At 40.0% G+C, this 72089-nt stretch overlaps 3 protein-coding genes, 1 long non-coding RNA gene and 2 pseudogenes across 9 annotated transcripts; 2 read left to right on the plus strand and 4 right to left on the minus strand.

Annotated features, from left to right (window-relative positions):
* Positions 1–33873: 33873 nt before the first annotated feature.
* On the minus strand, positions 33874–34233 carry LOC121987161 (ribosomal protein S12, mitochondrial). The gene is given in 3 exon segments (XM_042541055.1): positions 33874–34066; positions 34068–34140; positions 34143–34233. Coding segments are annotated over 3 exon segments (357 nt in total).
* A 2001-nt stretch (positions 34234–36234) lies between these two features.
* Positions 36235–37499, minus strand: LOC121986383 (2-keto-3-deoxy-L-rhamnonate aldolase-like). Its single transcript, XM_042540294.1, has one exon. The coding sequence runs from the start codon at positions 37497–37499 to the stop codon at positions 36405–36407; it is 1095 nt and encodes a 364-aa protein (XP_042396228.1). The 3' UTR covers positions 36235–36404.
* A 105-nt stretch (positions 37500–37604) lies between these two features.
* On the plus strand, positions 37605–40612 carry LOC121986384 (annotated as a pseudogene).
* A 723-nt stretch (positions 40613–41335) lies between these two features.
* LOC121987941 lies at positions 41336–44250 on the minus strand. The gene is made up of 3 exons (XR_006113769.1): positions 43654–44250; positions 43150–43524; positions 41336–43007 (listed from the first exon to the last, which is right to left on the minus strand). It is a non-coding gene; the product is annotated as an uncharacterized LOC121987941 (long non-coding RNA).
* Positions 44251–51340: 7090 nt separating this feature from the next.
* Positions 51341–52191, minus strand: LOC121987163 (annotated as a pseudogene).
* On the plus strand, positions 51570–55284 carry LOC121986385. Of its 6 annotated transcripts, none has more exons than XM_042540299.1 (4): positions 51570–52402; positions 52509–52731; positions 54120–54480; positions 54584–55284. In XM_042540299.1, exons 2-4 carry the CDS (start codon positions 52558–52560, stop codon positions 54760–54762), a joined length of 714 nt encoding a protein of 237 aa, XP_042396233.1. In that variant the 5' UTR covers positions 51570–52402; positions 52509–52557; the 3' UTR covers positions 54763–55284. The 6 variants fall into 6 exon arrangements, 5 of the variants coding, with proteins under 5 accessions (XP_042396233.1, XP_042396231.1, XP_042396232.1 ...); XM_042540298.1 differs by having other exon boundaries at positions 51934–52452; positions 52536–52731; XR_006113396.1 differs by having other exon boundaries at positions 51936–52731; positions 54584–54821; positions 54890–55284.
* The last annotated feature ends 16805 nt before the right edge of the window (positions 55285–72089 follow it).

Genomic DNA, 72089 nt, shown 5'->3' on the forward strand with positions numbered 1-72089 from the left:
ACTTGTCACTAAGGCACAAGAGTCTGAAATTTTTTTCGACCGAAAGGTCATTTGGCATGAGGAACCTCAATTATAATTTGGCATTAAGACACAAGAGTCTGGCATGTATTTCTGACCAGAAGATCGTTAAGCACAAGGAACCTTGCTTATAACTTGGCGCTAAGGCACAAGACTCTGGAATGCATTTTCAATCGAAAGGTCGTTAGGCATGAGGAACCCTGCTTATAACTTGGCGCTAAGGCACAAGAGTTTGAAATTTTTTTATGACCAAAAAGTTGTTAGGCACGAGAAATTCTGCATATAACTTGGCACTAAGATATAAGAGTTTGGGACGATATACTTGACCGGAAGGTCGTTAGGCACGGGGAACCCTGCTTATAACTTGGCGCTAAGACACAAGAGTGTAGAATTTATTTTCCATCAGAAGGTCATTTGGATCGGGGAACTCCGCTTATAACTTGACGCTAAGACACAAAGTCTGACACAATATATTCGACCGGAAGGTTGTTAGGTACGGAGAAACCCGCTTATAACTTAGCGCTAAGGCACAAGAGTTTGAAATTTATTTTTGACCGAAAGATTATTAGGCATGGGGAACCCCGCTTAACTTGACACTAAGGCACAAGAGTCAGAAATTTCTTTCCGACCAGTGGTAAGTAAAGGAAGTGGGTACCCACTGCCAGGGCTCGACAAATGAGGTCCGAATGACCTCCACGTATTAAACTATATTTGGTCCTTGATCTTGATGATGTGGACCCAGTCTGGGCCCCTTGTGCTAAGGAGACAGAGGAGAAAGAGCCTTGCGCTCTAAGACAGGTACCTAAGCAGGTACGACCACTTTCTTCTTTTGAATCATTTAAGCCTCTTCTACATTGATGTATTTGTTGGTACCCCATGGTAGTTTTGATGTGATCAACCAAGTCAGGTTAGGTCCTGTTAGTGTTTAACCCTTGTGCCTAAGTGCACAGGAGCATAGGAACACAAGAAGTCGAGCAGAAGATGCAGCTAGCGAGAAAGATGACACGGGAAGGGAGTCGACGAGCTTGGTACGTCTGAGGGACGAGGTGCTGTGGAAGAGTACACCGGTGGACAAGAAGGGCATGCACAACATTCGAGGGATGAGAAGTCAGAGCGGAAACCCGCTCGAGGAGAAGGCTGGAAATTGGATTCAAGTGAGTCTTATTTCGATTGGCCGAAATCACCCAAGCGATCGAAGCAACGAAAGAGCTAAAATGGAGCCATAGAGCTGCTGGAGGCGCCTTCAACAAGAGTTGAAGGCGCCTCGTGACCTTCGGGCAAAATGCGCCTTCAACCGGACTGAAGGCGCCTTCAACTAGCCATGGAAGGCGCCTTTGACTAGGCAGATTTTACCTTTAGCAGTGGATAAACTTTTATCCACTGCGCCTCGCTAGAGGCCCCTTCCAGCTCTGTGGAAGGCACCTTCTAGCCACAGATAAGATTTTTCTGGGGCTATAAAAGGACCCCTGAACCTAGGAAATAGGCAACAACTACTGTATTCATTTTCTAGCTACTTTCTGAGCTTCCAATGAGTGTAAGAGATTTCTCCGTCTTCAAAGAAGGAGATCTTTAGTGCGTTCACTTGCCTTGGGTTAACAACTTTCCCGGTTGTAACTAAGTAACTCTTTTGGTCTCATTTTTTTTTTGTTCATTTATTCTATTTTTTTAATCTGAGTTAAAAGTCGAGGAAGGTTTTTCTTAACAACCAGTTCACATCCCCTCCCTCCAGCCTACTTTAGACCAACAAGTGGCATCAGAGCCAAGTTCGCTTCAGGAGGACTAATCATCGAATAAAACACACGAGATGGTTAGATCAAGCATCTATCCACCGAAGTTTGAGGGGGATTTCGCCAATTGGAAAAAGAAGGAGGTATTTTTCAAAATTGATTTTGATTTGCTTTTAATAATGAAATTTGGTTTTGTAGCACCCGAAGACAAAGAAAAATACCACTGAAATAAAAAGGAGCAGGTCGATTTCGTGGCAAACGATAAAGCAGAGTTCCATCTGTTAAGTGTTTTATCGCCACAAGAAGTCAACCAGATCAAGACCTACGAGTTTACAAAAGAGCTCTGGGAGAAATTCCTGGAATTACACGAAGGAACCTCGGAGGCGAAACTCGCGAGATGAGATCTGCTCAGAAACCAAATCAACAACATCAAACTGGAAAAAGGTGAAATTGTTGCACACCTTCACTCAAGGATCAAGGAATTAATCACTAGACTCACGAATCTCGGAGAAAAGGTAAGTAACTGTGATTCGCTAAGGTACGCTCTTAACGTATTCCCTAGAAATACTGAATGGACATCATTAGTAGATGCTTATTATATATCTAAGGATCTAGATTCAACTACTTTAGAAGAATTATTTTCAACTTTTAAAGTCCATGAAATGAGATGTGCATGTCCGAAGAAGGAACATAACATTGCCTTAAAGGCAAAGGCGGACGAACAAAATTCAGAATCTTCTCTCGATGATAGTGAAACAACATTGATGGTACGTAAATTTAAAAAGTTATTTAAAACTAAAAGATTTAATCAAGTGCAAGGTAGAAAAAGAAGGATAAGATGCTACCACTGCAGTGAAGAACGACATGTGAAAGATAATTGCCCTAAATTGAAAGACAAGGACAAGAGCAAGAACAAGAAGCCGACCCAAGCGAACAAGTACAAAAATATAAAGGCGACGTGGGACGAAACGTCGTCCGAATTGGAAATTAAAGCCATTGTCGGACTTGCGCTAGTGGCAAGTCACCAAGAAGAAGGAGATGAAGCAAGCTCGTCCGAAATAAGCATTGAAAACATTGATGAAGGGAGAGGCACATCGGAAGAAATCAGTACTTCAGGGGCAGCTTCAGATCACGAGATCAACAAGGTAAGTCAAGTACGATCTCTTCCTCCTAACAAATTATTTCAATTTATTAAATTATTAACAAAAAATTGTTGTAAATTAGAAAAAGAAGTTAAGGAATTAAAATCAATACTAGCTGAATTTTGTCGATTAGAAGACTTTAATTAAGTTAAAATTGAGAATGAAATATTACAAAAAGAGATAGAAACTTTGAAAAATCACACATGCTCAAATATTCAACATATTAGAAAATATAGTGGATTGAATTGGTACCTTAAATACCATAAGGGCCAAATTAGAAAAATTTTAAAGAAATACATACTTAAGAGATTCCTAGTTAACCCAGTTCGAAGGAATCTATTTTGGATTCCAAAATCATATTTAGATTAATTACTTTTTGACTTAAGACTTTCAGAGAAAATTAAATATTGAATTTCTTTAAAAGACGTTGTCTAGAAAGTGGTTGTTGTTCCAATATCTAAGAAGCCCTAGTGTCTTGCCACAGCCTGTAAGTCAATTATTGAAATAAGTATTTAATTGAGTAACTGTTAACCATTTATAAGTTATAAAAATATCTTAATTTTTTATTTAAATATTAGTTAAATATATTTTTTAATTAATTCTTATCTTTTTAACAGTTAGGATCTTTTTTTTTACTCTTATACTTCTAAGTACCCTATTTTTAATGTGATCTAAAGGGGGAGTAGTAAGAGATTAAGTCATAAATTTACATTTTTGTACTTGTAAAATTTTATTTGTAAAATTTTTTTACATTTGTTTCTTATTTATGGTTTACCTTAATTTAACTTAGATTTGATGATATCAAAAAGGGAGAAATTGTTGGTGCCCCGCGGTAGTTTTGATATGATTAACCAAGTCAGGTTAGGTCCTGTTAGTGTTTAACCCTTGTGTCTAAGTGTACAGGAGTTTAGAAACACAAGAAGTCGAGCGGAAGACGCGGCTAGCGAGAATGATAGCATAAGAAGGAAACCGACGGGTTCGGTGCATTCGAGGGACGAGGTGCTGCGAAAGAGTACACCGATGGACGAGAAGGACGTGCGCGATGTTCGAGGGATGAGAAGCTGGAGCGGAAACCTACTCGAGGAGAAGACCGAAAATTAGGTTCGGGTGAGCCCTATTTCGGTTGGCCGAAATCACCCAGGCGATCGGAGCAACGGAAGAGCTAAAATGGAACTATGAAGCTGCTGGAGGCACCTTCAACATGAGTTGAAGGTGCCTCCGCGACCTTCAGGTAGAAGGCGCATTCAGCCAGACTGAAGGCGCGTTCAACCAGCCATGGAAGGCGCCTTCTAGCCCATGGAAAGCGCCTTCGACCAAGTAGATTTTGTCGTTGGCAGTGGACTTTTATCCACTGCGCCTCACTAGAGGCATCTTCCATCTCTGTAGAAGGCGTCTTCCAGCCATGGATAAGATTTTTTATGAGTTATAAAAAGATCGCTGGACCTAGAAATAGGTAATAACTGCTGTATTCATTTCCTAGTTACTTTCTGAGTTTCCAACAAGTGTAAAAGGCTTCTCCGCCTTCAAAGAAGGTAATCTTTAGTGTGTTCACTTACCTTGGATTAACAACCTCTCCAGTTGTAACCAAGTAACTCTTTTGACCTCATTTTTTTGTTGTTCATTTATTCTATTTTTTTTTAATCTGAGTTAAAGTCGAGGAAGGTTTTTGTTAACAGCCAGTTCACCTCCCCTCCCTTCGGCCTACTTTGGACCAACAATTTTTGATTGATTTTCCTAGTAAATGGTCGAAATTCTTAGGGGGCTTCTTTATTAAGAATAGAAAAAAAATCCCCATTTGTGAGTTCTTGAGAGAAAGCACTCATCAAAATCTCTGAGGTGGTCGAGGGGACATCCATGGCTACTTGGTTGAATCACTTGATGTATGCTTTTAGCACCTCCTTAGACCCCTACTTGAGAGAGAATAAACTGAGAGTAGTCTTGTGATATCTCTGACTACTAGTAAAACAGTAAAGGAATGCTCTCCTGAAGTCCTTGAAGCTGTTAATGGAATCAGCCGAGAATTGGTTGAAGCACCTTTGAGCGGAACCATAGAGCATTGTCAGGAATATTCTGCATTTCACACAATGTATGTACCGGTACAATATGGCTACATTTTTTAACATAAGAGCTGAAAGTAGTGAGGTAGTCGATCTTCTAAATCTCCATGGAGAAAGGCACGCTTAGTCGGTCGGGGGAGCTACTAGCAGCCAGAGCTTTTCCCTTTCTCGGATCCTGCATAGGTGCATTCCCTGAGGAGGACCCTTGGGGTTTCTTGGGGTGGCCGTTATCCTCGAAGGGTTACAGAACAACGCTCTATGATAAGTGATCGAGGATGGTGGAATGAAGGGAAAGCCAGTCGGATGTAAGGGAGCCTACGGGAAACTGACCGTGGATGAGCAGCCGGGTGAAACTCCATTGGCCCTTCCGGCCTAGTCCTTCGCTTGGCATGAAGGCCCGTTAAGGACAACGTCAGGTCATTCGACAGTGGGTGCCCAACAACTTGTTGTTGCTACGCCAACCTCTGCGCTTTTGCCACCACCAGTAGGTCGAGATCCTCTTACAACAAGGTTATGGTTGTAACGCTTCTAGCATCCTCCAAGTTCATACTACAGAACTAGGTAAAGTTCCCACAAATGACACCAAATTTGTTTATGTCTGTAGTCAGTGAAGATGGATATCTGGCTATGTGGCTTGTCTGCTGACTGCAAGGAGACCTCGATAGGGAGTTCTAAGCCGCAAGTGAGCTTGCCATGTAAAAGAGAGCAAAGGGGAAAGAAGATGTTAGTAGACGGGCTGGGTCCCCATCACAGTCACTCCGACGTTTAAGTTAGTTAGGAGGTAAGTAGTGATAATCAAAGGATAGTTTTGAGGAATAGTGAAGAGCAATGGGAGAACTTACCTGCGTGAGAAGAAGGAACCCCTTATATATAATGTTGTTTCTCTTAGCATAGGCATATTACTAAAATAAGGCTAACATACTAACACACTGTCATCTTTCTCAAATTGTACTGATCAATTCTGCGTATAGATGGTGGAAGCATCCACTGTACACATTGCACGAGAATTTTTCAGTGATTGCCTGACAATAGTTACGCATGACGTTAAAAGAGCTATTGGGTCGATGAGTTGTTGACTATTATCCTTTAATGGCGGGTCTTTCGGGGCTTTAAGGTTTTGATGGGCTCCAGTGATGTTTCTACTGTGGCCTTATCCTTTTCTGTTATCTTACTTCCATCTCAAAAAGGTTCAATCAACTATGAGGGACTAAGTATTAATACGGTTGAGCTCATGACTTTCAACTATTTAATCTATCTGGTGGTTCTCATCTACTCATCCAGTATATCAGGTCGGACTTAGGAGAAAAGCCTAAGTTTATTAAATCCACAAGTCAATCAATGGAGGGCATCTGCTCGGAATCTTACAAGGTAAACATCTGCTCGAAGCTTTTTAGAGAAACCTACCCAAGGTTATCCAAGTGATTTTTTACAAGTGTTCGATCAAGACTCCAGGAATTACGCCCTTACTCCCTCCCTCTCTCTCTCTTTAAGAGATTAGGCTAGTTTTCATGATCCCCTCTATGCAATCCTTTTAGGACTTTAACCATCACATCCTTTAAGATTTTCATCGCCACACCCGTTAATACATCTGACTTCCAGCCTCATATTGAAGGTCCCTCCCTATTCGTCGTTATTAATTAATAACTAAACATATCAATATGTTATAACCAAATATATATATAAATTCTAGAATCCGTCGTTGTCGAGAAGACGAGTCAGCGAGGGAGAGAAAGGCGAAGCTTCCGGGAAGCTTCCTTCCATTGCATCCTCTCCCTCCCTCCCGTGGCATTGAGGCAAAGTTCTATAAACACTTCTGCCCCTCCCTCTCTCTCCATCCTCACATGCGATAATCACTCAATCCATGGAAAAAGGGATGAACATCGGCGACGACGTTCGCAGCCACCGGCTCCTCATCTGGCTTGGATTCTCGTGGATGGCGTTCTGCGCGGCGCAACTGCTCCGCGCCCTCCCGCTCGCGCAAGGCGCAGCGGCCGGCGGCGCCTTCCCCGCGCCACTCCTGTGCTCCTACGTCGCCTGGCTGGTGGGTCTCGTCGCCGTGCTCTCGGCGGTGGCGTTCCGGAGGCTCCCGAGGGCAGTGTCCGACATCGTCGATCGCGCTCTCATGGTCCGCGCCGCGCCCTTCCCCCCGGTGGCCGTCTGCACCGCCCGCCTCCTTCGCGCTCTGGCCGAGGCGGCCGATCACGAGGCCCTCGTCGACAGCCCCGCGGCAGCGGCCCGCCTCGTCGGAGCCTACGCGGCGTGGCTTCTGGTGCTGGTCGCCGCGCTGGCGCCAGTCGCCGGACTTCCTCCGAGGGCTGTGTCAGCCGCTCTGCTCACCGCCGCCATTTGGTACTTCCTTTAGTACTGGCTAGCTAGCCGTGAACTGGCTCACGCCGACTAGCTGCGAGCTTACTTGCTTGTCCTTTCCTCTGTTTTTTCCCCTCGTTTTTTCGGCCTCTGATTTGAGAGTTTGATTTTTACCCCCACGACCAAAAAGTAAATAAAAAAAAGAATTTGAATATTAAATAGGACAAATATTCTGATTTCTGAGTGGCCAAATTATACGTTTTCCGAACTTAGGGTTTAGCGTAAATTTTCCCTAAATTAAAAGTGCATAAAAAATGGGTAAGAATGTCGGACGATGCAACTTTCTTGTATTTTCAACCTTTGGATCTGACAAAGGCAGCGAGAGAGGGCCCACCATCGACCATGCCAAAATCTGATCGACAAAAGTGCGCTCTATTAAAATCTCCTTTATTTGAACGATCATGGACCACAGCCGAGAACAAACCAACATTCTTTTTCAAATCCCATCGTGTGGGATGACTTCTTGTATTTTGCTAGTAGGCCAATCGAATCCCGGTCAATGTTCACTCGGACTTTATATTTGGATAGGATCGGATTAGTTAAGGAATGTTGATCATTCTGGGAGACTCAATCCCTCTGAGGACTCGACGATCGAGAGGACTCGATTTACGATTCCATTGAGTCGGGAGGATCTGAAATTAGATCGAACAATAAATCTGGTCAGGTTGACTATTCGATCAAATTGTATGATAATATTAATCTTGAGTATTGACTTTTCCTTGATTTTAGTTGTTACATCAATTAATTTTCTTGACTTCGTTCCCGATCTTAGAGGCCGTATCTTATTTATCATATCAGAGTGAATGGCCAATAATAATATTCAATTATGAGAAACGAGTCGGGTCGATTAAGGGCATCTGTAATAGTTGGAGTTTTACAAAAGCTTTTTTTACTATCTCAATATGTCATATCAACATTCTAAAAATCTATTGAAACATCTCTAATAGTTATAATTTTAAATGATTTTTGTGTGCTCAATTTTATAATATGTAATTACATAAATACATATATATTACATCAATTTCAACAATAAAAAAAATAATTTTGAAATTTCATTACTACTCTTTAATAATAAATTTCAAACCTTACATTCATGAACTTTTTTATTTAATTTTTTTTATTTTACAATCTCTTTAAAAACTTTACTTTGAAGATGCTCTAAGAGCATCTCCAATACAAGGTTTCTGGGAGGTTTTTAAAATAAAAAAAATTAAATTAAAAAGCTTAAATCATTGTAGATATAAGGTTTGAGGTTTATAGTTCAAGAGTAGTAGTGAAAATTCAAACATATTCTTTTGTATTAAATTGATGTATATGCATGGAACCACGCAATCACATGTTATGAATTATATCATTAAAAAAAAAATTCATTTAAAATTTTAATCATTGAAATATTTCAATGAGATTTTATAATATTGACATAAAAAAAAAACTCATTTAGAAATTTAACAATTGAAGATGTCCTAAGTTAAAAAGGAGATTGGAATTTGAGCCTTATAAATAGCTGTCGAGAAATCGAGCTCCGAGTCATAAAATACTGCTCAGGAATCATAAGGTGTTGCAAGGTCGGAAGGTGCTCGGGGATCGAAGTTTGAGTCAAAAGGTGCTCGAGAAATTTAGACTAGGACCTAACGACACTCAACTTTAAAAACTAGTTCTGGGGAAAATAGCTCGAAGCCAAAAGGCTGGCAGTATCGTAATCTAGGAAAGAAGCCAAGTTTTGGAAGAATATCAAATGTAATAATGGTAGCCAATAAATTACGAGTATTAATATTCATTAGCAATTGAACGTTTACCATGTGAGACAATCATGAGGACGTTAGAGAACGGAAAAAGGTAACAAGGAGTGGCGACCAGACAAATTTAAATAACATAAAGGTTGTCGTTACATGGATAAAGTCATAAAAGTAAGGTGATTATTCGGAGAAAAGTATGCTCATTTATGTATATATAATCATCTAAAGTGTACTCGGCTGATTGGCATCCGAAATCTGCCGTATCAGCCAACTCGATTATTTTCAACAACCGAATGCCCCTCTCTAACTGAACGACGAAAGGCCACACCATACAGGAAGTTAGCAATACAAACCTCCATCATTCTCCTAGTCGTCATCTTTAGTATGTTATTGGAAACCTATTCTTACTGATACGGTAGATGATATGACCTTCTCAGTCGGATCAAAGTTAAAAAGTTGATTGACATGATAGTTAAAACTAAGGAGGGATCAACTTTCAAAACCGGTGCAGTCGATCATCGTGACTGAGAGTGCATCTGACTAGATTGATGGATCGGTCGGACGTTGATTCACTGAATGTGAATGAATAACTAAAGACGAGTCAACATTCTCTAGAGCTAAGATTTCTTTGTCACTTGAAAATAGCATGATTAACTAGTTTGGTAGAGTAGTCTAGCGATCGGAACTACGGGCCAATCGGACAAACTGAACACTTGATCTGATTGAACTCTTTGGCTAAATAGATAGGTCGAGTGAGAATCGAGTTCCCGACAATACTCTATAAGTCCGATCTGTTGGTCCTTTTGAGCGATTGTTGATCGAATCACAGGAGGAACTCGATCGATTTGCCATGTAAGCGTATGATGGACCCCTTAACCCAATGACCTCAAATTCTTTTTTAACGTCTTGTGCCACATAGGACAGAGAATATTCTACATGCAAGTTGTACATTAGAAACTTCCTCTTTGCCACATGCAGAGATTGCAGGTCCATTTTGGAAAAGATGTCAGAACATCTTTACGGCCTGTCCTTTCTTGGAAATGCTTTTAGATTCTTGCATAGACAAACAATAATACTATAAAAGGGGCCTCCCTCTATCGGCGTAGGTATGTGATGCTACGTAATTTTACACACTCATTGTCACTGTTCATCATACTGTTCATTTACTGGACTCGATCACTGACTTGAGCGTCAAAGGGACTACGTTGGGGATCCCTTCCCTAGCCCAGTCACTAACGCTCTTTTAGACATGTAAGAGCGCTTCGGAGTTATCTTTTGAGAGCGAGAAGTCTTCATTTAGTCAATATTGGAGTCACCTTTCCTAGCCAACCATCTTCTCCACTTTCGGACAAGATCATATTTGACGCTGTCTATGGAAACTTTCCCTGCCTCTGAAACGTGAAAATAGATGAGACTGGGATGACTCACCACAGTAATCCTGTCAGAGGACTTAGAACTATTGATAGCTACCCGAGAGGCTAGAATGGTGCAATAGCAGCAACAACAACGACTGAGTGCCCTTTGCTGAACGACCCGACTCGATTAGCAACTAGCCCACAAGCCGAGCGTGGGACTAGGTGGAAGGCCTAACCTAATGACTATATGTAAAATAATCTCGAATTGATTTCAATCAATTGAGATTATTATATTTGGCATCATAATCAAGATCAACATCACAATCAAGTTCGACATGAATCAAACAACAAAAATAATACTTCCAAATTTATTATATTTATTGCTATGCTTATAAATTGTATGTCATATTTGATCTTTCCATTATTGTTTAGACTGTTGGGTTTTTCGGGCCGCGAAAACCGCTTTTCGCGTCGCAGAAACCCCGAAACTCCCTAGCCAACGGATCCGTGCGAAGAAAAATTTTAAATACGAGTACGAGTTTACTAAAACTTAGATCTACTCCTAGATCTACATGGAAGAGATCTATACCTTCGATGCGTGCCCTTTTTCATATCCCGCTCGTCCAAGATTCGCCGGATCTCGAAAGTATCAAAATAGATACTTCTCTATACGTATCCACACGAACACACTAGGTGGAGATGACCAAAACAAGGTGTGCTAGCACCTTATGGGATTCGGCCAAAGAAAGGAGAGGGAGAGCAAAAATGGCTATAGGAAGGAGATGAAGTGAATGCACATGAATAAGAAAAATGAATTCACATTCACAACAAAAAGTGGCCGGCCACTTTCTCAAGTGTAACCCCCATTTTTTGCATTAAGTGTGGCCATTAAGAGATTTGTAACCTCCATGAGGTGGCACACACATGTGCTAAACATGATGATGTGGCACCTCATCATTGGCCACTTAATGCCAACTCACCAATGAGGTGGCATAAAGTCAAGTCAAACTTGACTCTTCATCTTCCTCTCAAGTCAAGTCAAACTTGACTTAATCTCTCTCATGGTTGATCTAATCCAACCATTTAATTCAAGCCAATTTAATATAATGAATCTAATTCATTTAATTAAATTGATTCAATGAGTCATAATCTAAATTAGACTCATTGAACACATGAATCAACTTGAATCCAACTCAATTAGCCCAATTAGGATTACTCTTAATCCAATTTGATTCATCAAATGAATCTAAACCTCTTGGTTCATCATATGAACCTAATCTCCATCTAATTGTCCTTAGTGTGTGACCCTATAGGTTCTTGTAACGTTGGCAATGCCCCTAAACCTATTTAGGAGCATAAGTAATGAGCGGTATCTAGCAACACATCATTACTACCCAAGTTACAAGAATGTTGAGATCCAACATTACCTTGTGACTACTAATTGTGACTCCTCACAAAATATGATAAGTGTCCTTCTATCCTAGACATCTAGATTGATCAATGTGAGGCATAGACCGTGTCATCCTCTGATCAATCTAAATCTTGAACTCCAAGTAGACTCACTAAATCAAATGAGCTCAATATCTCATATTGACTCATTTGGGCATGGTCATGCACTTCGTGGTCTCACTCTATCAAGAATACCGATGTCTCTCCCGTCATATAGGAGGGATAGATCCCATCTACATCACTCACATCCCTCCGTATAATTTGTTACATACTCAGTAATCGCCTTTATAGTCCACCCAGTTACGGGTGACGTTTGACGAAATCAAAGTACATAACTCCTTATGTAGGGAACCATGGTGACTTCAGGTCTAAGGACTAGTAGTCATACTAATAGCCACATGAGAAAGTATATGACACTCATATAACGATCCATGATACTTTCTCATGGCGGGTCATTCAGTATACATTCTCTAATGCATACCCATGTGTCAACTTGATATCTCTATATCCATGACTTGTGAGATCAAGTCATCGAGTTGACCTACATGCTAGTTTTATTGCATTAACATTGTCCCTGAATGTTAATACTCGACTAGAAATGATTAAGAGTAGTGTTCCCTATATCATCTCACTATCGATTCAACCAATCGATTGATATAGGTAAAAACCTTCTACTCAAGGACGTTATTATACTTAGTTTATTTGGCACCAATACAAGTAAGTATAATAACCAAAAACCAAATGCCTTTATTTATATAGAATATGATACAACAAGTCCAAAATACAATCATCAAATGATTGGCTCTAGGGCTCTAGGGCTCTAGCTAACATAGACAACTTATATAAATAAGTCTATTGGCTTTAGCAAATATCAATCAAAGAATTATTTTTTATTCTATTTCTTTTCTTCATCTATTAGTTTCAACATGGTATCAAAGTTATCTTTGTTGGATCGAAGCGTTCGATAGAGGGGGGGGTGAATATCGATTAAAAATATTCGAGTGAGTAAATACGCAGCGGAAAGAGTAAAACAAAAAGAATGACACAAGTAATTTTTTACTTGGTTCGGAGCCTATGTCGACTCCTACTCCAAGTCCCGCATACAAGGGTGCTTTCGATGGGCAATCACTAATAATTTGAAATATGGATTACAAAATAAGTACAGGAATTATTAGAAAATAAAACAACCGACAATAAAAGAAAAACAAACAAGTTAGCAATTTGTTGGAGAGCTTTCGCAACGTCGCAGGAGCACAGAAGAACAGATCGTGAGTTGTGCTGGAGCTTCACCCTTGACCCTTCTTATATAGGAGGTTCGGGGCGCCCGAAACCTTCAGGGCTCCCTAAATATGACGTAGCCGAGCCAACCAGGGCTCTCCACGTGGCGAAATGACGTTACAGATAGAAATTCACCTCCGGGCCCGAGCGCCCGGAACCATCCCGGACGCTCGGACCCTCATTTTCCAACAGATTCATTCCTGCAAGAAAACATTAGTCCGGAGGCAAATATAAGATATATATTCTGCAAAACAGAGTGTTAGCACAGTTAAAAATCAAACAGAATATTAATTAGATTCTATCTCCTCTAGACCGGAATCTAGTCACGATCTCGACTTAGATATCCAAAATGAGTATAAGTCGGATCAACGCTTAATGTTCCCTTCCCGGGAACGCGTCCTCACAGTCACTCCCCTCCAGTGACTTACCTCCACTTACCTATCAGACATCCGGTCAGCCCTTCGACCAGTATGGGCTACGTGTTAGCTATCCGGTCAGCCCGTCGGCCTAGCTAGACTTCGTGCCAAACGTCCGGTCAGCCCGTCGACCCATTTGGACTTCGTGCCAGCTATCCAGTCAGCCCGTCGACCTAGCTGGGCTTCGTGCTAGACATCAGGTCAGCCCGTCGACCTGTCTGGGCTTCTCCTGCACACTCGGTCAGAGTGTTAGATAACAACGAGACTAACTTAACCTATTTTGTCATTCATCAAAACTTGAGTTAGACCGTTAGTGCTAACCGCACCAACAATCTTCTCTTCCTCTTAATTTTCCTCTTTTGAATTTTTGTTATAGCAGCTACAAGAGTTTTTACATCAAGGTTTGATATCATCATCTACAGTACCGCAACCTTAGCAACTTCGACAACAGCAACTTCAACAGCAACAACTTTTCTTCTCCTTTCATCAACAACTCTTTTTCATCGACGACAATAACATTGACAACGTCAATTATAGTAAGATAAAGTTATTATTTGTTCGTTTTATTTTTCTCTTTGTTTGTTTCCTTCTTCTCCGTTTTGTTTTTTCTCCGTTTCTGTTAGGGAAAAAAAGGGGGGGGAAAAGCAAGAGAAAAAAAAACATAAAAAATAGTAGAAAAAAACAAAAAAAAATTGAGAAAAAAATGTCTTCTATCAGTTCTATTGAGATCCTTACGCCATCACAAAATACATCTTTCTCTTTTCATACGGTTCCTTCTTTTTCTGTTAAACTTGACCATGATAACTATTTACTTTGAAAATTATAATTTCTTCTTTTACTTTGTGTTCATGACTTACTTGATCATGTTGATGGTATTTCATCCTTACTTCAAAAAGATGATTCATCTTATGTTATTTGGTTTCAGATGGATCAATTAGTCTTGTCTTGGTTAATCTATCAATTATTGAGCCTATACTTCCACTGCTCGTTGGCCTCAACACATCTCGTTAGGTTTGGGAAGCTCTTGATCATTCTTTTGCATCCTACTTTCAAGCACGGGTTCTCCAACTTTGTCTACAATTATAGTCTGCACAATAAGAAGATGCCTCTATTAGTGACTATATGAAATCAATTAAGATCATTGCTAACAACCTAGCTGCAATTGGGCATCCGGTCTCTGATCCAGAACTATTAATGCATATTCTTGTAGGTTTAGGTCCTCAATATGATAGCTTTGTTCATAGTGCGATGACTCATATGTATCAAGTATCACTCGAAACTCTTCATGGTATGTTATCCTCTCATAAAAGGCTTCTACAAATACAATCTCAAAGGATGTTAGATTCTATGTCTTTATCGGCACACATGATTAGCAAAGCTCCACAAACTGATCAACATAATCAATCTCCTCCCCAACATGGTCATCAAAATTAGATTGGAGGTTTCAGAGGCCGAGATCGATGTCAAGGACGTTGTCAGATTTGCTTCAACTATGGTCATTATGCTCAAAATTATTATAAAAGATATTATTCAAATTTTCAAGGAGGACCTGTATCATCAAATTGGCCCCCTCCCTTATCTTGGCAATCTAGTACTCAATCATCTCATTCTGGAGCATTTTCACTCCCCATCCCTCCTAATGCAACGTCATCGATTCCTGAAAACCCAGGATGACATCGGGATTCTGGAGTAACTCATCATGTTATACTGGAATATGATATTCTTGCAGACGCTTCGCCTTATCATGGACCTAACGTGGTACAAATAAGCAATGGCTCAGGTTTACAAATTGCTCATATTGGAAACACATCCTTTCATTCATGTGGTCATACTTTTCACATGCGCAACATTCTTCATGTTCCTTCTATCACTAAAAATTTACTTTCCATACGTTAATTTGCTCTTGATAATAATGTGTTTTTTGAATTTTATCCTTATCATTGTCTTGTGAAGAATCCCACGACAGGAACTATTCTACTCAAAGGGGACACTAAAAATGATCTTTATTATTTTCAACCCACCTCTCTCAAAACCTTTGTTGGAGAATGCACAAACAAATTCTTTTAGCATGCACGTCTTGGTCATCCGTCTCTCCGCCTTGTTCAGGACATTATTAATCATTTTGATTTACCAATTTCTTTAGCGTCATCATCTCATTTATGTGAAGCTTGTATGAAAGTAAAATTTCATAAACTACCTTTTGTATCCTCTACTCGCAACTCTATCTTTCCTTTGAAAATTCTTCACTCTGATGTATGAGGTTCCTATTCTTTCTAATTAGGGTTTTCTTTACTATATTATTTTTATTGATAACTTTAGCAAGTTCACTAGGATTTTTCCTATGAAAAGAAAATCAGATCTCTTCGATATTTTTTGTCATTTTTAAAAGCATGTTGAGTGTTATTTTGATCGTAAAATACTCTCCCTTTATTCTAATTGGGGAGGAGAGTATTAAGTGCTTCATCGTCATCTTACTTCCTCTGGCATCCTCCATCGAGTCTCTTGTCCCCACACTCCTGAACAAAATGGATCCGCCGAAAGAAAACATCGTCATGTGGTTGAAACTGTCTTAGATCTCCTTAATCATGCCTCAGTTCCACTTAAATTTTGGGATGATGCCGCCCAAACTGCACTCTACCTTATCAATCGTTTACCGACTCCATTACTTCAAAATAAGTGTCAATTGGAAAGACTTTATAATCATCTTCCAGATTACTCTTTCTTTTGTATCTTTGGTTGCACATGCTATCCTTAGCTACAACCTTATTCTAAACATAAGTTAAACCCTCGCTCTCTACAATGTGTTTTCCTTGATTATAGTAATTTGCATTATAGGTATCGTTGCCTCTATATTTCAACCAGATGGATATATATTGTTGAACCCCGTGGTTGTTTTGATGTGATCAACCAAGTTAGGTTAGGTCTTGCATGTTATTTGATCCCTGTGTCTAAGTGTGCAGGAACTTAGGAGCGCAGGAAGTCGAGCGGAAGATACAACTAGCGATAAGGACGGCACGGGAAGGGAGCCGACGGGCTCGGTGCGTTCGAAGGATGAGAGAGTTGCGGAAGAGTACTCCGGTGGACGAGAAGAATGTGCGCGACGTTCGAGGGACGAGAAGTCGGGATGGAAGCCTGCTCGAGGAAAAGGCCGGAAGATGGGTTCGGGTGAGCCCTATTCCGAATAGCGGAGATCACCCAAGCAAACGGAGCCAGAGCGGAAAAGACCCGGACCGAGGTGAGCTAAAAACGGAGCAGAATGCTCGGACCAAAAGTCAAACCTGAGTTGACTTTCATGTCCGGGCGCCCGGATCAATCCCGGGCGCCCGGACCTCCGGGCGCCCGGAACAGCCCGGGGCGCTCGGAGTTGGATTTTGACCAGATCGAGTCAAAACTCGATTTGAACGTTGGGGGATAAAATTTTATCCCCCAGGGCGCCCGAAACCCTTCAGGGCACCCCGACCAAGGCTATAAATAAAGTCTTGGTCCAAATATTTTCATCAATTCAAGCAATCAACTCGGTATTCATTTCTAGCAATAGTTCTGAGCTTTTAGTGTGTAAAAGGCTTCTCTGCCTTCAGAGAAGGAGATCGTTAGTGCGCTTTTCATCATCTTGGATTAACAACCATCTTGGTTGTAAGCAAGTCAACTTCTGGTCTTCTCTGATTCTTTTCGTCTTATTACTTTATTATTATTTCTATTTATTTTGAGTTGAAAGTCTTGAGAAGGGTATCTTTAATTTTGCAGGCAATTCACCCCCCTCTTGCCGGCCCCCGCTGCGCCAACAAGTGGTATCAGAGCCCAACAACCTCAGAAGGACTAACTGCCGACTGAAGCACAAAGATCAGGACGATGGTCGGCGCGAACATTCATCCCCCGAAATTCGATGGAGACTTCGCTACTTGGAAGCGAAAAATGGAGATATTTTTTAAGACCGAATTTGATATCCTTTTAATAATGAAATATGGATATACAGCGCCAAAAGACAAAGAAAAATACAATTGGACGAAGAAAGAGCGGGTCGATTTCGTGGCCAACGGAAAAGCGGAATTTCACCTGCTCAGCGTTCTGCTGCCCCAGGAGGTAAGTCGGATCGGAAGCTACGACTCCGCCAAAGACCTTTGGGACAAATTCCTGGAGCTCCACGAAGGCACCTCAGAAGCAAAGCTAGCGAGGTGCGACATCCTTCGTACCCAGTTAACGAACCTCCGGATGAACAACGGCGAGAAGGTAGCGCAACTCCAGGTAAGAATTAAGGAGTTGATAACTCAACTGACCAACCTCGGAGAACCGGTAACGAACCGAGACTCTATCCGATATGCACTCAACGCCTTCCCAAGAACTCCAGAGTGGACGTCCTTAGTAGATGCTTACTACATCTCTAAGGACTTTGAGGTAAGTAGTTTAGAAAATTTATTCTCTACATTTGAACTTCACGAGTCTCGAATCGCAAAGCCTAAACAAACGGAGAAGACGAACCTCAATATTACCCTACAAGCCGAAAAGGACAATCCCGATTCTGAAGCATCGATCGACGAAACTGAAGCGGCTCTTCTGGTAAGAAAATTAAATAAATTTATTAAAACTAACAATTTAGATCGCAGTTAAAAAAGCATCAACACTATAAAAAGACAGTTCGATGCTACAATTGCAACGAGAAAGGGCACATCAAGGATGACTGCCCCAAATTAAAGAAAAAGGACAAGTCTCAGAGACTGATATCCACTAAACGTAAAAGTCTGAAGGCCACTTGGGATGATTCTTCATCATCCGAATTAGAAGTCGAAGCCTTCTCTGGAGTAGCACTGATGACCAACCATCTCTTTGAAGATGACTTTGACTCAGAGATGAGCATAGATGAAGGGTGAGGATCCTCAGAAGAAGAAGAAAGCTACGACGAAGGGGGAGCATCACCAAGAGAGGTAAGTAAGGTACATGATCTCACCCCTACTTAGTTCTTTAAATTTATCAAAGTGCTTACGAAAGATCTAGCAAAATTAGAAAAACAAAATGTTGAATTGAAATTGAATTTAACAAAAGCATGCCCACTAGAAATGTATGATAATTTAAAATTAGAAAATGAAAGATTAAAAATTGAAATTGAGAAGTTGAAAAATAATCATGCATGCTTAAATAAATTTCCAAAATTAAAATTAAGAACTTTTGGAAAATTAAATTGGTATATTAGAAAACATCAGGGACAACTTATGAAAGTTCCAAGAAACTATATACCCCCTAAGTTTCTGATTAATCCAGTAGGAAGGAACCTTTACTGGGTTCCAAAACCATTACTAGATTATATTTAAAAAGTTAAAGGCTTTCAATGAGAAAATTAAACAGTGAATTTCCTTATGAGGCTTTGACTAGAAAGTGGTTGTTGCTCCAATAACCAAGAAGGCCTAGTGTCTCGCCACTGCCTAGAAGTCAAATATAGAAATAAAATGTTTAATTAACTTTCTTGAAAAATATTAAAATTAGAATTAAATAATGCTTGTAAAAGTTCTTCAAACTTTTTTTTTCTTCAAAAAATATCTTTTGAGAAAATAAATTTGTTTAAGTTAAAAAAATTTTTCTATACTTAGAAAAATTCTCCTGCGAATTTTTTTTTAACTTAATTTTTTTTTTGAAAAATCTTTAAAAATTTTTTTGCCTAAGTTAAAAAGTCCTCTAAAAGTTAGATTTTTTTTTTTTTAAATTTTGGATTAATTTAGAATTTTTGCGAAATCTTAAGGAAATTCCTAGAAATCTTTTTGAAAATAACTGATTTCAAAAAAAAAAAAACCTTACCTTATATTTAAACCGTTAGTTAGTAATTTCTTTCAAATTACTATTTGTTTTTATACGCTAACTTGAACTTGGGTTGATGCACATCAAAAAGAGGGAGATTGTTGAACCCCGTGGTTGTTTTGATGTGATCAACCAAGTTAGGTTAGGTCCTGCTTGTTATTTGATTCATGTGTCTAAGTGTGCAGGAACTTAGGAGCGCAGGAAGTCGAGCAGAAGACGCAACTAGCGAGAAGGACGATACGGGAAGGGAGCCGACGGGCTCGGTGCGTCCGAAGGACGAGAGAGCTGCGGAAGAGTACTCAGGTGGATGAGAAGAACGTGCACGGCGTTCGAGGGATGAGAAGCTGGGATGGAAGTCTGCTCGAGGAAAAGACCGGAAGATGGGTTCCGGTGAGCCTATTCCGGATAGCGGAGATCACCCAAGCAAACGGAGTCGGAGCGAAAAAGAGCCGGACCGAGGCGAGCTGAAAACGGAGCAGAAGGCCTGGACCAAAAGTCAAACCTAAGTTGACTTTCATGTCCGGGCGCCCGGAACAGCCCGGGGTGCCCGGAGTTGGATTTTGACCAGATCGAGTTAAAACTCGATATGAACGTTGGGGGATAAAATTTTATCTCCCCAGGGCGCCCGAAACCCTTCAGGGCGCCCCGACCAAGGCTATAAATAAAGGCTTGGTCCAGATCTTTTCATCAATTCGAGCAATCAACTCTGTATTCATTTCTAACAATAGTTCTGAGCTTTTAGTGTGTAAAAGGCTTCTCCGCCTTCAGAGAAGGAGATCGTTAGTGCGCTTTTCATCGTCTTGAATTAACAACCATCTTGCTTGTAAGCAAGTCAACTTCTGGTCTTCTCTGATTCTTTTCGTCCTATTACTTTATTATTATTGCTATTTATTTTGAGTTGAAAGTGTTGAGGAGGGTATCTTTAATTTTGCAAGCAATTCACCCCCCTCTTGTCGTCCCCCGCTACGCCAACATATATTTCTCGACATGTTACTTTTGATAAATCTCTTTTTCTATTTACAATTGCTACCTCGGATCTTCCTTCAGATAATTAAGGCACCTATCTAATATCACCGAGTAATATACTAGGATTCTCACATATTGATTCATCAGGACATATTGAAAGTACAAGGGAGGATAGTATCTTGGGTCTTGCTCCATCTCCACATATTCCTGTAAAGTCAGTGGCTAGTGGTGATCCACTCTCTAGTTCTTATTCTCATTCGTCTGACCACTCATCTCTGAGTAACTCTGATGATGATACTCCTCAGCGAATGCTTCCTCTAAGCGATATTTATGCATGATGTCAACCAGTTTCTACTCGTTATCCTCTTTCACATGCTCTTATTGCATCTTCAAATTTTGTTGAACTTCTATCTTTAAACAAACAGTCAAAGATCCAAGTTGGCGTGCTACGATGACTACAAAATTTGATGCTCTTCTTCGCAATGTAACCTGGAGCTTAGTTCCTCGTACTCCATCTATGAAGATTGTGGGCTCTAAATGGGTTTACCAAATTAAGTATCATGCAGATGGATCTATTAAAAGTTACAAAGCTCACCTTGTTGCTAAAGGCTTTAATCAACAACTAGGTATTGACTTCAATGATACTTTTAGTCTAGTCGTCAAAATTATAACTATCAGATTACTACTATCTATAATTGTTAGCTCCAATTGGTCGATACGACAATTAGATGTTTCCAATACTTTCCTTCATGAACACCTTGAAGAAATTGTTTATATGGAGCAACCACCTGGATTCATCCACCCGCAACTTCCAACACATGTGTCTCAAATTCAAAAATCTATATATGGTCTTCGGCAAGTACCTCGTGCATGGTTTCATCATCTATCTACCTGGCTTCATACTCAGGGATTTTTTGGTTCAAAAACTGACTTTTCCCTACTATACAAATATAATGAGGAATTTTCAATATTTGTTCTGATTTATGTGGATGATATATTAATATCTGATAGTGATCAAAATGACATTACTGCTTTAATCCATCTTCTTTGTCAAAAGGTTCCTATTCGGGATCTTGACAATGCTCATTTTTTCCTTGGTATAGAGTTTCTCTCACATTCTGAAGGTTGTCTTCTCTCTCAAAGTAAATATATTACTGGACTTTTATAACGAGCTAAAATAGATGGTGCACGTTCTATCTCCACACCAATCGTTGAAGGTGGTTTCACTACACCTTCATCCTACCCTTCAATGTATGATCCTTAGATCTACCAAAATATTGTTGGTGTCTTACAATATGTCACCATTACATGACCTGATATTACTTTCACTATGAATCATTCCTGTCAATTTATGCATGCTCCTACTCAATACCATTGGGAATGTGTTAAGAGAATTCTTCGATATCTCAAAGGTACTATTTTACACGATCTTCTTTTATATCATCTGTCCTCACGAAAGTTGATTGTCTAAAGTGATGCAGATTGGGCTGGATCTCCCGAAGATAGTAGATATGCCATATTTTTTGGACAAAATCTTATTTCCTGGCTTTCAAAGAAGTAACCTATAGTCTCTTGCTCAAGTACTAAAGTTGAATATAAAGCTATAGTTAATGTCACGTCAAAAATTATTTGGCTCTAATATCTTCTATCTGAATTATACTTTTCCCCAACTGCTACTCCTAAAATATGGTGTGATAATATTAGAGTAACTTATCTTGTGGCGAACCTTGTTTTTCATACTCGTAGAAAACATGTAGAGATTGATTTTTATTTTTTTCGTGAGCATGTGGTGACTCGACAACTTTCAGTTTCTTACATTTCTATTGAAAATCAAATTGCCGATATATTTACCAAGTAATTATCCAGACAATATTTCATCAAGTTAGTACTCAAACTCAACGTTCAGGTACTCCCGTTGAGTTTGGGGGGGGGGAGGGGGGGGGGTAATGACGATAATAAAAAATAATCTTCAATTGATTTCAATCAATTGAAATTTATTATATTTGGAATTACAATCAAGATCGACATCACAATCAAGATCGACATGAATCAAATAGCAAAAATAATACTTCCAAATCTATTATATTTATTGTTATGCTTATAAATTGTATGTCATATTTGATATTTCCATTATTGTTTAGACAACATGTATAAATAAGCTTATTGGCTTTAGCAAATATCAATCAAAGAATTATTTTTTATTCTATTTCTTTTCTTCATCTATTAGTTTCAACATGACCGGGTTCCAACCGATCCACCCTCCTTTGGTCACCTTCCCTCAAGTGCCCATGCAACCGACCAGCCTTCTACCCGTGCCTCTATCGTCGATTGCATATCATCGAGTGTTGTTCCGAATGCCCCTGGATGACACGGGCCGAGTAAAGAGGCCTCAAGGATAATCTTTTGAAAATGCACCAGCCCGGGACCTTTGTAAAGGTAAAACCCCAATGACCAGTAGTTCCCCCGAGCAGACAAGTATGTCGTTCTCTCCAGAAATCTTAGAGGTTAAATTGTCAGCTCATTTCCGGCTCATGTTGATTAGAGAATATAGAGGGGCGACCGACCCAGAGGATCACTTGCTAAAATGTGAAAATGTGGTCATCCTCCATCAGTACATAGATGGAGTCAAGTATCGAATATTCCTTACTACCCTTTTCGGCTTGGCATAGAGATAGTTTAACCGGCTTCCGACCAAGTCCATATGCTGCTTTAAGGACTTCCACAAGACTTTTCTTCATCACTTTGCAGCAGTCATGTTATCATAAGATAACATTAAGCACCCTCAAACAAGGGCCAAGGAGGCTCTAAGGGCTTATATTAAAGAATTTAATCAAGTGGCCATGAATGTTCCCTCAGCCACCCCAAATATTTTAGTGAGTGTCTTTATCTAAGGGCTCGCAAATGATGATTTTTACCGATCCCTCATTAAGAAGCCTTCGAGGGATTTTGATCATCTACTTGGATGAGCCACCAAATACAACAACGTGGAAGAAACTCAGTCTGCTAGGAAGAAGGAGACCGCTCCTTCTGCTTCCTCTTCCACCCCCGAGCACCGAGCGCCCCCTCCTACTTTGCCACCTAAAGGGCCCTGACCAAGCCACCTGTCACAGCACCGTGAGCTAAGGCCACATGCATTCAACATGTAGAAGTCGAATGAATACACTTCCCCTAGCCCCTGTAAACTCCTATGTTTTGCACCTACCACTGCTTGGGAACTCACAATATAGAGGATTGTTATCATCATAATCAAGAAATATGTCGAGTGTTTGATCAGGGGTTCGATGATCCACTTCTCCCAACCATCAGCGTCATTGACGACCAAACGGACCCCAAGGTGATCCAACAAGGGTCGATCGGAACCAGTAAAAGCCTCAGCAAAGCATAACTGAGCACCAACTCGATCAGGCCTCTGCAGAACAACCTTGCTAGTTGACTCAAGGAGATGAAAATCGTAACAAAGCCGCCTAGGGTGACATTGGTATGATTGAAGGTGGACCAACTGATGGTGATTCTAATCAAGTCAGAAATTTACATGCAAGCTGACTGGAGATTCATGCAGTCAGATGTAGCCAAGAGAAAGCACAGGGGCTAGAACTTAGTTTAACCCTAAAGACTTAGAATGGGTGGAGATACCCCCACGATTATGCTTTAATTATTAAAGTGTGATAGCTAATTATAACATTCATCGCACTTTTGTTGACGCAGGCAGCTCGGTTAACATCATTTTTAAGAAGACATTCGAGCAACTTTAGATAGATAAGAGTGAGCTCCAACTGATGACAACACCTTTATATGGGTTCACTTGCAATGAGGTGTAGTCGATCAGACAAGTTTGGTTGGTTATCTCTTTAGGGGAGGAACCGCTCATGAGGACTTGTTGATTAAACTTTATTGTGGTGTACACACCTTCAGCCTATAATGTGATTTTAGGTCGACCGGCGTTGAACGAGTTCCATGTTGTCGTCTCCACATATTACCAGAAGATCAAATTCCTGATAGACGACTCGGTCAACTAAGTAAAAGGAGACTAGCTGGTAATATTATATTTGAGAGATGTCCTGAGGTAATCGCCTTTGGTTTGTACTATTTATTTTGATAAATATAGATTCATTATTTGAGTGCACTTTACTTATGTGTTTAAATACTCTTAAACTCTTTACTGAATATCCGCAATACGATTAATAGCATGAGAGAATTTGTGATTGTACCACAACTAGTGAGAGTCTCTATATGTGTACTTATGAAAGTACTGGAACATTTACTAGTCAATGAATTGATGTATTTAGACATCATCAATTATATGAGACTAGCACGAGTTATACTTCTTGTTGGTGAGGGAAGCATCCGACGATCGAACTTGTGTTTTGATTATGTCAAAGGGTCCAAAGTTAAGTTGTCTTGTTATCTAACAAGATTTGATTGAGATTGCAAGGAAGTCCTAAGTGTACTTAGGCAAAAGTCCTAGCGGAGGTTAGGTAGGTGGAAAACCCTAGGGGCGGTAACCCTAGGTGGAAAGTCTTAGCGGGTCGAGGGCTTCGGACAAAAACCCTAGAGTCGGGGACTCTAGGTGGAAAGTCCTGATGGTCACGGACCAGGTGAAAAGACTGGACGGGTCGTGGAGCGAACGTCCAGTAGAAAGTCTTGGAGACTTGGGCGCTGAGCAAAAGTCCAGCCGATCTGGAGGACCGGACTGACAACAGGTAAACTCTCCTGAGTGGAGTAAGTGAGGACGCGTTCCCCGGTGAGGAAACAGTAGGTGTCGGTTCAACCTAGGATTTTCAGAGGAAATCCGAAGTCAGAACCGGACAGTCCGAAGACTGTCAACTTATTTTTTTGATATTATTTGCTATTTATCTAACTTTGTTTTGCAAGAAACTAACAATTTGTAGGGTCAGACTTAGCCTTGATCGGTCGACCGAACGACCAGATCGGTTGATCGAACCCCAGTACAACAGGATCAAATTTTCAGTTTGCAGACCGAGTTTGTTCGAGGGATCGATCGATCGAATTGAGGATAAGAGTTGACCTAATCGAAGTCAGGGTAATCGGATCGGATGAGGAGGAGATCATTTGATCGGTCGACCGAACATGGGGATCGGTCGACCGATCCGCTTTGGGTCAAACTTGATCTCGAGTTTTGAGGATCTGGATCAGATCTAAAGAGGCTAAAAAGGAGCCTCAGGCAGCACTTCGAACACAACAAAAAAAAAACCCGAAACAGAACAACTTGTGCTCATGTGCGCTACTCTGAACGCTTCAACTATGCTCTGCTGTTCCGACAATCGATGACTACTTCCATCATCTTTATATTTGTCGGTATAATCTTTTAAAAGTTCAATACTTGTATTTACTTGTTTGTAAAGATTCTCGAGCTTATAGTGATTTCCCATCGAAAGCACTCTCACGTGCGGGCCTTGGAGTAAGAGTCGACACAGGCTCCGAACCAAGTAAGAAAAACTGTGTTAGCGTTTGTTTCTCTTTATTATTCCGCTGCGTATTCTGTGTGTTTTACGAAACGAACATGAAAGTCATGAGCGCTATTCACCCCCCCTCTAGCGCTTTCGATCCAACACTTCTTGGTCTAACTAAGCAGTTATTACTCACTAGCTGGAGACATTAAGATGCAGAGAGTTAAACGTAGATGCTAGTTATGGTAACTAGTTCATTGGAGTGACCTGCCGTAAGACTTCATCTGGTTCTTTACATATATAGATATGTCTATAAAATACTTACTGTAAAATGAGTGCAAGTTTCCTTTGACTTGGGGTATTTAAGTCACCTTAGTCATGGAGGCTTATACTTTGACATCTTAAGCAAAACTCCTTAGAGATGTGAACCCAGGATGATTGAGTATACGTCAAAGTGTTCGAAAGTGTGAATAACCCACAGAGGATTCACTACTCCTTGTGAGAAGATGTATACCCTATGGCCACTTGTCAGGATTATTACTTAAAGTCTTTGCAAAACATCACATGTTAAGAGTATGAGACTCTTAGACACATATAGGAGTAGTTTAAATCCATAGGACGAGGAAGTATTACTTGGACTAGGTATGATATAGTTAGTCTAGTAGGGGCAGACATAAAGTCCATGTCTTGAACCAAGTAGGTATAAGATGAGTGAAAGAAATAAGATACGACTTATTATAGCTGCTGAAAGGTTCAGAACTAGTTTTGGAATCAACTGTGATTTTTTAATTAATTGAGAATCATGATATACTACTAGGTGTCACTCATTCTTGATTCATAATTAAATAGTTAATTATGGATGACCAAGATAAACCAAGAATCTATTGTTGGTGCGGTTAGCACTAACGGTCTAACTCAAGTTTTGATGAATGACAAAACAAGTTAAGTTAGTTTCATTGTTATCTAACACTCTAACCGAGTGTGCAGGAGAAGCCCAGACAGGTCGACGGGCTGATCTGATGTCTGGCACGAAGCCCAGCTAGGTCGACGGGCCGATCGGATAGCTGGCATGAAATCCAAACTGATCGATGGGTTGACCGGACGTTTGGCACAAAGTCCAACTAGGTCGACGGGCTGCCCGGATAGCTGACACGAAGCCCAGACGGGTCGAAGAGCTGACCGGACGTCTGGCAAGTAAGTGGAGGTAAGTCACTAGAGGGGGGTGACTGTGAGGACGCGTTCCTGGGAAGGGAATATTAGGCGTCGATCTGACTTAGATCCATTTCGGATATCTAAGTCGAGATCGTGACTAGATTCCTGTCTCGAGGAGACGGAATCTAATTACTATCCTTTGTTTATCATAAACTGTGTTAATACTTTATTTTGCAAGATATTTTGCATTTATGTTTCGGACTAACATTTTCTTCCAGGGAAATGAAATTGCTGGAAAATTGAGTCCGGGCGCCCGGAAGGGGTCCGGGCGCCCGGAAGGGATCCGGGCGCCCAGAATGCAAAATCTATCCTCAACGTCGCCTCGTCACGTGGAGATCTCTGGTTGGCTCGGCTACGTCATATTCAGGGTGCCCGAAAAAATTCAGGCGCCCTGAACCTCCTATATAAGGAGGGTAAAGGCTGGAGTCACAACAACAACTCACAAACTACTCTCCTGTGCTCCGACGACACTGCGAAGACTCTCCAACAAGTTTTATTTTTCTGTCCTTTTTTAATTATTGTCGATTTTTTTTGTTTATAATAATTCCTGTACTTCATTTTGTAACATCCTTTCGAATTATTAGTGATTACGCAACGAAAGCACTCAACGAGTGCGGGCCTTAGAGTAGGAGTCGCCGAAGGCTCCGAACCAAGTAAATCAACTTGTATTAGCATTGCTCTTTCTTTTCGTTTATTCTTTTTCCGCTGCGTTCTTACTCTACGAAAATTTTAGATCGCTATTCCCCCCCCCCCCCCCCCCCCCCCCCCTAGCGAAATTCACGATCCAACATCTATTAAGTCACATGCATTACAAGTATCTAAAAAGACATAAAACAAGTTTGAGAATTTGATTCAAATCAAGAGATAAGATATTTGGTTAAACCATATAAAGGATAAATATGAAAGATATTTTTTCAGAACTATAGCGCGGATGAGACACATCTCTTATGGAAGAGTTAGACCCTATTTGGTTTAGTAATGAAACAATTTAGTTTGATTTAAACTAAGTTGGTTTATTTGTGAATCAAATCAAGATGTTAATGGGCCAAATTTTGGTTAAGAAATTTGGGCTAGATTTAGACTATTTAATTCAATATTAAGAGAACCTATATCTTGATATAGAAGGGAGAAAAATAGACAACTAATTCATTATTCGTGAGTTTAGGATTTTGGAAATCTAGCCTCCCTCTCTCTCCTCTCGTTTCTTTGTCGTCACCCACCAAAAGCCAAGGACGAAGTTTTATGTCCTCAAGCTTTCGCTTCTTCTTCCTTCTCTTGGATCACATTGTCTCCATGCTTGGTTAGTACCAATCAAAGATGAATCTTGTTGCTCACCAGAGTTATCTTGAAGAACTCAACATCGATATGAATAGAGACGAGATTCGTGGGCATCGCTAAAGTTGATGCTCTTTTCCCTACGCATCATCTGTAAAGTACGCCTAAAATAATTATTATTCTTAAAATTTTGTTTTACGATTATTTCTGCATAATTGTATCCTGCATGTGTGTAGAGTGTGTTGTAATAAAATAGTTTTATTATCGTATTTTACTTTTGCTGCATGTTTTGCTAAACGTGTTAAGCACACATAGCATAAGACATACCCCAACCGGTGGCGCGTAAGTGCTAAGTGGAAGTGGTGAAAACCAAAGCTGGTGCCACATGGAAAACTCAGTGAGTAGAGATTAATACTATTCAAGAAGCTCCCCTAACTTTAGTATACGAGGAAGAGGAGGAAGTGCAAATTCATCCGAGTCAATCGGAGGCCACTACTCAAATAGCAACCGACCTAAGCCCAAAGAACAAAGAAGAGATGATCTCCTGCTTGACGCGTAATGATAATGTTTTCGCCTGGATGCCCCGTGAACTCATGGGTATCTCATCCCTAGTGATGGAACATGCACTGTACATCCACCCGAACGCTCGGCCGGTTAAACAGAGGAAGAAAGATTTTGGAGCTGAGAATAATCAAATTATATGAGATTAGATAGATAAGCTACTGGAAGCTGGGCATATCTGTGAAGTTCAATTCTCGAATTAGCTAGTAAATGTGGTACTAGTATCTAAGCCCGATAACAACCAGTATGCGTGGATTTCAAAGATTTAAACAAGCCACGCCCCAAAAACTACTACCCTCTGCCAAGCATTGATCAAGTGGTGGACTCGACCGCTGACTGTGAGTTGATATGCATGTTGGATGCATATCATGTTAGAATTTGAGAGATGTCCTAAGACAATCGTCTTACAATTTTTTCTATTTATTTGATAAGTATAAATTCGTTATTTGAGTACATATTATATGTTTGATTGTCTTAAACTCATTTACTAAATGTCTATAATATTATTCATAGCATGAGAGAATATATAATTGGATCGCAACTAATGATTATCTCTACATGTGCAATTATGAATATATTAAAATTTCTCTAGTTGTCAAACTCATGCATTCGAACATCATCAATTTTGTAGGAGTAGCACGGGTTATACTCCTTGATTCGGCCAAGCAGCTGTTTTCTTACTGGCTGGAGACATTAGGATGTCGAGAGTTAAACGTGGATGTTGGTTATGATAACTAGTTCATTGGAGTGACTCGCTGTAAGACTTCATATGGTTATATATATATATATATATCTGTGAAGTGTTACTACAGCACGAGTGCAAGTTTCTTTCGACTTGAGGTATATAAGTTATCTTGGTCATGGAGACTTATACTTTGATATTTTAAGCAAACATCTCATTGAGGTGTGGACCCGGGATGATTGGATATAAATTAAAGTGTCCGAAGATGTTTGGATATCCCACAAAGGATTCACCGCTCTTTACGAGGAGACGTATATCCTATGGTCACTCGTAAGGATTATTACTCAAAGTCTTTAGTCAAAACATCACATGTTAAGAGTGCGAGACTCTTATATACATGTACGAGTAATTTTTCTTCTCCTTTTTTTACGTCACGTTGAAAACAAATACTCCTTTTTTTTTAGTTTTTCTATTTTATTTTCTTTATTTTCTCATGATGCAATTTAATTGTAATTGCATTTCCTCTTTGGCTTGAACTTTCAAGGCTCATTATCTCTTCCATCTTGGTCTACTAGATTTTTAGAACTTTTCTAGAACTCAATAATCCGAGTCCATTGTAATCATATCAACGATCCAATATCAATGATACGGCAAACACATTTGCTCGCTATTACAATAATATATAAATCAAATTTATATACTTTGTGTGAAACTCTTCCACTCTCCTTATTTCCATTGATTGGAAATCACTCTAACATTTGATCATATCAAATTTTATTTGTCAATTCACTGTTTGATTATATCAAACTTTATTCGCCAAATTTAACTCCTTGAATTTGACTTTCTCAATGGGAAATAGGGAAACCAATACTTGTGTGACCCTCAATTGTTAAGGGATACAGCTAGCCGTGAGTTTACAACTCTTTGTGATTTAGGACTATACTTGTCCTTTATTCGGGCATACCCTTAATAGCCTCATCCTATGATTAACTCCTTAATTATAGGATGTCAGAATTAATTTTGATTAACACCCAACGAATCATGGTAAGAGCGTCTAGCAGCACCGCCCCATGATTCCCTAGATATCACTGAATAGTGCCTGCAAGAACCAGTCGATTATGGTTAACATACAGTTCAGTCCCTTCATCTCATATATCCCAGTTGAATCTACAACCATTGGTACATCGAGGATTGTATATTGATTCGACAACCATGTGATATATCTTATAGTGATATCGCATATGTAATCAATAAACTCCTTTCCTAAAGTACATCTTACAACTCTTATCAGAGACTTCATACACTATAAAATAATATATTATATAGGATATCCACACCTATGGGTGTGTGGTGAATCCCCGACTACAATACACTGACTTCTATATTTTTCGTTACTACACCCAATCTCACCACCTAATGACCCCTAATAGAGTCGGTAAATGAGTCAAAGTGCAGCCCCAACATATAAAGTCTCAGTGTTGTCCCGGGTCATAAGGACTACTAGTGTACAACCATAACCAAAGACTTATCCACTCAATAAATGATAACCACTTGGAAAGTCTGTGTGAGGGATGTTCAATAAACTCATCATATGATCATCCATCTGTATGTTTGAACATCTCTATGTCCTTACCAATGAAACATGATACACTACATCACAGATGCTAGTCTCTAGCTCAAACAGCCTTTTATCCTTATTTATTAGGCGACCCAATTGACTAGGAACAAATTTAGAATATACAGTGAATATTAATGTATTTCAGATGACCATCATATATACTACAACATCTCACTATAGTATATTCAAAGACTTTATCTATGCATATAGCATATGTATAAAGATAAAGTAATATCAAACTGAATTGAATTATATTAAAATAAAGATTGTTTATTTACAAGAGTCAATAAAGTCCTAGCCAATAGTTGGCTTTACAGGGCACCTGCTCTAACAAAAGCCCATGGCTCTCTAGCTGAATATGATACTTTAGACCGGCTAGCTGAGCAAAAGTCATGAGGTAGACCAACTCCCATTTGTACTTGCTTAACTCGAGAGGGTTAGGCATTTCATTTGCCACTCGGTCGGGAAGGTTACGGGAGGGGTCGGTCAAAGATAGAAGTAGTGGGACTTCCATCCCTTATTAGACGAGGGTATTTTATTAAAGAATACCGCATCCACTCGAGCTTGAAAAATGAAGATGTCCGGCTCGGACTTCTTAGGGTAGTAGAAATGGTGGAAGACTAGGGGATACAAGGGGACTCGGTATAGCCAGGACAATACTCATACCCCACACAACAATCTAATGGAATTAAATGTTAATTGTTGTAGAAGGATGTGGAAATAAGAACAAACTTCAAAAAGAAAAGGGCGCGGGGGAAAGCAAAGGTCGGCCAAGAATTGGTCCTTGAAAAAAGCAATAAAATTGGATGGAGGAAGGTGGGGGTGATCGTAGACAGAGGGGATGACAATATAATGGGCAGGAGGAATATGATAAGAAAGATGCAGCTCATCCACCTCCTCACCATTAAAATCATAAGCAGTGGAAGTGTACCAGAGCCCATGGACAACGACAGGGGGACCACGAGCCATGAAAAGTGGACAGAGGACTGGAGGAGAAGAAAGAAATGGAACTTACTAGAAACGAGAAGAGCAAAAGGTTTGAACAATCGTCAGCGGCAGCAAGCAGGAAGCAAGGAAGAAGAAGAAGAGAGGAGCGTGAAAACAATAAAGTGACATTGAAACATGAAACTTAAAATCCCTAGTGACAGTTGCTCACAACTGTTCAATCAAAGGGATGAGAGATTTAATCCAGATTGTTGAATTTAAACTGCCAATGGACACATTGAATCTCAACAGTTACTTATCACATCCGATATTCTTTAGCGCAAGCATGCGACACATGTCAACCAGACGCAGACCGCATTTATGAAGGATGGGAGGCAACAGTAGGCTTATGGTAAAAAGGCATGCTCATCATGGTTAACATTAAGACGTACCATGTTTCCAATGTGTCATAGTGATGTCAGTATAGGCCAAGCGGCGGCACAAAGAATGAGTGTCTAGTCAGGAAACAAAGGACGTTAAAAGCATCAACAACTAAGTGTCGCAACAACTTGAGACGAGCGGCGATACAAAGAATGAATGTCCGATCAGAGAATAAGAAGCATAGACAACACAATTATCCAGTCAGTCAGACTGCAGTCTCTTTCGACTAGATTTGAAGGGGATACTTGTAATACAACGGATGATGTGGAGCCTTAGAGTCGGGTCAAAGTCAAGAATGTCGGCTGATGTGGCAGTCAAAGTCAAGGAGAGGTCAATCCTAGAAGCCGATGTAGTTGCGCGGCTGAGAGTTCGTTCGATCTGACCGATGGGAGGGTCGGACGTCGATTTGTTGAATGTGGATGAATAACTAAAGAAGAGTTAGCACTCTTCATAGCCTAGACTTCTTTGCCACTTGAAAATAGCATGATTAACTAGATTGGTCAAGTAGTTCAACTGATCGGAACTGCAGGCTGATCGGAACTGCAGGCTGATCGGATAGACTGGACGCCCGGTCCGCTTGAACTCTTTGGCTAGACAGATAAGACGAGTGAGGAACGAGTTCCCAACAACACTTTATAAGTTCGATTGGCTGATCCTTTTGAGCGATTGTCTATCGGATCACAGGAGGAACTCGGTCAGTTTTCCATATAAGTCTATGGTGGGGCCCTTAACCCAACAACCTCATATTCCTTTTGGTATCTTGTATCATGAAGGACCAAGAATATTCTGTATGCAAGACGTATATTAGAAGCTTCCTCTCTGCCACATGCAGGGATTGCGGGTCCATTTTGAGAAAGATGTCAAAACATCTTTATGATTTATCCTTTTTTGGAAATGTTTTGAGATTCGTACATTTACAAATAATAACACTACAAAAGGGGTCTCCCTTTACCAGCGTAGGTATATGAGGCTATGTAATTTTACACACTCATAGCCATTGTTCGTCATATTGTTCATCTACTCGACTTGATTACTGACTTGAGATTGGAGGATCTACGTCGGAACTCCTTCCCTGGCCCGATCATTAACGTTCTTTTTGACACACAGGAGTGCTTCGGAGTTATTTTTTGACAACGAAGAGTCTTGATTTAATCAATATCAAGCCACGCTTCCCAATTAATTATCTTCTCTATTTTCGAACAGGATCACTTACCAAGCATATCTAAATAAGAACCTCTCGACAATGCGAGGTCCTGCACCACTACTACTACTTTTGCTTCAATTTATTAACTGACCTGAAGCTCTCTCATAGTTGCTTAGGAAGGCAATCAACCAAGATCGAGTACCGTTTACAAAGAGTTTCACTAATCTACCTGATCTGAAGCCATGGGATTGAATTGTTCTTGCACCCCGTCCTTTCCGATAAACTGATAAAAAACAACAGAGGAATATCCATTTCATTTCGATTTGCGTCCTTCTGCACCATATTTTGATCTGCCTCTTCTACGATCTGGAATTCACAATAAATCCTTCACTCCTTAAATACGATGTGATTTCACACTCGGCGAATCTTTCACTCTACCTCCTCTGACTAAGACTATAGGATGTTACTGAAAATTATGGCCTTCACCTTGAATGTGAGAAAATAAAATAGCTGTTGTCTATTGCTGAATTTGGTTCTTACGGTGTTCTCGTCAGAACACGTAGGCATACTCCTTGCTTCTGGGACATTGATCTGAAGCTCGAGTACGGTCTGTGTGCCGTTTTTCTTCTCTACCATGACAAATCAATCGGTTGCATGTAGGGCATAGGCTCATGTTTCCGACTAAATAATCTAAGCTCAATAGTTTCCCCATGGATTTGGATGAACTGGCCAACTCTTTCAGAATTTTAAAGGGCAAGATGCTTCTTTACTGAATCAGCCAGCTGCTGCAATTTATTGTTGAAATAAATAATCTGTTGTCGGAGATTTATGGGGTATTAGTTAAATTTAAACTATACTGAATTAAATTCAACTTACAGTCGAAATGATCTGAGCGGATAATCTCAGGCTGTCAGCAGGGGTTGATTTTTGTTACGTGCCGAAGAGCGGGCTGAGTCGTCGAGCGGGCTGATTAGTTGAGTAGTAGGTCTGTATTGCCGAGCGAGCAGGTCGGCTGAACAGCAAGTCTATGTTGCAGAGCGACAGGTCTGGTAGATCTGCGTTACAGAGCGACAGAGCAAGCAGATCTATATTACAGAACGACAGAGCAGGCAGATCTGTGTTGTAGAGTGGGCAGACCTCTGAGCGACAGAGTGGACAGATCTGTGTTGCAGAATGACAGGTCTGCCAATTGGCCTGTCAGGTTTTGAGCTGCAGACCGAGGCATGCGATTGACACAGTTTCCTTGAAACAGATTCACCCCACCTCCGGCTTTGCTTCGAGGCTTAACTAGGGTCGTCTGTTTCCCAGGATACAACGACTGATCGTGATTCCCACCAAGCACTGGTGGTCACGGCGAACTGAGTGGCACCCACTTGTGTTTTTTCTGTGTGTATTCTCTGCCTATGACCACAACCTCCTTATATGGGAGCTCAGATCAACGGTGAGCAAGCATCTGTTACATAGTAGCAAAAATATTTACATAGACCGATCCGACATTCAGCGCGCATAGGTCGTGCCCGCACATGCGTCAACATGGTTCAATGCAATTCAAGCCTTAGATTTGCACCCCCCCCCCTCCCCCCTCTGCACACCCACGCGTAAGAGAGAGCATCTCCTCATGCATTTGTTTACATCCTCAATGCATGTGAATCAATATAAATTAACTAACATACCTTAAAACTTTCAATGTTGACTAAAGTCACATTCACAATGAAGCTTCTATCCATCTTCACCTCTTCTCCATTCACACGTATTCAATAATTATATAGCTTTTAAGTTAAATTCATATCTCTATTTCAGAATGCAGATTGTAGGAGTTTAAGTTCATGAACTTACCAGAGTATTTTCTGAGCTTATACAGTCGATAAGTGTGATACGTTGCAGTATGTGCAATGGCACATTGCCACCCCGATCTTTAGGTATTGTTTCCATGTATGTTAGATACAAAAACCAATAATGAGATGGCTCCCATCTCGCTAAATTTTGTTAATCACGTTTAGAATTAGATCGAATCGTATATACGTGCGGACTGCTCTACTTGTTCCATAGCTCTAGTGGCCATTCGTAAGTCCATAGAGCATCGGCACAAATGGCTTGGGTCAGGTCAGCTCATCTCCTGGAAGGGTTGCTATCAGCCTAACTTACTTCACCCTTTCACAAGCGATCAATCGCTGTTGATTGATGAATTGTGTGACAAAGTTTAACCATGAATCTTGATCTAGCCGATTCCACTGAGTAGGATAAAGAGTTAGTTGTTACTGCTATCATAATCACTTATAATGTTAGCACATCGTCACTCGCAAAAACCGCACGAACATATCACAAAATATGCATCCTTACCTAGCAACATAACACGAGTTACTAGCCTATGAACTATCCCAAACTTGTCTCAAAAGAAGTCAGTAAAGGGCCACACACAAACACGAAAACAAGCTCTTGGGCTCATCTCACAACTGACTCGGCCTTAGCGGTTCAACGACTCAGCTCACTCGCTCCAGTAGGACCCATCGTCACCTGCAAAAACCACACGAAGTTATCACAAAATATGGAATTTAAAAATTCAATTAAAAAATATTAGTTTTTTATTAATACGGTTAGATTTTAATTTTAAAAATTGTTTAACTAATATTTTATCAGTTTAATTTATTCAATTTTAATTAAAAAAATTTAGACATTGATTTGAAACAAAATAATTTATTTAATTTTTAATTACTTATCCTGCTATTCCAAACTGGTGAATCCATTAAAGAACAGCAACACGCAAACAAAAACAAGTCAATAACATAGCTCTTGGGCTCGACTCCTAACTGACTCGGCCTTTCCAGTTCGACTCGACAACTCAGCTCACTCGCTCCAGTAGGACTCGTCCCTCGGCTTCTCGTCCTCGTGCCCCTCTTCGCCGATCTCCACCTCCGCCCGCCGGAACCGCCGCACGTCTTCCGCCGCCGCCTGGCGGAACAGCCCAACGTCCACTGCCCCCGCCACCATGTGATACCCCCTCGCCTTCAGCTCCTCCGGCGGATCGTGCGGCATTGCGAAGCCCCCCAGATAGGGGCCTCCGAGGCTGGCACTCCCTCCCTCAGCCGCAGCGTTCGCCTCTGACTGCCTCTTCTTCAGACCGAGAACCCTTCTCTCCAACTCCCGAAGCACCTGGCGCACCTTCTTGTTTCCCGGATCCCACAGGTAGCCCATGCTCCCGCTCAGATCCAGAGGGCCCATCTGGATCACGTCGACCCCCTCGACGGTGGCGATCGCCTCGATCTCCGACACGGCGTCCACCGACTCCACCTGGCACATCACCAACAGCTCCTCCTCGCAGCGGGCTAGGTACCCGTCGTCGAGGCCGTAGGCGGAGGCGCGGACGACGGTGTGGGCGGAGCCGCGCACGCCGCGCGGTGGGAAGCGGCAGCAGGAGACGGCGTGCGCGGCGGCGGCGGGAGAATCGACCATGGGGAACATGATGCCCTGGGGGCCTATATCAAGGGCCTTCTTGGCCCAGACGGCGGAGGGCTCCGGGAGGCGGAGCACGGCAGGGGTGTGCGCGGCAGCGAGGGCTCGGAGGCAGGGGAGGGCATCGGATATGCCCCCGGGGCCGTGCTCCATGTCGACGACGACGTAGTCGTAGCCGGCGAGGCCGGCAATCTCGGCGAGAGTCGGGGAGGCGCTGAGGAGGAAGAGGCCGTAGAGGGTCTCGCCAGCGGCTAGGCGGGACTTGAGGCTCCGGGGAAAGGTCTCGTACTCCTGATGCGACGGCGATCCAGCGGATCGAACGCGTGGAAGCGACGGCCTTCGCGAGGGAATGGAGATGGCAGTGAACATTTGGTCGGATCGGAGAGAAAGGGTGGTCGAATGAGCGCTTTGAATCTGCAGGATTTGCGGGCCGAGGAGGGGAGGCTTAGCGGCGGTAGCCAGCGCCATGGTTGACAGAGAAGCCGCCATCGTTCTGCCCTTCCCCTCTCCACAGCGGTGACGGCGAGCTTTATGCGGTTGGATAATGACTGCCCGTCTCTAGGGCATGACGCTGGACCCCGCATTGGCTCCCTTGTCGTATCGAACCATGATTCGGGTAACGTCTTGGGTCCTGGATCATTAAATTGATAAACATAACCCTATTTCAGAGGTATCCTCATACCGGAGCAGCTCCGCTACGGATTATAATGTCGTCGCTTCTGCCGCCCACCGCCATAGCTCCACCGCTCCACTCCGTACCCTCCTCGCTTCTCGGTCAGAGCCTACTGACCTACGGTGACCCTCTTCATTTCCGGCTCCGCGAGTCAAAGCCTAGCTCAAATCCTGTAATCTTCCGTTCTTGCTTCATCTCCCGCTCTCGCTCTTTGCGGTGTCTATGCAGCGCTGACCCAAAGGGAACTGGATCGAGGCCGGACGAGATAGTATCCGGCATGGTGGAGAAATTGCTGCAGAGGGAGGAGAACAAAGCGCTTCTGGACGGGCTGGAGAAGGCCTCCGCCAGAGTAGACCGGGCGAGGAAGTGGAGGCCTTGAGCGCTAAGGAGTACGTGCGGCAACTACAGAGCCGCGAGGCCGAGGTGAGCTCTCCCTCACAGTGCTAATCTTCTCCTTCATGAGTATTTTTGGTTGTCTAATTGCCTCATTGGCTAAAGAAAAGGTTTGAGTCTTGTGATTTGCAATGCTCATAGATGCAACATAGTTACATAACTGCATTTCTTCTGCAATTCGATCTCATACATAGTGTTGAAATCATGTTGAATCCTCATCTACATCCAGATGAAATTTTGAAGATTATAGAGAGAAAGGTTTCCATTTGGTGAAGGTTGTTTTTGAACTTAGGACCTTGGCAATAACTTTCAAAGTCTTTAGTCTTTACCAACTTGGTAGCATGCACCTTCGAGATTATTTCCTCATCTACTTGAATCTCTACAATTTGACATACTAATATGTGTTTGTGCTATAATGGGATCAATTTTACTTTTATGACTCGTCTCATTGCATTGTTATTGTCACTCTTCACTAATCGTTCAACTAACATAGTAACATGGGCAATTGGTGGAGTATAATGAATTTCACTACCTTTCATAGGGAAATGACATTGATTGTTGAAGGAAAATAGAATAATATTTTTACCTCATTATTAGTCTATTCCATACATTTGTGGAACCTACATCCTTGTAAGCATTTATTTGCTCGAAGACCAGCTCCACACTAATAAGAGCATGGTAATCACTTGCTTAGGATAGAATGATTAACATGTGTTTATTAGCACTACTTAGGCAAGAAGTGAAGTTTTTGACATCTAGCATGGTGGGGAAGCCAGTTCTTTTGTCCTAGTAACTTTGCAGAAGCTTAGTTTTTGGAATTGGAAATGTATACCTATGTCAAAGATCCGCTCCTGATTGAATTTTTTTTTCTGTACTGTTTTCCAAAGAAAATCACCTATTTAGCGCGAAGAAGAGAACCTTTTATCTATGGTTACCTCATGGATCAAATAGTTATATGTACTGTATAGTTTCATTGGGCAATAGCAAAAAAGGTAAAACTTCCATCCCTTATACGAGTGAACAATGCTCTCTCTAGTGGTAAATTCTTGAGCTTATCACTGTGTGAAGCATTGTCTCGAATAGAGAACATGCAATTTTTGTGTCTGAAAAATTGTATCTTGGATCATAAACCTTACTATTTTAGACCCTTGCACAACATCACTGTGTGATCAAGGCTCTCTCTAGTTCCCACATGGACAAGTGGTGTAGCCTAATTTATATATATATAATTGGTCTCTTTCCTAACAATTGAATTTTTGGATAAATAGTTAGACAATCAATTTATTAGTAATCCAAAAGTATCAAGTGAAACTAATTCAACCTGGTTTTTATAGAACTCAAACAGTAGACAAGAGGATTTTGCACAATTCCTCGTCATTTATCCTATAAAAATGCATGTTGCACTATTTGGAATTGGTTTTCAAATAAGATTGCAGAATCGCAAAGGGAATTGTGAGAAGCTAGGGGGAAGGTAGAAGAAGCTCAAAGGTCTTTGTCAGCAAATCTAGATGAGAACCATAACATTTATGGGTCTCTGAAGTTATTGATAAAGATTGAGAGACATTAGAATCAGCAAAGGCTGCTCTAATTTCTGCTGTGACCGGCACACTTGCTAATTTCCCTATTTCTCTGTATCAAGCTACAAGCTACAAGCTACAAGCTATCCTGAACTTATCACTCATCTGGCTGTTGTTTCTATTAGCTGTGCTTTATTTGGAGTTACCTTCCGTTATACAGTAAGAGGTGACTTGGATAATTTTCAACTCAAACCCGGGGCATGCGCAGCCTTCAGTGTCATTAAGGGTATAGACCTCTAACATCTTCCTAACATATTTTTATTCCTATTTTCATTTTGATTGCTGAGAAGAAATCAAAGTGAACATGCAGGTCTCTTAGAGGTAGAAACCATAAAGACATTTGAATTAGATACGGAAAGCCTTATCTCATTCTCGATCAATGGAGCACTTCATGTGTTTGAGAATATCTTCACATTCCTCGCTGCTGCTGTTGCACTTGATTTCTAAGATGGCAATTTTGAAACCATTGCTATGAGGAAATAGAACCGTGAACCATAATTCATTCGCAAGACGTGTTTCATTTCGGTCTTTACAAGTATTTAAGGTATCTATCCACAGCCATCCTTCATTTAAGTTACTCTGCCATTCATTCTCCTACGTGTAGTAGTTCGAGCAGTTGGAGAGCTATAAACAAGCCGATCACGGAGTTGCTACAATGAACTTGTTGAATGAAGATATGAAGCTCTTCAACTTCATGTGTATCATGCTGTCTTAGAAATGGATCAGCTTTCTGACCTAACCAATTGATACTTGTGCCTGACTTCGACACTCCAAGAGGACCTCGACAACCCATATTAGTTTAAAGCCGATGATTATACATACGGTAAGTAGTTCGGTTTGATTTTATTTAATCATATTAATAGCGTATTAAAAGGTTATGAGTTATGAAGTCAGATATGTAATTGTAGAAAACTCAAATCCTAATGATTGAGTTAGTTGATGGTGTGCCTTGTGATGCAGTTGATAAATGTGCTCATCTATTTTCACCTAACTAAACAGTGACCCAACTTGCTCATTAGGATCATTCTCCTGCGTTCATTAGGATCATTAAATTGATGGGGTACTTCATGTGCCTGAGAATATCTTCACATTCCTAGCTGCTGCTGTTGCACTGGATTTCAGTTTTAAGACACTGAAAAATAAAATAAATAAATAAAGATATTTTGTGATGAATTTTGCGATGTATTTTTTGAAAAAAATAAAAAACGTCACAAAATAATTTGAGATGAACTCTATGGTGAAAATTTTTTTTGTCGTGAATAAGTCATCGCCAATCTCTGTGACAAAAGTGTAAATTCATCATTAATTTTGTGATATTATTTTTATTGTCAAATTTGTTGTAATCTTGCAACGAAAATAAAATCCGTCAACAATTCACAAAATGCAATTCATGAAAATTAGTTTTCGTTTTAGATTTGGTGACAAATCCCGTTTTTATTGTAAATTTGTCACAAATTTGTGATACATACGGTAGTTATGATAATTTTGGTCTGAAAATTTTTGGTCACAAAACGCAAACTTTGTTGAACTCCCCATTTCTGCATTGATAACGTATTTACAAACAAACCTATATACAAAATACTTTCAAATTAAACAATACACATACCAACAACCAAGTAACAGCACAAAATATCCGATTAACCAAGTTCAACGACACAATACCATATAACAACATAACCAATAAAAAAATTCAACAAGATCCAAACCCAGTTTATACGAGTCTCATAATCAAATTAACAAAATATCCAATAATCAAATTAACAAAATATCCCAAAATATCCTACAAGTCTCCACACGAGGGAAAGATACAGGAGTTCATTCTCTTCGTCTGCGGCATATAGTTCCTTCTCCTTCCCTTCATCCTCTTCTTTTTACGTAAAAAAAAAACAAACAAAAAAATATCAATTTCAACGAGAAGGAAAATTTTATAAACTAACACAAAATTTAATATGTAAAGGTCTACTGAATTTTCAATTTCTGCTACCTTTCTTGGCCCTCACCAACCTGGTTCTAAACAAACTAATAGTATTGATACGATGGGTATGAAAAGTTGTCACGGATCTGACTAGAGTAATGCTGAGTTAGGTTAAAGTTAAGGGAGGTCAATGACCATCTCTTTCGATTTAAGCTAATCGATCCGTCTTCCTAGAGCCGACCCGAAGGTCTGACCAGTCAAGGCTGACCCGAAAATCTAATCGGCCAAGGTCGACTCGAAGGTCTGACAGGCTAGGGCCAACCCAAAAGTCCAATCCACTAGGATCGATCTGCCAAATCCGACCAACAACATTCCAAGGCTGACCAGCCAGCCTAAATGGCTGAGCATAGTCGATTCGCCAGTTTGCCTAACAGAGTTGAGTCGACCCAGTGAAGATCCGACCGACAACATTCCAGGACAAATCCGCTAGCCTTTCTAATAGTACAGAGTCGATCCACCAGTGCCAGCTCGCCAGATCAGACCGATAGCATTCCAAGGCTGACTCAAAGCAGAGTTGACCCGCCAGTCTGCTTAGCAAAGCCGAATCGACTCAGAGCAGAGTCTAGCCGACCAATCTGTCAGAGTAGAATCGATCCGCTAGTCTACTTGACAGAGTCAAGTCGACCCAGTGTAAATCTGACCGGCAGCATTCCAAGGCCGACCTAGAGCAAAGCCGATCAGCTAGCCCAACCCGTCGAGCTGAGCCAACCTGCATGCAGTTGGTCCTGTACTCACCGTAAAAGCTCGGATCCTCAATAGAATATCCGGTCTGTGTCCAACCGGCTTTGCCACTCGAATGCTCCAAGCTCACCTTCACTCCGACTCGACACCCTCCCTAGCCTAAATATCTAGACTTACCAGCAGCATGTGGAACCCATGTGGGTTGTCAGGATGCTAGAATATGTAGGCTATCAGAATATGTGGGTTGTCTAAACACGTGGAACAACTTGATTGACATAGCATGGTCCCACTAGATTTTGTATGGTACCAGACATGAGCAACATAACCTTCTGACATCTATGACGTGACATTTCTTATTACAGATGTGACATCCTGTAAGAGGTATCTCCTATAAAAGACCACTCTTGTAGGCCGAGAGGGAGGAGACATACACTCACATTTCATTATTCCTTTCACACTATTTTTCTTCTCATTTTGGATATTATTGGAAACTGATTTCAGCGTAAGAGTGGAGAAGGTTGAGGCAACCTGGTCTCCATTCTAACCCCCTTCCTCGCTCTTTTACTCTTCGCAGGTTCTTCTGGCGATGGGGATAGCTACCTCTCTTCTTCATAGGTCCAGCTCACCCCCTTCTTCCTCCTTCGAAGTCTTCTTTTGGTCAACACCGGTAATGCCTCACCAGCAATCCATCCATCACCCTTTTCCGGACATGATAAAGTATTAATAAAAAAATACAAAAATGAAGGATTCACAATCAAATAACAAATATTCAACAATGCTAATTTTGAGGCAAATAATATTCATACATAATGTTCTTGTCGGGAATCTGAGAAGACGGACCTGTTGGTGTAACGTGCTTGGAATGTTAACCGCATCTCCATGACCTGAACGGTGGGTTGTCTCCTGTGTTGACCAAGTCGTCCAATGTCCTCTGGTTGACACTACCTGCAACCAGCGACCAGGTCGCCCCGGTCTCTGGTACCTCGATGCTCGAAGCGGCTCCCACGAATATATAAGCAGCCGAACAATGATGGCACAACTAAATAAATACCAGACGAGTACAATGACGTACCCTGGCCCCGCGGGACGCTCTCGGATGGGTCGGTGAGCTGGTCGTGAAGTTGATCGAGTCATCGTGACCTGAAAGAGCGGATGCATCTGAGCCAACCGAAGAGGAGCTAAGTCCGACGGTGACAACACGGAGCCGGATACGGCCTGGATCCGAAAGGTGACACACAATCGAAATACAACGAGGCCGGTTAGTAACAACAGCTCACAATACTAATGGTGATACGAAAGACAAAGCACAACGGCTCGATGACCGAATACACAACAGATGCCTACCGGAGACACAGCGATGGATCATATTTGCGCCGAAAATGATAAGACAGCGGCTGTAAAACCACTGTGGTCGCCTGTAGAGCCATCTAAGGCTGCTGGAGACAATGACCAAAAAAGGGGGCATGGCCGGCGCAAAGCGCCACAGGGAGTGCACGACGACAGCGGCCCGGAGGCCAGAGGCAGCGATGAGATCTGCCCAAGACTGCCCGCGGCGTTGATGACTCACACACGGGAGAGAGAAGGGGTGTTAGTGACCGGCGGAAGAGCCCCCGTGTGACGGCGTCGGCATAGTCGGGGTGGTCGACGCCGGCTTCGTGTGTATGCTTCCTCCAGTGGGTAGCGGCGGCTTCCGATCACTAAGGCAGACCTCCCCCTCTTCTCCCTTGATGGCGACGAACTGCTGTTGAGAAGGGAATCCAGCCAAAAACATCACTGCAATGCTGGAAAAAACCCGAAGCTGAGAGAAAGAGGGGGAAAGCAGAGGAGCTGGAGGCTCGCTGGCGACGAAGGAGTAGGCTATGCTGATCGACTGAGTTGCGGGCGGTGTGGAGCAAAGGGACGATGGCGGCGGCGTAGCGAACACCAAGCCGAAAAACCTCCCCCTCCTTTGACACGAAGAACAAGCCCACCTATAAACTCCAAAGCCCTAATAGTGAAAAGACCCAAACGCCCCTCCCTTATTCCCTAATTACTCCCATGTCCTCGACCACATCCGCATCACATAACCAGGCAAATTCATGAATAACCGTCACCGCCATTATCATCATCATCATTGTTCATCACCAGAATCGAGAGGAATCTGACTTAGAGTAGAGCGTAACTGAAGATATCGTATTATGAGATCTTGTCGTCGGCGCATTTTTTTATTTCCCGATCCCTTTGCGATATTATCCCTTTAAATTGTTACCCTCTTCAATCAAGTTATTTATTTATGCCCTTACGGCTAGTGGGGTGGAAGAAGATGTACTAGCAATTCTATGGATTCTACTCAAAGAACTCATTATTAATATCCTTCCCCCTTTCAATTTCCACTCGCTTCCCGTCGTAAATTTATATTATTACCAATAAAGGGCTCAGATTTGTTAGTATCATCACTAGTTAGCGAACTTCTCTCTGCTAGCTTTAGCTCATCATATTTCTCCTTTATTATCATCAGAAAAATTAATATAAAATTACAATAATAATATTTTAAATGATTAAATATAATAAAAATACGTAAAATATAAAGAGAGCGCCTAGAAATTTATAAATTAATTTAAATCTTAATTATTTTAGCTTTATTCTCACTCTCAATCTTGTCTTTATTTTTGAAATAAAATGCCTATAAATAATACCTCCCTCCCTATTTTCTTAATTAGAAAAATATGATTAAAAATAATAAAATAATCTAAAATAAATTAAAAAATTATGAATCTGCGTGTACACTGATTGATATTGGTAGTTTCCGTATACGTCGCGTCGGATTTTTCTGGGGTGTCTATTGATACATGACGCCTAAAGTGTGAGAGGCCGGAATCCGGTCCACTTAAGTTTAATTAAGTATACGTTGACTATTACTGTTTTGCCACGTCAAACTATTCAACTGTTTTGCTATATATATTCTATGGTTGAGGCCGGATTGTTTCAAGTGATCATTCACAATGTCCTCTGACGCCAGATCATTCACAATGTCCTTTGACGCCAGTGACTTCGTTAATGGGTTCCCTCTCTCTCTGTCCCTCCAGTTGCGACGCCGGTTGCGATAATATAATCATGGAGAAGGTGAAGAGAAACGGCGTCGTCGTTCGGAACCACCGGCTCCTCATCTGGCTTGATTTCTTGGCAATGGCGTTCTGCGCGGCGCAACTACTCAGGGGCCTCCTGCTCTCGCAAGGCGCAGCGGCCGGCGGCGCCTCCCCCGCACGCCTACTTCGCGTAGATGCTGGCGCTCGTCGCCGTGCTCTCGGGGATGGCGTTCCGGATGCTCCCGAGGGCAATGACCGTACTTGCGCTATCTGAATTACTATATTTATCGTCATTACCAATTTATTATTTGTATGTCTTATCGTATAGACAATAGATTTCTGAAGGGGTCGTAATGATAAAATTATTATCATGATATTAAAAAGTCATGAGTTAAAATCTTGAAAACAGATTTTTACAAAAAAATTAGGTAAAATTAAATACAATGAATCCTTCTCCAAGTCTCGTATGACGAGAATTTCATAGACCGGATTATTTTTTTCACTGTACAAAGAATAGATTTCTATTATTACTTTTACTTATTTTTTATTCTTACAATTCGTAGCTTTAAGTTGTAGGAAGCGGCAAAGATAGGAAGTTATATCTGATTGAAATAAATATTTGTATGTTTAAGTAGTACGAGATGAAATTCTCATATGCAACATTTTCTTCGAGACGAGTTTCTTGGTTTTATACCTAGCTCGGAACTAATTCCCGGAAGGAAGCTACGAGGAAACTTCCCGGAACTGATTTTCGAAAGGAAGGAATCTATGACCAGGAACTGATCTTACGGCTTCGGAAACTATCAGGAAATTAAGGAAGGAAGTTACGATCCGGAACTGAAGCTACGACTTCGGAAACTACCAAAAAATTAAGGAAGCTAAGGAAGTTACGATCCGGAACTGAAGGAAGGAAGCTATGACCTGGAACTGAAGCTACGACTTCAGAAACTATCAGGAAATTAAGGAAGGAAGCTACGATCCGGAACTGAAGCTACGACTCCGGAAAGTACCAGGAAATTAAGGAAGGAAGCTATGACCCGGAACTGAAGCTACAACTTCAGAAACTACCAGGAAATTAAGGAAGGAAACTGCGACCCGGAACTGAAGCTACGACTCCGGAAGCTGCCTGGAAGGAAGGAAGGAAGGAAGGAAGCTACGACTCGGAACAGATATTACTGGAAGCTACCAGGAACCTTACTGGAACTGATTTCCGGAAGGAAGCTACGAGGAAAGTTCTGATTTCATAAGGAAGCTGCGACCGGCCGGAAACTTCGAGGAAACTCATTGTTTTCGTTAAAATAGTATCTTAAAAAAAAAACTTAATTATATTTTTTATTTTAGCACAATTTATATAATTTTATTTACCAGAGTAAAAAAATATTAGTTAATTATTTTTTTATTTTAGCATTATGTATATAATTTTATTTACAAGAAAAATTCGATTAAAATTGTTTATTATAATTTTGTTTAAAATTGACACTGGAGCAAATTTAACGGTGTGTTGATGATGATCGAATAGGAATTTTAGTCAAAGTTAATATAATAATATTAGAATAATATTTTTTAAATAAAATGAAATATATTTTTAATATTTTAAAAAAAAATAAATATTTTTTTACTTGCTATCCTAGTTTGAATAAAAATAAATATTATAAGAAAATTAATAGTCTAAAATTCGAAACATTAAATATAGAAATGGTAAAACAATGGAAATAGTACATAAGATAATTAGGAAAAAAATTAAGTTTTTATATGTACAAAAGAAAAAATAGTTAGGTGAAAGCAAAGATAATAGAGAACTCAAATTTTAAATTATGGTATATAGGAAAGAGTAAAATAAGAAATGAAGTGAGTATTGTTTTAGATAGTTCATTAAAAAATTAAGTTGTAGGAATAGTTAAAAAGGAGGATAGAATAATAGCTCAAGATATAGTAGTGGCGAAAGAAACTATAAACGTAATTAACATATATATGCACCTCTTCTAGAATTAGAGGAAGATACGAAATCAAGATTTTAGGATGATCTAGATGAAAAGTATTACAAAATATCCTGCCAAACAAATTGATTTTAATAGGAAGTGATTTAAATAGGCATGTCGGAGTAAAAATTGAGAAATATTATAGAGTGTATGAGGATTATGGGTTTGAAACAAGAACGATAAGGCAAAACTATATTAGATTTTGCGATAACATATTATTTTATATTAGCTAATATATTTTTTAAACAGAGAGAAAATACTTACTCATTTTAAAAGCGGAAATAATAAATCACAAATTAACTTTCTTATGGTTAGAAAGAGAGATGCAAAAATTTATAAAAATTACAAGGTCATCTTTGGAGATAACTTAATTACCCATCGTAGGTTAGTAGTGTTAGATATATATCTGAAACATAAAATAGAAAAAAAATATATACAACTCATAAAATTAAGTAGTGAAAGTTAAACGATGAAAACGAGACATAGTTAAGAAGAAGGTAGAAGTACAAGCATTAGGTGAAATATACAGTGATTCTAATATAATATGAGATAAGATAGTATCAAAGTTAAAAAAAAAATAGTAGCTAAGAGTATACTCGATGAGTCAAAGGGACATGCATCACCAAATAAGGAATCTTGTCAGAAATAAAATAAGGTTTAAATGAGATGTAAAATAAAAAAAACTATTAGATAAAATAATATTATGATAAAAGTATAAATGTGTCTACAGAAACAAGGTATTCAATGACTTATAAAATTATTTAACATAATATTGAAAATGAAAAAAATTATCTGATTTATGGAGAGTAAGTCCTTTAGTTTTGTTATATAAGAATAAAAATGTCATACAAAATTATGTAAACTATAGGGGTATTAAACTAATATGTCATACTATGAAACTTTGGAAATAAGTTATAGAAAAAAATAATGAAAGAGTCAACGATGACCGAAAATCAATTTGGGTTCATTCTTAGAAAGTCAATAATAAAAGTAATACATATTCTCAGGTAACTAATTAAAAAGTATAGGGAGTAAAAGCAAGATTTACACATGATATTCATTGACTTAGAAAAAACTTATAATAGAGTGTCAAGAGAAATTATATGAAGAATTCTACTAAAGAGAAGTGTTAGTGTAGCGTATATATAGAACTAATTAAGGATATAAATAATGATGTAACGACAAGAGTGAAGACTTCAAGCAGATTAGCTAAAACATTTCTAATAAAGATAGGTTTATATCAAGGATCAACTCTAAGTCTCTATATTTTAATTTTTATTAATCATGGATGATGTCACTGGACATAATCAAGACATAGTACCGTGGTGCATGATATTTGAAGATGATATTATTTTTGTAGATAAGACACGTGAAGAAGTAGATGCTAAATTAAAATCTTGGCGGGAAACACCAAAAGTGAAAACTTTTAGACTTAGTAAAATAAAGTAAGAATATATGAAATTTAAGTTTAGTAATATTAGACGTAAAGAGACAATTGTTAATAGAAGAGATGAACTAAGAGGTTTAAGTATTTAGGATTATTTTTGTAAAATGAAAGAGGAATTGAGAGATGTGTCTTACGTAAAATACAAATAGGATGGTTGAAAGGGAGAAGAGAGTCAAATGTTTTATGTGATCGTAAAATGCCTCTAAAACTTAAAGAGAAGTTATATAGAATGACAGTTAGACCTGGTATGTTATATGATGCTAAATGTTGAGCTGTGACTTGAGCACATTAGTAGAAAATAAGAATTGCAGAGATGACGATATTAAGATGGATGTGAAGACATATGAGAATGGACAGAATAAGAAATGAGAGTATTAAAGAAAAAATCAGAATTGTATCTATTGAGGAAAAACTCCAAGAGAAACGTTAAAATGATACATATATGTACTTAGATGACCAATTATAACAAATATGCACATCAAATAACAAAAGAGAAACACTGAAAAAAACTTTGCTAGTAATAATAAAAAAGTTAAAATTTATTTAAATATAGATGATAATATTATAAAAATAATTAGAAAAATCCATTGTACCTAATAGAATAAGATTTAGTTGTTCTTATTATTATAGTCAACTCTTTCCCACGATCATGGTCAAAGGCAATTCAAAGGAATTGATTTGAAAAATAATCATCTTTTATGATTATTTTGTTGATGATTGATATTAATTTGCTTTAAAAAAATTTAAATGACAAATGGAAGGATTAACAATTTGACAGTCTTTCACTTCATCTTAGCACCGAGGGCTTAATCCGTCTTTTATTATAGTGGTGGCTATAAATCGGGAGGGTGAATCTTCTGATCCGTAAAGATGAATTAGTGGAGAGTGATGAACTCTCAGAACGATTTAGTGACTAACGCATAAGTTATTATCATCATGAGGTTTAGGATTCGAATTTCGATTAAATCGAGGTAAATATCTCCCTTATATGTTAGTCACTATTCCAAAAATTAATAACTGTCCGTGATTTACCTTATCTGTGTTAGCCCTTGGACAAATTGACGGGAACGCGGGAGGAGAGTAAGCATATTCGCTTTTTATCATCATGGAGAGTGATAAACCTCACTTATTTTACACGTGGAATCATCACTCTTCATCAATAATCCATCTTCTCATCCAGATTTTATGGACTAGAGGATGGCTATATGAACATTAAATAATATAAATTAAAATAAATAAATAAATAAAATATCATAAATAATAATAACCTTAAAGTGACCACGTAAAATCCTAAACCCACAAATTTATTTTTGAAGCCTATTGCAACTCCAAGGTCAAAATCGTGAGAAACTGAATTACGTTGACGATTCAATACACGAAGCTTCCTGGAAAATCATCAACTCAGTTGAGCTCGGCCCCGGACTACCGTAAGGCCGAGCCAAGTTCACCAGCTAGCTGATATAATCACGCCCCGGCCGACCTTTTTTCTCCAGTTTCGTCTTATTCACGTCGTTAATCAGTTCCTTCTCTCTCACTCCAGTGGCATCGCCGGTTGCGATAATCAATTCATGGAAAACGGGATGAATATCGGCGACGAAGTTCGCAGACACCGGATCCTCATCTGGCTCGGTTTCTCTACGATGGCGTTCTGCGCGGCGCAACTGCTCCGCGCCCTCCCGCTCGCGCAGGGTGCAGCGGCCGGCGGCGCCTCCCCTGCGCGCCTCCTGTGGGCCTACATCGCGTGGCTGGCGGCGCTCGTCGCCGTGCTCTGGGCGGTGTCTTTACGGAGGCTCCCGAGGGCAATGGCCGACGTCGTCGATCGCGCTCGCATGGTCCGGGCTGCGCCCTTCCCCCTGGTGGCCGTCTGCACCGCCCACCTCCTTCGCGTTCTGGCCGAGGCGGCCGATCATGATCAGGCGCTCGTCGACAGCCGCGCGGCGGCTGCCCGGCTCGTCGGAGCCTATGCGGTGTGGCTGCTGGTACTCGTCGCAACCTTGGCGCCAGTCGCCGGACTGCCTCCTAGGGCTGTGTCAGCCGTGCTGCTCTCCGCGGTCGTTGCGTGCTTCATTGACTACTGAGACGCTGTGTGCATATCCGATTTTTGTGGCGTCCATCGTTAAATAAATTTTTAGATTGACGTCCTTGGATGTTTCGTGTTGATCCATTATTATCTACAAAAATATATCGGAATGCCCCAATATAATTTTAATACTTCTCATCTTTTACTCTCTTTCTATCCTTCTTTTTCTTGTTTGTCTTTACTTCTTCTCTGATTCGACCATTCCAAAAAGGCCAGGAGTTATATGATTGATTGAGGATAATGCACTCACCTGACTGAGGTACGGTACAAAACACTCAAAAGAAATAAAAAAAAATAGAATTCGAATCTTAACTGTCTGCCTCAAAAAATAATAAGACACTTAAATTATTTATAAAAAAAATTGTCACTTTCACAAGTCAACGCGCTTACAAGGACTCGTCAGGCGCAAAGCACCACACAACAACAAGAAAACAGTTCGGGGTTGTTGGGCTCACTCGCTCTAGTAGGACTCGTCCCTTGGCTCCTCGTCCTCGTGCCCCCTCTTCGCCGATCTTCAACTCCGCCCGCCGGAACCGCCGCACGTCTTCCGCCGCCGCCTGGCGGAACAGCCCCACGTCCACTGCCCCTGCCACCATGTGATACCCCTTCGCCTTAAGCTCCTCCGGCGGGTCGTGCGGCATCGCGAAGCCCCCTAGGTAAGGCTCGCCGAGGCTGGCGATCCCTCCCTCCGCCGCAGCGTTCGCCTCTGACTGCCTCTTCTTCAGACCGAGAACCCTTCTCTCCAACTCCCGAAGCACCTGGCGCACCTTCTTGTTTCCCGGATCCCACAGGTAGCCCATGCTCCCGCTCAGATCCAGAGGGCCCATCTGGATCACGTCGACCCGCTCGACGGCGGCGATCGCCTCTATCTCCGACACGGCGTCCACCGACTCCACCTGGGACATCACCAACAGCTCCTCCACGCAGCGGGCTAGGTACCCGTCCTCGAGGCCGTAAGCGGAGGCGCGGACGACGGTGTCGGCGGAGCCGCGCACGCCGCGCGGTGGGAAGCGGCAGCAGGAGACGGCGTGCGAGGTAGCACGAGACGTCGTCGAACAGGTGGAAGCGACGGCCTCCGGGAAGGAGCGGTGATGGCAGTGAGCATTTGGTCGGATCGGAGAGAAAGGGTGGTCGAATGAGCGCTTTGAATTTGGGGGCCGAGGAGGGGAGACTTAGCGGCGGTAGCCAGCGCCATGGTTGTTAGAGAAGCCGCCATCGTTCTGCCCTTCCCCTCTCCACAGCGGTGGCGGCGAGCTTTATGTGGTTGGATAATGACTTCCCGTCTCTAGGGCATGACTCTGGACCCCGCATTGGCTCCCTCGTCGTATCGAACCATGAATCGGGTAATGTATTGGGTCCGGGATGATTCAATTGATAAACATAACCCTATTTCTACGGTATCCTCAAACCGGAGCAGCTAGGCTACGGATTATAATGTCGTCGCTTCCGCCGCCCATCGCCATAGCTCCACCGCTCCACTCCGTGCCCTCCTCGCTTCTCGGTCAGAGACTACTGATCTACGGTGACCCTCTTCACTTCCGGCTCCGCAAGTCAAGGCCTAGCTCGAATCCTGTAATCTTCCGTTCTTGCTTCATCTCCTGCTCTCGCTCTTTGCGGTGTCTATGCAGCGCTGACCCAAAGGGAACTGGATCTAGGCCGGACGAGATAGTATCCGGCATGGTGGAGAAATTGCTGCAGAGGGAAGAGAACAAAGCGCTTCTGGACGGGCTGGAGAAGGCCTCCGCCAGAGTGGACCGGGCGAGGGAGGCGCTTGCTGATATCGAGCGCCAGGAAGTGGAGGCCTTGAGGGCTAAGGAGTACGTGCGGCAACTACGGAGCCGCGAGGCCGAGGTGAGCTCTCCCTCATAGTGCTAATCATCTCCTTCATTATTATTTTTGCTTGTCTAATTGCTTCATTGGTTAAAGAAAAGATTTTGAATCTGGTGATTTGAAATGCTCATAGATGCAACATAGTTACATAACTGCATTCCTTTTGCAATTCGGTCTCGCACATCGTGTTGAAATCCTTTTGAATCCTCTTCTATATCCAGATGAAAATTTGAAGATTATAGAGAGAAAGGTTTCCATTTGGTGAAGGTTGTTTTTGAACTTAGGACCTTGGCAATAACTTTCAAAGTCTTTAGTCTTTACCAACTTGGTAGCATGCACCTTCGAGATTATATACTCATCTACTTGAATCTCTACAATTTGACATACTAATGTGTTTGTGCTATAATGGGATCGATTTTACTTTTATGACTTGTCTCATTGCATTGTTATTGTCACTCTTCACCAAACGTTCACCTAACATAGTAACATGGACAATTGGTGGAGTATAATGAATTTCACTACCTTTGATAGGGAAATGCCATTGATTGTTGAAGGAAAATAGAATAATACTTGTAACTCATTATTAGTCTATTCCATTCATTTGTGGAACCTACATCCTTGTAAGCATTTATTTGCTCGAAGACCAGCTCCACACTAATAAGAGCATGGTAATCACTTGCTTACGATAGAATGATTTACATGTGTTTATTAGCACTACTTATGCAAGAAGTGAAGTTTTTGACATCTAGCATGGTGGGGAAGCCAGTTCTTTTGTCCTAGTAACTTTGCAGAAGCTTAGTGTTTGGAATTGGAAATGTATACCTATGTCAAAGATCCGCTCCTGATTGAATTTTTTTTTTTCTGTACTGTTTTCCAAAGAAAATCACCTATTTAGCGCGAAGAAGAGAACCTTTTATCTATGGTTACCTCATGGATCAAATAGTTATATATACTGTATAGTATCATTGGGCAATAGCAAAAAAGGTTAAACTTCCATCCCTTGTATGAGTGATCAAGGCTCTTTCTAGCAGTAAATTCTTGAGTTCATCACTGTGTGAAGCATTGTCTCAAATAGAGAACATACAATTTTTGTGTCTTGAAAATTGTATCTTAGATCATAAACCTTACTATTTTAGACCCTTGCACAACACCACGGTGTCTCTCTAGTTCCCACATGGACAAGTGGAGTGGCCTGATATATATATATAAAATTGGTCTCTTTCCTAACAATTGAATTTTTTGATAAGTAGTTAGACAATCAATTTGTTAGTATTTCGAAAGTATCAAGTGAAACTAATTCAACCTGGTTTTTATAGAACTCAAACAGTAGACGAGGATTTTGCACAATTCCTCGTCATTTAACCTATAAAAATGCATGTTGCACTCATTGGTATTGGTTTTCAAATAAGATTGCAGAATCGCAAAGGGAATTGTTAGAAGCTAGGGGAAAGGTAGAAGAAGCTCAAAGGTCTTTGTCAGCAAATCTAAATGAGAACGATAACATTTATGGGTCCTCTGAAGATATTGATAAAGATAGAGAGAGATTAGAATCAGCAAAGGCTGCTCTAATTTCTGCTGTGACCGGCACACTTACTAGTATCCCTATTTCTCTGTATCAAGCTACAAGCTATCCTGAACTTATCACTCATCTGGCTGTTGTTTCTATTAGCTGTGCTTTATTTGGAGTTACTTTCCGTTATACAGTAAGAGGTGACTTGGATAATTTTCAACTCAAAACCGGGGCATGCGCAGCCTTCGGTGTCATTAAGGGTATAGACCTCTAACATCTTTTCTACCCTCTAACATCTTCCTAACATATTTTCATTCCTATTTTTATTTTGATCGCTGAGAAGAAATCAAAGTGAACATGCAGGTCTCTCAGAGGTAGAAACTGTAAAGACATTCGAATTAGATACTCAAAGCCTTATCTCATTTTCAATCGATGGAGCACTTCATGTGTCTGAGAATATCTTCACATTCCTCGCTGCTGCTGTTGCGCTTGATTTCTGCTTTAAGATGGCAATTTTGAAACCATTTCTGCTGAGGAAATAGAACGATGATCCATAATTTAATCGAGACATGTTTCAATTCGGTCTCTACGAGTACTTAATGTATCTATCAGCAGCCATCCTTCATTTTAAACACTTATTTACTCTGCCATTCACTCTCCTGTGTGCAGTAGTTCGAGCAATTGGGGAGCTATCAACAAGCCGGTTGCGGAGTTGCTACAAGGAACTTGTTGAATGAAGATTTGAAGCTCTTCGACTCCATGTGTACCATGCTTTTGTCTTAAAATTGGTCAGCTTTCTGTATGTTTGACTTTTACCGAAGAGAACTTAAGTGAACTAACCAATTGATACTTGGACTCTTTATCGTGCCCATGCCTGACTTCGACACTCCAAGTGGACATCGACAACCCAAATTAGTTTAAAGCCGATGATTATACATATGGTAGGTTTTTCAGTTTAATCTTATTTAATCACATTGGTAGCGTTATTAAAAGATTATAAGTTATGAAGTCGATATGTAATTGTAGAAAATCCAAACCTAATGATTGAGTTTGTTGATGGTGTGCCTTGTGATGTAGTTGTTAAATGTGCTCCTTTATTTCCACCAAGGTTTTAAAATTCGTTAGGTGTTAGTCGGACGGCAGACCAGTACCTAGGTTGCCTAGGCGGGACTAGGCGCCGCTAGGCGGATTCCTCGGTATCTCTTGTTTTATGTGAGTTGTGGACAATGTCATATGCAAATCTAAATGTTGTTTTAAATAATTTCATAGCAATGGAGATCGAACTATGTATGCTTAAATAAATACATACTTTTCAATACTAAAAAAAAGAAAAATTATAAAAGAAAATTAATAGTTTTGTGCAAAAGAAATATATTAGACTCAGTAAATACGAGTAAAAGAAACAGTTAAACAGTAGAACATGCAGTAAGTTATCATAATCATATAGTAAACAGTAGAACATATATCCAACTCAAATTTTAAAACCTTGCTATAAACTAAAACAACTTTAGTGGTATAAAACATTAGAAAATAGTAGCGATAGTTCAATTCAAGATTACATCATTGTGAACCATTAAACACTAAACAAAATATAATTGTTGAATAACATAAATCATGTCTTAACAAAATGAGTTTAAAATTATACAACTAATAATATCTCATAGACTCATATTTATTCTACTTCTCTATAATTTTCAATAACTTGTTCTTCATCGGACACAAACTCAATATCATTATTGTGATCCTCCTCTTTTTCTTCGGATGCAAAATCATCTTCATAAAGTTCTTTCACTCTAGAGCTTCTTCAGGGTTGTAGATTTTCATCTGCTCCACTTGCTTCATCAATCATTTGCCAAGTGAGCCCAGAACCTAGTTCAACTTCATCATCTTCCCCACCATCCACAATCCAACCTTGTGCATTTGAAGCATCTTTTGCAAGAAGGACATTGATATTCCTTTCTTTTTCTCTTTTTTGTTTGTTCAATAATCTAGCATTAAATTAGACAAATACTAGATTGTTCAACCTGTTGGCATCTAACCTATTTCTTTTCTTTGTATGAATCTAAAAAAAAATAGAGAAAGTAAATATTATAGTTAGTACCTGAATATAGAGTATAGACGTTAAAAATTATAGCTAATTTAATTGAATACTGAAAGTTTAAAACTTACTTCTTCAGATGTACTCTAATTTCTTTCATATCCAGATGAACTTGTAGTTAATGAAAGTATCCTTAATGCCACCCTTAGCAAGTTAGGTGTGTGAGCACCGTATGTACTCCACCATGCACATGGATTAAATGTATCATCATTTTTTTCACATGCTTTTGCTGCCAATGTTTTTCCAAATAATTCAGCCCTATCTCTATATTTTGTAAATTTTTTGTTAATAATTGTATCCTGTTGATCTAATTCATTGGCATGCAAAGTTGTCATGCATTCAAAATTCCCCATCGCGACCTCTCATAAAGAACAATAGAACTATCTTTATAGTAAAAATAAGGATTCAACCAAAAAATAATAGTATGCAATGATGTATCAAGTCTATCCTTCATTTTTGACTCAATAATAACTATGATAAGCTGATAATTTGATTCCACGTTGTTTAGAGCCACCTTGATATCTTCTTTAGCTTGAAGAAGCTCCCCATCGATGGCTTTCTATCTCCATCTACCAATCAAAGAATTCTTACCAAAGGAGCAAATATTTTCAAACAAAGTGTCATACCATTCCAAAAACTCATGCTCATCACTGTAGAGTAAGTCAATTTTCCTTTGTTTGTTTTTGACCAATTAGATTTCTCCCACATATCACTTGTAAACATGACCCTTAAACTAGCTTTTTTTTTTCAATCAAATTTTGCAATGTGAGGAAATTTGATGCAAATCTGGTAACTCCTGGTCAGACTATGTCTCTCTTCTTCGTGAAACTTTTCATCAATGATAAAGTCTTATGGTGAGCATAGATGAAAATGGTAAAAGACTTGGATTGTTCAATAACCTTTTAATATCGTAGAAGTTTGCCAATACTTTCAAGCATGAGATTAATCGTGTGAGTTGCACATGAACTCCAAAAAAATCCCAAGTCGCTTTTCTCTCATCAATTTAGCTGCAGCCATATTGTTGGTGGCATTGCCTGTTACAATCTAAATAATATTCTGAGCTCCTACTTGTTCAACACACTTGTCAACATACTCAAAAATAAGTTTAGCTGTATGCGCCTCGTCTGAAGACTCCTTAGAATCTAAAAATGTAGTACTCTCCTTGCAATTAACATACAAATTTAAGATGTTTCTTCTTTTTCTATCACTCCATGCATTTGTCATGATCGAACATCCATTCTTTATGCATTCTTCTTCATGTTTCTTTAGCAATTGTTTTGTTCTTTCAACTTCGGCTTTCAACAGTGGCTCTCTAAGTTGATATTGAGTTGGAGGCTTGAATCCTGGTCCAAATTGACTCACTGCCTCCATTAGTTGTTTGAAGCTATCATCATCAACAGCATTGAATGAGATTCCATTTTCATAAACTCATCTCCTAACATATTGTTGAACTTGTCAAGTTCTCTCTTTAAAAAGAGTCTTATTTATATTTTTTTTGGCGAAGCACTTTACTTCCACTGGAGCCTGCATTTTCTGGAGCAATTGCAGATGCATATCTATCCATGGGGCCAAGTGGAAGAGGTTTTTTAATTCTATCCATCCCTTCAATTTCAAGACATTCTTCTTCGTCTAGAGAAATAGTCACCTCTGCTCTATAACTTAGTTCTTCCATTATTTTATTCTTCTTTCTGTTCCTCCGTTCTAAAATAGTCTATTTGCACTTATTTTTGTTTTCTTGAGATGCTTTTTGACAACTAGATACATTTCCAAGTATATTTTCAATGTGCTCCTTTATCTTATACACTTCCTCTGACATTGTTTTTCCACATAACTTGTATTTAATTTTGTCGAGGTTCTAATGATCAATTAATATCCCAAACTCTCATCCGATGTCATTTGACTTTCTTCTAAAAATCCCGGATTCGGGTTGAGTAACAGATGTTGTCGAAGATGAATTGCTTGCCATAATGATAACAGATAACCTGAAAAAATTATATATAATAACATAATATGATAATAAAATTTAATTATACCGTACGATACAAAATAATGAAATATAACATTAATCATATTATTGAAATTATCCCAATTAAGAATTGTTTTAATTTCTTAAATCTAAAAAAAAATTACAAAATAGGAAAAAAAAAATATGTCGACGTGCGGACGCCACCGGCGCCTCGCGAGAGGCCTCTGGCATCGCTGGACAAGTCCGGTGCGTCCGACGAAGTCTGGCGTTGCTTCCAGCAGTGCCGGTAGCGTCGCGGAAAGCTTTCGGCGCAGCCGGAAGCATCGCGACGCTACCGGCATTGCTGGAAGCAACACCGGACTTCGTCAGACGCACTGGACTCGTCCGGCGGTGCTTACGGCGGCGTCTGATGCCCTGCGACGTGTTCGGCGTTGTCGGAGAGTTGCCGCGACGACGAATCATGAGAAATAAAAAAATTAAATTAACAGAAACAAAAAAAATAAAAACTTACCGGAAGCAAGCCGCGATGAGAGAAGACGAAGAGTCAACGATGAAAGAAGACGAAGCGCCTCAGCAAATCCGATTTAGTATTAAAAACTTAAAATATGCCTAAAATACCTAGGCCCGCCGAAGCCCGCGATAGCCGCCGAAGCTCGCCGAGGAACGCCTAGGCGGCCCAGCCATCTAGGTCATCTGCCTGGCTAGTTTCCGGTGCAGCCTGCCACCACACAACGCCTAGGCGTTTTTTTCAAACATTGATTTCCACCTAACTAAACAATGCACCATATGGATAACAAAGTTAAAAGTATTTAGTTAGGTCAATTGGTTCACTAGGATCATTAAATTTGGAGTAAATGATAACATATATAGACCATTTATTAAAGATAGAGTTAAACTCGTCTAAATCACCTACATGCCACTTCAACTATCATATGCATTATCAATACAAAAAATAAAAAAATAAAAAAAAATCATGCATTAGGTATGGATTATTTTACTCTGTTGTTATTTGTGACGGGTAACTTATTCATCATCACTATTAACGACGGAATATTTAATCTGTCGCTAATTATACAATAAAATTTTAAAAACAACTGATCATTGGCGATGGAGTATTTAATTCGGTCACTAATAGCGATGAATTTAATATTAGTTGTCGCTAATAGCGACGGAGTAAATATTCTATCGCTAAAATTGAGAAAATATAGGGGTTTTGGTTTGATTTGGTATTCACGAGATTGATCTCCCCTCTCTCTCTCTCTCTCTCTCTCTCTCTCACTCTCCGATGATCCTTTCCGACGATTGTTCGCAGCATCTCCAGCAAACTTCCTCTCCGGCGTTCCTTCGTGTGTCCTTGACAATGGCATCCAATTGCCTCAGTCTCGTGTCCAGCGGGCTCACCCTCATCTCCGGCCTCCTCAGCACTCTCTCTGGCATTCTCGACTCATTAGTGCTCTCCGGCATCAGTAAAAATACATATATGTAAGTATGGGTTTGTTCCAAATTGTTACAACTAGTATTGTCATGAAGAGTTGTATGTATTTGACCAAATTTGACCTTCTGTTGCTTCGTCATCCTGTCTAATTGTTCTAGAAGAATCATCAAGGCCTATGAATGCAATGTAATCAATGGTTACGATGCAATGAATACATATGATCAATCAAATATAAAGGAAACACTTATGCCCGAAATTCAAAAAAATGTATGATATGTTAAAAGCTAATGAAAGAGAATTGTGGAAAGGCATTCCTTCTATCTATTTTCAACTATCAACTACTGCAAGATTACTGAACATGTAGACAGAGCATCATTTCTCTGAACTATGTTACGATGAAATGTGTCAATTGATGTCAGAGTTACTCATCGTTGATAACTGCATAACTAATAGCTTCTACAATCAAAGAAATTGATTAGAGATTTGGATTTGCTAATAGAGAAGATTCATTGTTGTATCAATAACTACATGATCTTTTATAATGAAGATAGAGAACTAATGGAATGCATAATGTGTAATCACCCTTGTTATAAGCAAAGTAGTTGCACGCCTGGGAAGAAGAAGAAAAATATTCCCTTAAAAGTCATGTATTACTTCCTGTTAACTGCTAGGTTCCAACGATTGCATGCATCTACTGCAACAACAAGCCACATGAGGTGGCATCAAAACCATGTACATGAAGGAGATATATGTCATCCTTGTGGCTCCTCTGTATAGAAACATTTTGATACAACATTTTCTTCCTTTTGCAATGGAACCATGTAATGTGAGACTTAGACTTTCTGCAGATGGATTCCAGCCATTTAAAAACTATGGACAACAATATTCATTTTGGTCAATTATATTAACAGCATATAACTTACCTCCATGGATGTGCATGAAAGACGAATTCATGTTTCTTACTTTACTTATTTTCGATCCTTAGAATCCAAAAGGGCAAATAGATATTTTTTTTATAACCTTTGATTACAGAGCTGAACCATTTATAGAATGTAGAGTCAGAAATTTATGACATTGCAAGTAAATCAAATTTTATAATGTATGCTGCTTTGTTATGGACGATTAGAGATTTTTCATTATACTTAATATTGTCAAGATGGATTACGGCTGACAAGTTAGTATGTCCATATTGTATGAGTGGGTTCGATGCATTTTTATTACCTTGTAATTTTAAAGATATCATAATTTGATAATCATCATAAATTTTTACCAATTAATCACTCATTCAAAAGAAATAAGAAAAAATTTAAAATGAATAAAATAGTCAGGAAACTTCTCCTAATATGGAAGTCGGGTCAAGGAATTCTTGATGAAATTGACAACTATGAATTTCTACCAGTATATCAGGATAGTTTTGATGGCACAAATAAGTACATTGTTAGAGTGAACAAGTGTAGTTGGAAGAAAAGAAGTATATTTTGGGAGTTGTCATATTAGAAGTATTTACTCATTTGGCATAATTTATATATGATGTATGTTGCGAAAATTTGTTTTGATGACATCTTCAATACTGTGATGAATGCTCATGGGAAAAATAAAGATACAACAAAATCACGTGAGGAATTAAAAGAATTAGTAAGTAGATCTGAGTTGCTTCAGAATGAAACAACTAGTAAATATCCGAAGACTTATTATATATTGGACAAAGAAGGTAATCACGCATTATGTACTTGATTGAAGAAGTCAAATTTTATGATGGATATGCCTTGAATATGTCTTGTTGTGTGGATATGAACAGATTAAAAATGTTTGGAATGAAGAGTCACGATTCTCACATGTTCTTGCAAAGATTAATTCCAATAGCTTTCCATGACCTATTTCCTAGTAATGTTTAGTAAACACTTACAGAATTGAGTATGTTTTTTAGAGATTTGACTTCAAGGGTTATTAGGACATTTGATACGCTCCGACTTTAGACAGACATTCCAATGATGCTTTGTAAGCTTAAGCGCATATTCTCACCTAATTTTTTTTATTCAATGGAATATCTACTTGTTCATTTACCTTATGAGGCATAACTAGGTGGTCCTGTGCAATACAGATGGATATACTGATTTGAAAGGTTTTTAAGAAAATTAAAGAGTAATGTTCGTAACAAAGTAAAAGTTGAGGGATCAGTATATAATGCATATTTAGTTGAAGAAGCAACTTCCTTGTGCTCTTTTTATTTTACTAATAATGTGAAAATCAGACATTGTAAGTGTCCTCAAAATTCCAATGATAGTCAATCAGTTGATCTAGATATGCTTTATATTTTCAAGTTTTCTGGTAAGACAATAAGTGCAACTGCTTCTAGACGGTTAAATGAACAAGAATATCATGCTGTCAGGACATATATGTAAGTACCCTGGGTTAATTTTGATATGATCAATCGAGTTAGGCTAGATTCTGTGTATGTTTAATGTCTTGTGTCTAAGTGTGTAGGAACTTAGGAACACAAGAAGTAAAGCAAAAGACGCAACAAGGGAGAAAAATGGCATGGAAACAGAGTCGATGAGCTCAGTGTATCCGAGGGACAAGAAGTTGCGGAAGAGGACACCAGTGGAGCGAGAAGGACGTGCACGGAGCATCCGAGGGAAGAGAAGCCAAGGAGGAAGTCTGCTCGAGGAGAAGGTCGGAGTTGGGTTCGGATGAACTCAACTCCAAACGACTGAAGCATCACCCAAGCGAGCCAAGTAAGAAAATGGTCAACTCGGAAGTTGACGATGAAGACCTGAAGACTCGAGGGACCTTGGATGCCCACCAAAGCAGCTGCTACAGAAGTGACCTAAGACACCTCAGTTGATTGGATGCACCTCGGATGAACAATAGCCAAGGTGGCTTAGATCAACTACAAGCGCCTCCAATGACCAGAATCATTGCGATGTTGATAAGAAGCGGGAATCCACGTCAACAACAAACGAGACGCCTAAGACTCTATCAAAGAACTCTGGAAGAAGTTTCTGGAGCTTCATAAAGAAACATCATATGTCAAGCTAGCAAGATGGAACATCCTCCGAAATCAACGAATGAACTTCTGGATCAAAAAGGGAAAGAATGTGGCTCAACTACACGCAAAGATCAAAGAGCTTATCACTAGAATAACCAACATAGGAGTTACAGATTCAAACCAGGATTCTCTCCAATATGCACTCAATGGTTTCCCGAGAACCCAAGAGTAGACATTAATAGTAGATGTCTACTACATCTCAAAAAACTTAGAGGTAAATTCTTTAGAAGAATATTTTCTACCTTCAAATTACACGAGTCTAAATATGCAGGCTCAAGAAATGAAAAGAAGTCAAGTTAGAATTTAACACTAAAAGCCAAGAAGATTGAACCGAATTCGAAGTCATCCATTGACGAAAATGAAGAAGCATACATGGTAAGAAAGTTCAAAAAATTCTTTAAAACTAACAACTTTGATAAGAAACAGACAACGAAACTACTTCGGAAGAAGAGAATGGTAAGGTACTACAATTGTAATGAAGAAAGACATATCAAGGACAACTGCCCCAGATTGAAGAATAAAGAAAAAAAAAAGCGAAAAGGTCCTAACAAAAGAACCTAAAAGCAACGTGGAGCAAGTCGCTATCAGAAGAGTCCAAGATGGAACAATACGTTAGACTAGCACTAATAGCAAGTCACCAAGAAGAAGATGATGAAGTCACTTCGGAAGAGAGCAATGATGAAGAAGGAGCATCTATCTACGAGTCATACACGATAAGTGAGGTATGATTCTTACCCTTCGATAAAATGTATGATGCGATAAAAAGGCTAAGTAGAGATCAAATAGAAATATGAAAAAAAAATTGCTAAGTAGAGATAAAAATACGGTAAAATTAGGACAAAATATGTAATTTCACATAAAAACTATGCATGCCTATTAGAAGGTTTCAATCAATTTACGGCTGAAAATACTAAATTAAAAGAACAATTAGAAATATTAAAAAAAATCATACATACTTAAATTTCTTACAAACTAAAAAAAAACTTTAGATTCAATGCGGGATTAATTGGTATATTAGAAATAATTATAAAAGTGAAGAAAAATTAATATTTCTAGAAAATATTTGATAAATCCAGTAAACAAAAATTTATGTTAGATGCCTTATTCTTACATATTAGATTTTTATATTTGCTAGAAATTTAGTATTTCTTTGAAAATATTTTTTTACAAGCATACTTTCGATTTTAATTCGTTTTAAATTTTGTGTGATATATTAAAATATTATCTTTTAGCAGAAAAAGTTTTGAATTTTTTTCAACTGTTATATAATTATTTATGAATTTTTACCAAAAAAAGAAAAAATTTAAAAATTGATTTTTTAAAAAAAAACTTTGATTTTTATGCAGATAAGTATTATATTTTCAGTATTCAAAAAAATTAACACGAGTTTTTGGAGTAAAAATATATTTTCAAGTATTTAATTTTAAGAATTTCTATTTATGTAAAGAAAAACTATTTTCTCACTTTAAGAAAAAACGTTTCTAGTGAAATTTTTTTATATTAAGAAAAAGTTTCAAAATTTGATGAAGATTAAAAATACTTTTTAAATTTTTCTTAGAAAATCATGTTTTTAATCTTAGAAAATCATGTTTTTAATCTTAGAAATTCATATATTTGAAAAATAATTCTTTATATTTAAAATAATTCTTTGAAAAATATAAAGACTTGCTTACTATATGTAGAACCCCTAGAATTTTTTAAAGATTTTTTTTATTTTTTCTCATTTTTTTAAGTTATTTTTTGATGTGATCAAACAGAGATAAATTATGGAGAGATTGATTGTAAATTTGTTTCTTGCAACTAATTGCAAAATTTATTATTTTAAAATTATTTTAAATTAATTTACACGTTTGTTTGCCTAACCTTAACTCGGATTGATGTACATCAAAAAATGAGAGATTGTAAATACCCCGAGTTAATTTTGATATGATCAATTGAGTTAAATTAGGTTATGTGTATCTTTGATGTCTTGTATCTAATTAAGTTATTTGTTCGGAAAAAATTTTTGTTTGCTTAATTTGTGCATGGCCTATTCATCCCCTCCTCTAGCCGACCACCAAGGGTCCTAACAAGTGGTATCAGAGCCAGGACGCTTCAGGAGGACTAACCGTCAAACAAAACACACGAGACAATGACCGAACCGAGCATCTACCCATCAAAGTTCGAGGGGGAGTTCGCAAGCTAGAAAAAGAGAATGGAGGTATTCTTTAAAATTGATTTTGAATTACTTTTAATAATGAAGTTTGGTTTTATATCACCCGAAGGTAAGGAAGAATACCAGTGGACAAAGGAGGAGTAGGCCGACTTTGTGACAAACGGCAAAGCAGAGTTCCATCTGCTGAGTATCCTACCGTCACAAGAAGTCAACCGGATCGGCGCCTACAACTTAGTAAAGGAGCTTTGGAAGAAGTTCCTTGAGCTACACGTAGGGACGTCCGAAGCCAAGCTCGCGAGACAAGATTTGCTAAGGAACCAACTAAGTAACATAAAATTGGAAGCAGAAGAAACCGTTGCACATCTTCACTCGAGAATGAAGGAACTAATCATCGGACTCACAAATCTCGGAAAAAAGGTAAGAAACCGAGATTCGCTAAGGTACACGCTTAATGCATTTCCTAAAACTACCGAGTGGGCATCATTAGTATATGTTTACTATATATCTAAAGATTTAGAATCTGTCACCTTAGAAGAAATATTTTCAACATTTAAAGTCCATGAAACGAGATATGCATATTCGAAGAAAGAGCCGAAACACAACATTACCTTTAAGGCAAAGATGGACGAACAAGATTCAGAATCCTCTCTTAACGATAACGAAACGATAATGATGGTAAGATGATTTAAAAAATTATTTAAATCTAGAAAAACTAACCATTTGCAGGGTAGAAAGAAAAGAACAATCAGATGCTACCGCTGCAACGAAGAAGGGCACATTAAAGACAGTTGCCCTAAGTTAAAGATCAAGGATAAAGGAAAGAACAACAAGCCTGTCCAATCAAACAAGTACAAGACGTTAAAGGCGACATGGGATGAAACGGCGTCCGAATCAGAAATTGAAGTTGTTGCCAGACTTGCGTTAATGGCAAGTCATCAAAATGATGAAAATGAAGCAAGCTCGTCTGAAATGAGCATCGAGAGCATCGATGAAGGGGGAGCGACATCAGAAGAAAGCAGCACTTCAGGGGGAGCTACGGATAACAAGATCAATAAGGTAAGTCAGGTACGATCTCTTCCTCCTGATAAGTCATTCCAGTTTATAAAATATTTATCAAAGAATTGTTACAAACTAGAAAAATAAAATAAAGAGTTAAAATTAATTCTAGCCAAATCTTGTCCATTAGAAGAATTTGATAAAATAAAATTGGAAAATGATAATTTGCAGAAAGAAATAAAGAACTTAAAAATCATACATGCTCATATAATAAAGGTATTAGAAAATTCAATGGTCTAAATTGGTACCTCAATTACCACGAGGGACAAATTAGAAAAAATTCAAAGAAATATGTTCCTAAAAAATTCTTAATTAATCCAGTAAGATGAAACCTATATTAGGTACCAAAATCTTGTCTAAATTAAAATTTAATTGGACTTATGACTTTTAGAGTATAGATTAAATATTTAATTTCCTTAAGAGGTTTTGTCTAGAAAGTGATTGTTGCTCCAATAACCAAGAAGGCTTAGTACTTCACCATATCCAGGAAGTCAATTAATGAAATAAAATATAACATAAAGCATTTAATTGAAATTAATGCTTTAAATAGCTACTCAACATTTTTTTTACTTAGAAAATTCTTTCCAAAACTTAAAGTTTCTAAAATTATTTATATTGTAAATTTTTTTAAGTGATATCAAAATTTTTTTCAATTTTTTTTCAAAGTTTTCAAAAACTTGATAAGTTTTTCAAAATTGTCAGAAAATCAGAGTTTTTTTTAAACTTTATTATTTTTGAAAAATTACCCTTAAATTTTTGGTACCCCATTTTTTATGTGATCAAAAGAAGAGAATGGAAGATTAAGTCTAGGGGGAGATAGTTTAAATTTTTTCAAATTTTTGTACTTTAATTGTAAATTTATTGCTCTTACTTTATGTTGGTTTACCCTAACTTAACTTGAGTTGCTCACATCAAAAAGGGAGAGATTATTAGTACCCCAAGGTAGTTTTGATGTGATTAAACAAGTTAAATTAGGTCCTGTTGTATTTAACCCTGTGTCTAAGTGTGCAGGAACTTAGGAGCACAAGATGTCTAGCAAAAGACACATCTAGCGAGAAGGACGACACGGGAGAGAGCCTACGGCCTCCGTGCGTCTGAGGGACGAGACACAGCGGAAGAGTACGCGGAAGGCGCGTGGCATTTCCGAGGGATGAGAACCCGGAACGGAAGCTTGCTCGAGAAGGCCAGAAGTTGGGTTCGGGTGAGCCCTATTCCGGATGGCTGAAATCACTCAAGAAAGCGGAGCCGGACCGGAAGACCCGGACCAAAGCAAGCGGAGCCGAAGCTAGAAGCCCGACACCACAAATTAACATTTTGCTGATTCTGGTGATCGGGGCGCCCGAACCAGTCTGAGGCGCTCGGAACAATTTCGAGCACCGGAACCTAATTCTTAGCCAAATTCGACGTGGCATGTATCGTTACATCGGGGATAAAATATTATCCCATTTCAAGCGCCTAGAATCCTTCCAGGCACCCCGAGCAGGGCTATATAAACAGCCATACTCCCAGAAGGTAACAAGAACAAGAAATATCCAAGCAACACTTGTACACACTTCCTTTTCTATTTAGCTTCGTCTTTCTGCGCTTTCATTGTTGTAAAAAGGCTTCTCCGCCTGAAGGGGAAAATAGTGTGACTTCATCTGCCTTGGATTAACAACCTCACCGGTTGTAACCAAGTAAACCTATTTACCTCTGTCTTTTTGTCTTGTTAGTATTTCTTATATGCAAGTGTTATTTTAATTAAGTTATTTGTTCAAAAAAGGTTTTTCGTTTGCTTAATTTGTGCAGGGCTATTCACCCCCTCTCTAGCCGGCCACCAAGGGTCCTAACAGAGTCTTTCATCTTCATAGTACAAGCTGGTCAATTATTCTAGCTTTAGTATCTGATCATGTCCGAGCGCTGAGTCGATGGAAGCTGGGGATGTGGCGCTCTCTGCTACCTTCGGGTGATCTCCGCAATGACGTGGACCTCCGGTGGACCTGCAACAAAGTCGGGACGGGAAGGGGTTCCCGGCGAAGACCCTCCAACGCTCAAGTCAAGCAACGACGAGACGAAGCAGAGGCAAAATAACGAGACTGTGGCTATAGTAGATGAGAAAGCATACCTCCGCCGAAGTCTGGAGGTCCTTATATAGGACCCCGGAGAGGGCGTGCACGCTCCTCAAAGCATACCTCAGAATGGTTGTGTCAGAAAAGCGTGTCTGACGCTATACCGCAACCGTCCGAGCATATCTCTGCCATGACAGTGGAAACTTCCACTGTACGATCCTTGGTACGGCTCGACCGCCGACCATGTTGTTTATCGGCGGCAGGTGTCTCGAGAATGATATCACTAGCTGCCCTTTTGTCCTCTTCTAAGTCTTTTGTCTCTTACTGGGCCAGACAGGATGACCGCTCGGCCTCCAGGACGCTCGGGTGTGTATGTGCATCGGACCGAGCGAGAAGGCCGCTCGGTCACATACTCGAATGGGAGTACGAGCTGGTTGATCTACAGTTCAACCGAGCGGATTGGCCGCTCGGACGGGAGTACGAGCTGGTTGATCTGTAGTTCGGCCGAGCGGATCGACCGCTCGACACAATAGTTCCTCTGCAAGAGAAACTCGTGAGCGTCGGAAGCTCGACCCGAGGTCGAGCTGTCTTCGCGCCGGCCCGGGATTTACTCCGATCGGTCGGCCAGGTGACTTCCCCCGATCAACCAGGACTTTGACTCTCCCGTGTCGTTGACCCCTTCCTATGTGGGCCCCCGGTCCTTACCACCGGATCACTATCTAATGAAGAGAAGACCTAGTGAATGATTATCAGTGTGTCAAATAAATTCTCGATTAATCGTAGAAATACCTAACACCATTACTGTCCAAAATTATGATGCATATCAAAATAAATAAGTCGAGATACACTCAGTTGATTTAGAAATAGAATCTACATCACAATTACTTGTAGATGTTAATGTCACTTACAAGGAAATAGATGATGGAGAGATGTCTAACAGTGAGATGGTTGATGTACCAATGGAGTCTAGCGATGAGAACTTACAAAATATTAATTTAGTTGATTCAGAATGACATAATGTGATTAAAAATTAGTAACAATGTCATGGTATATTGTATGGATTTTTTTTTTTCATCACCCTAGTTAGAAGACATTATTATTTCAAATGTGTATGTCTTATACTATGATTTTATATATATAGTCATGTTGACAGGACATATAAAGCACTTGGTGACAAGATTATTTTGAGGATTGTTGGTGACCGATAAGAATTTATGTATTTAGTAATTATTTCAGTGCTTAATTTTTTTTTATTTATCACACATATCTTATACATGATATTTTTCCATACAGTTTTGTCCTAGGTGGTTATCAGGTTGCAACCTACATATCCAAGAACTTTAAAGAATGATTGTCACTATCTGGTACTACATGGAGGCTTGTAGATCATGACACAAAAGACTTTTATTATAGTGAATTCTTAGTAAGTATTTTGAATATAAAATATATTTTGTAGTTTATGTTGGTGCAACATCCCTCAGGTCAAGGTTGACCTGGTTAACCAAGCTGAGTCTTGGTTTGGGTTTAGATGTTTGACAATAAGATATTGATTGAAGAAGAGTCAAGTAGGTCAAGGTTGACTGGATACTTGACTGGGAAGTCCTAACTGGCAAGTTAGGCAGATGGAAGTCCTAGTGAGTGAAGCTAGGCAGAAGGAAATCCTGGTGAGTGAAGCCAGGTGAAAGTCCTAGTGAGTGAAGCTAGGCAGAAGGAAATCCTGGTGAGTGAAGCCAGGTGAAAGTCCTAGTGAGTGAAGCTAGGCAGAAGGAAATCCTGGTGAGTGAAGCCAGGTGAAAGTCCTAGTGAGTGAAGCTAGGCAGAAGGAAATCCTGGTGAGTAAAGCCAGGTGAAAGCCCTAGTGAGTGAAGCTAGGCAGATGGAAAAACCTAGTGAGTGAAGCTAGGTGAAAGTCCTGGTGAGTGAAGCCAGGCAAGGAAGGAAGTCCAGATGGGTCAAGGTTGGCCAGACATCTGGGGGAAGTCCAAGTAGGTCAATGGAGTGACCGGATACTTGGCACGACGAGTAAAAGTCCAAGTGGGTCAAAGGGATTGACCGGACACTTGGTGGGGAGTCCTGGCAGATCAAGGGAGTGACCAGATGCGAGGCATGATGTACCAGCAGGTCAAGGTTGACCGGATGTTGGTTAGGGAGGTTTAGGACTTGGTTTTGGGCAAAAACCAAGTGCTGGATCGATCCGTGGATCGATCCAGGCTGTGGATCGATCAGTGGATCGATCCAGATTCTTCCCAGCGAACAGAAAGCTTCTGGATCGATCCGTGGATCGATCCAGAGGTCCCGATCGATCAGCCGATCGATCGGGACGATGCTGCTTCGCGCGATAAGCGCTGAATCGATCCGTGGATCGATCCAGGCGCGTTTCCTGAGCACAGAGGCGCTCTGAATCGATCCAAAGCCTCCCCGATCGATTCGGAACATTCGAATCGATCGGGATCCGACCGTTGCGTCGGGTTTAAAGCCGCAGGCGAGCGTGGTCTTCGGCATCCCTTCACGAGCTCTTCTCAGATTCATTCCAGCTCCTCCACAGCTCTCAACAAGCACGTGATCGCCAGTTCTTGAAGGTTCTTGGAGGCTTTCCAAGTCAAGAGGCGGATCTATTGCAAGAGGAAGAAGTTAGGGTTAGGGTTTTTACTGCACATCTTGTAAGCTTTTGCTTAACTTGTATTTCCCTTTCTTCTTCTTGTATTGAGAGTGTTGTAGGGCTTCTCCGCCTTTGGTAGTTACCATAAAGGAGTGTTATTCATAGTGGAGGGTGTGTGCGTTGGTGTGGATCCTTGGATTAGTCACCTCTTGTGAGGTGGATACCAAGTAAAATCCTAGTGTTAGCGTTTTGTGTTTGTTTCTGTATTTTCCGCTGCACATCCAAGAAGAAACAAGCAACGCCAAGCAACGAAGCGCACCGAGAGAACGCGACGAGCTATTCACCCCCCTCTAGCTACTTTTGGTCCTAACAAGTGGTATCAGAGCAAGGCCGCTCTTCACCGGAATCATCGCCGGAAGGGTCAAGCATAACAAGAAAAGCTAGAGGGTGAAGAAGTTGAAGCGATTTCTTCAAGTGCAAGATTTTATCAAGCTCAACTTCAAGATGCAATTCCAAGATGGACTTGGATTTGACACAAGGGTAGCTCCACCATACACATCGGCAAGCTTCGATTCTTGGAGATCAAGAATCGAAAATTTTCTTATGATGGAGATAGAGCAATGGTTTGCTCTAATGGAAGGCTTCAAAGCTCCAACGAACTCCAAGGGCAAGCTTCTAAAGAAAAGCAGATGGAGCTCGGAGCAAATTCAAAGGGGCGAGGCAAATGACAAAGTGACCAAGCTTTTGGTCAACTTATTGCCTAGCCACATCTTGGCTCAAGTTGGAGAATTCGAAGATGCCAAGGAGCTTTGGAGCAAATTGGCCAAGCTTCAAGAAGAGATCCCCTCCACTGTACAAGATCAAGAAGAATCCAGAGAGGGTGACTCTTTGGAGCAAGACCAAGAGGAGGATTCCGAGGTTGAAAAATGCTCAACCTCCGAAGAAGAGGAAATCCAAGAAGCTTCATCCTCAAGGGAAAATGAAGGGAACAAGGAGAGAGCATACTCCTTGTTTCATATTCAAGATGATGAAGCCTCCACCTCTAGGATTGAGGGGGAGCAATCCTTGGTGACGCCGGATCAAGAAGAAGGAGAAGTTTCTACATCCGGGTCAAGAGACGAAGAGGAGGAAGAAGATTCTACCTCTACAAGTCAAGAAAAATCAAATGGAGGAGAATCAAGGTCCGATCAAGAGGAAGTCTCTACCTCCGGATCCAAAGAAAAAGATGCCACCCCTACAAGCAAAGGTATAAATATTTCAATTAATAATAAAAATCATATTATATGCTTTGAATGTAGGGAACATGGGCACTACAAGAGCAAGTGCCCTAAATTAGCCAAGAAGAAGGGCCAAGTGGCACAAAAGGGCAAGGTGAAGCCCAAGGAGACCATCCCCAACACAAAGAAGAGCAAGGAGCATATTATATGCTTCTCTTGCAATCAAAAGGGGCATTATCGTAGTCA

Source organism: Zingiber officinale, chromosome 5B (assembly GCF_018446385.1).
Source record: "Zingiber officinale cultivar Zhangliang chromosome 5B, Zo_v1.1, whole genome shotgun sequence".
Taxonomy (NCBI): domain Eukaryota; kingdom Viridiplantae; phylum Streptophyta; class Magnoliopsida; order Zingiberales; family Zingiberaceae; genus Zingiber; species Zingiber officinale.

Excerpts from the sequence above, each read along its gene's own strand:
- LOC121986383 (XM_042540294.1), bottom strand. The coding sequence starts at position 37,499 with ATGGCGGCTTCTCTGTCAACCATGGCGCTGGCTACCGCCGCTAAGCCT.
- LOC121986385 (XM_042540295.1), top strand. The coding sequence starts at position 52,243 with ATGATTCAATTGATAAACATAACCCTATTTCTACGGTATCCTCAAACC. Across the intron at positions 52,732-54,119 it reads TACGGAGCCGCGAGGCCGAG|ATTGCAGAATCGCAAAGGGA; the intron begins GTGAGCTCTCCC and ends TTTTCAAATAAG. Across the intron at positions 54,481-54,583 it reads AGCCTTCGGTGTCATTAAGG|GTCTCTCAGAGGTAGAAACT; the intron begins GTATAGACCTCT and ends GTGAACATGCAG.